Source organism: Bos grunniens, chromosome X, assembly GCF_055505025.1.
Source record: "Bos grunniens cultivar Pamir isolate PY7600 chromosome X, Bosgru_T2T1.0, whole genome shotgun sequence".
Taxonomy (NCBI): domain Eukaryota; kingdom Metazoa; phylum Chordata; class Mammalia; order Artiodactyla; family Bovidae; genus Bos; species Bos grunniens.
This window is the reverse complement of record NC_141194.1, coordinates 38,025,207-38,097,295: the sequence shown is the minus strand read 5'-3', so window position 1 is coordinate 38,097,295 and position 72,089 is coordinate 38,025,207. Positions and strand designations below refer to the sequence as shown.

The 72,089-nt window shown below is 43.1% G+C and overlaps 1 long non-coding RNA gene across 4 annotated transcripts; it reads left to right on the top strand.

Moving 5' to 3' along the window:
- Positions 1-33,373: 33,373 nt before the first annotated feature.
- On the top strand, positions 33,374-50,457 carry LOC147340165 (uncharacterized). Of its 4 annotated transcripts, none has more exons than XR_015159473.1 (4): positions 33,374-33,500; positions 33,704-33,857; positions 38,151-38,265; positions 40,483-43,761. It is a non-coding gene; the product is annotated as an uncharacterized LOC147340165 (long non-coding RNA). The 4 variants fall into 4 exon arrangements; XR_015159474.1 differs by lacking the exon at positions 33,374-33,500 and adding an exon at positions 33,509-33,575; XR_015159476.1 differs by lacking the exons at positions 33,374-33,500; positions 40,483-43,761 and adding an exon at positions 50,349-50,457 and having other exon boundaries at positions 33,719-33,857.
- The last annotated feature ends 21,632 nt before the right edge of the window (positions 50,458-72,089 follow it).

The following is a 72,089-nucleotide window of genomic DNA, read 5'->3' as shown; positions in this document are numbered from 1 at the left end:
CAACACCCAGGGTTTGGCCCAAAGGAAACTGTTGGGAGCATCTTTATCACAGTAACAGCATCTGTTTTTTTCCTCACTGGGCAGCCAGGTCAACCCACATTGTGTGCAGAGGTACCAAGAGCGCCCAGGTACTTTCTGCAATGTCGGAGCCTCCACAAGCTGGAAAGAGTCCAGTGTCTTGGCCGCAATCCTTGGACGAATTCCTTGTTCTGTGGGTGTGCACAGATCGCCTCATTCCCGTCCCGACCCCCCCAACCCAAGGCCGGGAGGATGGAGGTGGTGACAGCAGGTGACAAAGTCTGACCTCCATCTCCAGCAATCAGGCTGAGCGGTCCCAGGAGGTTGCAGAAAGATTCTGAGGCTGCACACAGTTCAATTAACAATCTGGATCCAAAACATATTCACTAGGGGCTCACCTTCCAGGTGATTCCAGAATGTTCTCATACAACCTAATGAAAACCTTTCTGGTTAAATAAACGTGAGCATTGTCATTTGTGAAGCACTGTCTGCAAAATATGCTCTCTGCAGACTCCACTCTTAGGGACCCTGGAGGGGAGAGACAGGAAAAGACCAGATACAGTAAAGACAGAGAGTTGTAAATGCAGAAAAGGAATTGAAAGAAATTAAATTGTATGGGAAGAAAGACTCTCATTTATGACCAAGGAAATGAAGAGGAGAAAGAACGCAGCCGTTAAAGAGAAGGAGGGCTGGATCTGATCTTCTCTAAAACTCTGTGTTCTTAGGAGAATATCATCAAAATCTAATGCTAGACGATCCCATGTCAGCATTATGTGAGATGCAAAGAAAGGAACGAAAGGAAAGCGCCAGAAGAATATCTTCCTTCAGAACACTGCTAGGAGGAAGGGATTTTTATTTATTGTTGGACAGGGATGGTGGTACAACGCTGAACGAGACCGCCATGGTCCTGAAATTACACCCTCTGGACTTCTGCCTTGTGAGACGTATGGCTGTCTGAGGGAGGAAAATCCATTTTCCTTCTACCCTTCTACGTTCTTGGCTGAGACCACCCACCACCCATGCCAGTAATAAAAAAGACAGATTACCAGGAGAAAAACCAAACAGAAGTCTAATCACGTGTTTACCTTCTGTATATGGGAGAGAGCCGAGAAAACTGAGTACCTCCCCCAAATGCCTCAACTCATCACCTTAAATGACATCTCTAGCTAAAAAAAGATGTTGGGGATGGGAGAACCAGTTGTGGGAGGTTAAAAGGGAAAGCACGGTAAACAAGGATAAGGTTGTTCTGTAGACTTAAGTCCTTGCCTTCTCTATTGATAAGAATTTCTAGAGTTTAGAGTCATCTTTCTCCTCTTGGTACACAGAAGGAGATACCCTAACAAATGGAGATTTTTCTTATAAATGTCCCTTACAAAAGGGTAACTCCTACTCTGTTTTCAAAGTTTTTCCAGTGTCTGCTGTTTCTTAAAAATAATCAGCCTAAAATAATCCTTATGCCACCAAAGCATATTTAGGGGTGAGATATTTTGCTCCCCTTCAGCTCGGGCACGTGTTATGCCTTGACCAGAGCAAGGTAGTTCACATCCCAGCCAGAGAATCTCCAAGGTGCGAAGGCAGGCCAGCAGGAGGGCCAACATGACCGTAATCTAGCCTAGGGAGGAAGAGGCATGGAAGGCTTAAAACTGGGGAAGAGCTTATGTCCACACAAGAACCATGCACACGGATGTTTACAGAAGCTTTATTCATAGTTGGCAAAACTTGGAAGCAACCAAGATATTTAATAGGTGAATGGATAAATAAACTATAGTGCATCCAGACAATGGAATATGATTCAATGCTTTTAAAAATGAGCTACAAAGCTGTGAAAAGACATGGAGGAATCGTAAATCATATTACTAACTGAAAGTTGCCAATCTGAAAAGGACATATACTATAGGATCCCAACTATATGACATTTTGGAAAAGGCAAAACTATGGAGACAGTAAATAGAGGTTTGGGGTGCAGGGAGGGAAGAAGAGGCAGAGCACAGACAATTTTTAGAACAGTGAAGATATTCTATATAATTCTGTAATGGTGTATACAGGTATTTTATACATTTGTCCAGGACTTCCCTGGTAGCTCAGCTGGTAAAGAATCTACCTGCAATGCAGTAGACCACAGTTTGATTCCTGGGTCGGGAAGATCCCCTGGAGAATGGATAGGCTACCTACTCCAGTATTCATGGGCTTTCCTGGTGGCTCAGATGGTAAAGAATTTGCCTGCAATGCAGGAGACATGGGTTTGATCCCTGGGTTGGGAAGATCGCCTGCAGGAGGGTACAGCAACCCACTCCAGTATTCTTGCCTGGAGAATCCCCACGGACAGTGGAGCCTGGCGGGCTATAGTCCATGGGTCGCAAAGAGTTGGACACGACTGAGCAAGTAAGCACAGCACATACATTTGTCCAAATCCACAGAATGTACAACACCAAGAGTGAGCCGTAAGGTAAAGTATGGACTTTCGGTAATTAATTGGTTAATGTATTATAGGTTTGTCAGTTGTAACAAATGTACCCCTCTGTGGTGGGTGTCAATGGCAGAGGTTATGCCTGGTGGGTATAGAGTATATATAGAAAATCTCTGCACCTTCCTCCCAACTTTGCTGTGAACATGAAACTGCTTATTAAATAAAAAAGTAGGAGAGGAAACTGAATCTGAGGTTTCTTAAGGTTCAGAATATCAACAATTAAAGTTTGGAAACTCAATCCTAATGTAGTTAGTGAATGGAGCATTCTTTCTCAATTCTCACCCTCTGCATGGTTCACTGTAAACGTGGCTTGTGTCGCCCATTACTCTGCAGGAATAAAAGTGAGGCCCATGGCTTTCTGGGGGCGAGAATGACCTAAATTAGAATGTAGCTTGTAATATCTTTGTCTAGTGCAGGAGTTTGCATTTTTTTCCCATAAAAGGCCAGATAGTAAATACTTTAGACTTTGCAGGCCATACAGTCTCTGCACCAACAATTTAAGCCTGCTGTTGAGGCCCAAGAGCAACCAGAGACAGTCCATACACTGATGGTCGTGGCTGTGTTCCAATCAAACTTTACAAAAACAGGCCCAGGCTAGATTTGGCCCATGGGTTGTAATTTGCTCACCACTGGTCTTACACTTTCCTAGAAAGTTGGGCTGGTCTATGCTTAAAATATGTGCAAACTAAGGGCTTAAATTATTCATTACAAAAATATTACACCTGTTCAAACAGAGAAGGAGGAAGGAAATTAAGGAAAAGAGTGGTCAAAAGAAAAGACAGCCAATTTTTTTGTCATCAGCAGTGGGAGGCTGGGGCGGGGGTAGGGGGAAGAATGGAGGGATGAGCTGGGGGGAGGAGGAGAAGGTAAAACAGGTCTTGGAAAGGCGGCGCACACTTGGAGAGTGTGAAACAAATGGAGAACATGTGCCCAGGAATCAAGGGACACAGACAGCATCAATCCCAGCCTCACCAAGTCCTCCAAAGCCAAAGTCAGGCAGAAGACAAAGACAGAGCAAGCTGCAGAGCAAGGCAGGGGTGGGCATCGTGGCTGCCCTGTGGGGGTCTCTCTGTGAGGACAGAGCCTTCTCATCTTCCTACAGCACATTATGCAGGAGACACGGCTAAGCTCGTGCTTAAATAAACAATTTAATCAGCAGCCCAAAGTTTGCTTTTATCACCCAATCTCCTGGCTAGATGGAATAATTATTTTCCACCTTCTAACCGCTGGACTGTTAAGTATCAGCTGAAGCAAACAGAATACCAGGCACAGCTGAATGGCACCACAGCCCCAGTCTCTTACTAATGTAATTCCCAGAGAGGCTGGTTTTCTAAAGATCTTGCAACCAAACATGGCTATCTCAGAAGGATATGTCTCAAATACTTTGTAAAAAAGTACTTGAAGGTGGGAGAAAAGGAAGGGGTTTTTCATCTAAAATGACTGTGGCCAGTGTTCTGATCACTAACAAAGTAAATGAATCTATCGGTCAGATTACAAGCAGTACCATCACCAGTTGGAATAGGGAGGAATTTTCTAGACGCCATCTGATGACCAATGCATTAAGACCCTCTCAGTCTTACTTCCCCACTTGTAAACAGCAGCTAGTAATGTTTGCCATGTGGAAGTGTTCTGTGGAATCAATTAGATAGTGTAGTACATTATCTAACCCAGCTTCCAGCATAGAACTCTCTAATAGGAGGTACCTTGGGGTATCTATGGGGCTTCCCTGGTGGCTCAGATGGTAAAGAATCTTATGCAGTGCAGGAGACGTAGGTTCGATCCTTGGGTCAGGAAGATCCCTTGGAGAAGGGAATGGCAGCCAACTCCAGCATTCTTGCCTGAGAAATCCCGGAGGAGCCTGGCAGGCTACAGTCCACCGGGTCACAAAGAGTCAGACACAACTGAGTGACTAACCCTTTTTATTATCTATGACTGATATAACTCAATTCTTTCCACAAGGACAGTCACTCCTTTGGGTCACTCAATCGGGTGTGAGAATTGCAGTCCTTAAAAAAAGATGTTTTTCTTGCTCTTTATCAGTCTTCCCTTGGTATGCGCCTCCTACATAGGAGCTTCCCTACAACAGGCTCATGCCTGGTGTAGGAATTATTTACATTCAAGGAAAGGCACTGCGCTGGAACCCACTCCTTGGCGGCTATCCCATTTCTGAGTCCGTGTGGAATTGCGGAAGTAGACAGGAGTCAGGATAACCTAAGACTATAAAATCTTTCGGGTAATCAGACATGTCATCTGCTGAGTCACAGGTTTCTTTTGGCAGGTGGACGGGGAAACACCCTTCCTGGCTCTGCAGCCCTTCCCAAATCCACTCCCTCCCCGGCCCGCGCAACCTCCTCCTCGAAGCCCATGTGCCTCACCCACAGTCCACCCATGTGGCCAGCAGGGAGGGGAAGGACTTATCTCACAACCAAGGCCTTTTGTGGTCCCAGCAGTGACCCTCCCCACAGCCGCTCTGTCATCAAAATTCACAGGAATTCCTTCAGCTGCAGCCCCCCTCCCACCGCCGGCTGTCCTCTGAGACATCCATCAGGGCTCCTTCTGTTCCATTCCCAACACATGGCCAGGAGGCTTATTGCAAAGACCCAGGCATGCTTCCGGCACCACCCTGCCTAAAAACCATGGCAGGTAGAACAAAGTTGACACTCCTCACTAAGACCTGGAAAGCCTGTCCCAACCTGGCTCCTGCCTACCCTGGGCAGCCTCACCTTCACGGCTTTGCTCTAGCTGTTCTCTCTGCGCACCCCCTTCCATCTGTTCATCCAACTTCCGCTCAACATTTAACCTCCAGTTCAAACGCTATCCTATTTCTGACATCCCCTCATTTCTGACATCCCCCTATTTTGGCAGTACCAACCACCCCCTGTTCTATATTCCTGTAGGAACTTGTACGTAACTCTGTTCTAGTACTTTCCAAACATTAGTATAACTATTTGCTAATGGTTTGTGTTCCTGCTTGGCTATAACTCCAGTAAAGACATATATACACTGCTATATTTTAAAGAGATAACCAACAGGGACCTACTGTATACTCTGCTCATTGTTAGGGAACCCTGCTCAATGTTATGTGGCAACCTTGGTGAGAGGGGGAGTTAGGGGGCAATGGATACATGTATATATATACATATGGCTGAGTCCCTTTGCTGTTACCTGAAACTATCACAACATTGTTAATCTGCTATACCCCAATACAAAATTAAAAGTTTAATAAATAAAAAAGAAATAGATAACTAACAAGGATCTACTGTATAAAACAGGGAATTCTACTCAATACTCTGTAATAACCTAAATATGAAAGAATCTAAAAAAGAATATATATATATATAAAACTGAATCACTTTACACCTGGAACTTGCATAACATTGTTAAACTATACTCCAATATAAAATAAAATTTTAAAAAATAAAGTACCTTTTAGAACAGAAACTAAAAAGACATGAACTAGGGAACTATATTCAATATCCTGTAATAAACCATAATGAAAAAGAATATATATAACACACATATAACTGAGTCACCTTGCTGTACACCAGAAACTAACATAAGATTATAAATCAACTATACTTCAATAAAATAAATTAAAAAATAAAGACACAAGCTATAATTTTTTCATTTTGGTATTCCCAACACCCAACATAGTGCCCAACATGTGGTAGTGGATGTGCTTTGCTAATGGCATGGAATAAATTGAAAGAATAAAGTCCATGGGTAGCAGGCGAGCAAGCATGGGAGTGAGTGTTGCAGGTAAGACATGAGAAATCCAGAGGCAGCATCAAGGGAGTCCACTAACATTTCTTTGTTAATGATTTTAAATTATTCCTAGAATCAAGATAATTTATCATCATTCTGAATCACACATTCATCATTCCAATTCTTTTCTTTTTATATAGTTTTACTATAGCTACATTCCTATTGAAATATAAATATTTTATTTTAGTTGGTAACTTCAACCAAAAAGAACAATATGCCATATGTAATCTTTTAGAGCTTATTTTTTTCAGATTTTTTATTGCTAAGATTCATCCATATTTTTATGTAACTGTTGTTCATTCATTTAGACTTCTGTGTAATTGTTCACTATGTGTGTATCCCATGCTCTATTTCTCCACTCACCTTCAATGAACATTTGGATTGAGACAGAGTTGCCAGATTTAGCAAGTAAAAACATAGGACACCCAGTTCAATTTGAATTTCAAATAAACATTGGATTTTTAAATATCAGTTTGTCCCAGAAAATATTCAAAAATGATTATACCAAAAAATCATTCATTGTATGAAATTCTAATTGAACTAGACATCCTGTATTTTATCTGGCAACGCTACCTTGAGAATGAAGCTGCTGTGAACATTCCTATATGTGTCTCCTATTGGATATGCCAGGGTTTCTCTTGGGTTTATACCTCTGTGTGTGACTATTTGACTTGAGAAGGAAAAACAAGCTGTTTTCTTAAATGGCTGCTCTTGATGTGGGCTCAATCCCTGGGTCAGGAAGATCTGCTGGAGAAGGAAATGGCAACCCACTCCAGTATCCTTGCCTGGGAAATCCCATGGACAGAGGACCCTGGTGGACCACAGTCCATGGGTCGTAGCGTCGGACACAACTGAGCCACTGGGCATGCATACATAAGGCTTCTTGAGTCCCATCCCCATTTTGAGAGTCAGAGTGGGGGGAAAGAGGACTGCATACCAGGAGAATGGTGAAGACCAGTAGCTCTGGAGTGAACACCCTCTTCAAGCCCAGTGGGAGGCCTTCAAGGTGCTTTTGCAGGGTGTTCCCTGAAGCTGGGAGTCCCAGGGAACCTCACCGATGCCCACGAGAGCTAGAGTACCTGCAGCCCCAGGGCCATCTAGGGGAGAGCAAAGGGCTGTGGAGTGCTTTGGCGGCCAAGTCAGTAGTGACTGCTGCCTTGGGTTGACCCTGGACTCTCAGTGTATGTTGGAAGAAGAGATGGAAAAGTGTGACCCATGAATTCAAAGTGGCCATGGCACAGAGAGCTGATATGGGGGTCCACTTGAATCCTGACCAGTAGTGCAAGGCAACCTCAGCAGCAAGAGTTTGGAGGTGTCCTGCCAGATTTCTAACTGGGGAGCAGCCCATGGCCACCACTTTTTATAGGATGACACCCTTTATATGATGATATATCAGACCATGGGAAACTTGGAAAAGCCCCAGAGAACACTACAAGAAAGAAGGAGTTGGCTTTATTCATCTTTTATACATTCCCTCTCCCAGCTTCAGTAGTGGAGGAAGCAAAATGGCAACCAACAAATGGAGCTAGTGAACAGCAAGGGGGGAGAAGTTCTGTTCCCTACCTACCTCTCCACTGCAGCCCTTGAGGCTAAAAGAGGCCTAAGGCAGGCAGGGAAAACATTTAATGCTAAGCCAAGCTTGGAGTTTTGACTTTTAACATCTTGCATGGGACATTCTAATTGCTCAATTACAACTTGAAAAGACAGTTATAATCTATCATCTCTGGACCACTATCATATACTGCTGCTGCTGCTAAGTCACTTCAGTCGTGTCCGACTCTGTGCGACCCCATAGACGGCAGCCCACTAGGCCTCCCCATCCCTGGGATTCTCCAGGCAAGAACACTGGAGTGGGTTGCCATTTCCATCTCCAATGCATGAAATTGAAAAGTGAAAGTGAAGTCGCTCAGTCGTGTCCGACCCTCAGCGACCCCATGGACTGCAGCCTTCCAGGCTCCTCCATCCACGGGATTTTCCAGGCAAGAGTACTATACACACCAAAAACAAAAAAACCTCAAAATGGATTAAAGACTTGAATGTAAGCCCTGAAACCATAAAACTCCTAGAAGAAAACATAGGTGGTAAGCTTGCTGACATAGGCTGGTGATAATATTTTTAATCTGACATGAAAAGTAAAAGCAATAAAAGAAAAAATAAACAAGTGGAACTATATCACACTAAAAAGATTCTGTACAACAAAGGAAGCCATCAACAAAATGAAAAGGCAAGCTACTGAATGGGAGAAGATATTTGCAAGTCATATATCTGACAAAAGGTGAATACCCAAAATATTTAAAGCACTCGTACAAGTCAACAGCAAAAAACAATCTGATCAGAAGACTGGGCAGATGTTCTAAATTTTTCCAAAGAAGACAGATAGGTGGCTAACAGATACATGAGAAGATGTTTATCATCACATTGTTTATCATCACAAGAGAAAAGCAAATACAAACCACAATGAGATATTACCTCACAGCTGTCATAATGGCTATTATCAAAAAGACAAGAATAACAAGTACTGGTAAGGATGTGGAGGAAAGGAAACCTTAATGTGCTGTTGGTGAGAATGTAAGGTGGTGCAGCTGCTATGGAGAACAGCATGGAGATCCCTCAAAAATTAAGAATATAAGTACTATATGATCCAGCAATTCCACTTCTGGGTATTTATCTGAAGAAAACAAAAACACAAACTTGAAAAGATATCTGCATTCTCATGTCCCTTGCAGCATTATTTACAATAACCAAGATATGGAAACAACCTAAGTGGCCACTGATGGATGAATGGGTAAAGAAACTGTGGTATATGGATACAATGGAATATTACTGAGCCATAAAAAATAAGGAAATCTTGCCATGTGCAACAACGTGGTGGATTATCAGAGGGTGAGGTCAGGCAGGGGGAATGGGTGAAGGGGTCAAAAGGTTAAAAAAAAAAGAGCATAACAGCAAAAGTGGAACAAATATATAATGCTCAGATCCAAAAGCCACTTTAAAACAACATGTGTCAAGCCCATAAAAATGAATCTTTGTGGCAGTCAAATGGAATGAAATATTGTTACTACCAATCTCTGGCTATGCAGGGAAGATACAACGGAGACAAGCTGAGTGACTTGAAAAGGCACACACACACACAAATTATGATATTAATGCTAAGCAATAATTGTTTATCAGTGAGGGTGAAGGTGAGAAGAAACTAAAAAAGATCATGAAAAACAGAAGGGTATAAGGTAGCAAAACAGAAGATGTACTTTATGGCTAGAATGTTGCTTAAATGAACAAAGGGAAAAAATACCAAACATCTATTCTATTGAACTCACCTTTTCGAACAAATTAGTGAATTCTTGAATATCAAGAGTCGGTAAACTAGCTCTTAGTAACTGTGTATTGATACATTTTTTCCTCTTTGGTCTCTGAAAAAAATACCAAGTTTTTTCTTAGTGACATAAGCAAGTGCTCATAACTTAAGTGAAAAAAAGCAGGAGGAAAAAATTTTATCTATTGGTTCTCACTATTGTTTAAAAATAGCATATACTGTTGGTAATTGAAACTAGATAGGTAAATAGTGATGATAACTAAATACATTTATACAACAAAGACTAGAAAGACACTCAAAATATTGTTATTAAAAAAAAAAACATGGCATGTAACACAGCAAGACTGAACCCTAAGGTGAACTATGGATTATAGGTGAAAATGATGTTTCTATATACAGGTTCATCAATTTTAACAACTGAACCACTCTGGTAGGGGAGGTTGATGCTGGGGGTACAGGAGTGTATGGATATCTCTGTACTTTCCACTCAATTTTGCTGCAAATCTAAACCTGCCCTAAAAAATAAAGTCTAGATGTAAAAACAAAGCCAATCTATAGAAATGAGACATGCTCAGTTTGCAACAACAGGATGTGAGTATACTAATGACAATGAGGCCATCATGGATGCAGTTTGCAAGCAGAACTCAAGATCTCAATTGGGTGGAAGGATTGGTTGAAAGAAACAAGATGAAATGCAATAAAGATAAATAGAAGCATTTGACCTAGATTCAGATAGTCAATGTCTCTAGTCCAGGGGATGATTCTTGACTCAATGTGAGCCAACAGCAAAACATGGCTGCCAAGATAAATGCTCAGAATCAGGTTTGGTGAGTCCATATCAGAGAATGCTAGGGAAGAGCGGACACTGACAAACTAGAACATAGAGAACCCAATCCCTAGGAAGGTAAGAGGTCTGGAAACTTCGATATACAAGAAATAAGTGAAAAAAAAAAAGGAACATTTGGGCCTGGAAATAAGAAACAGGGAGTCACAAGAGTAGCTTTAAGTTGGTCAAAGAGCCGTATTGCAGAAGTGAGGTTAGTTCTAGCAGGCAACATCACAGCGAAAATTATAGAGAGGTAACATGTAGCTGAAGCTCTGAAGAACTCTCTCTCAATCCGAGCAGCACAACCATGGAATAGGCTGCTATATGGGGCAGAGAACTCCCAGTCAGCTTAAGAATCTCAAAGAAAGTTCAAGAATGATCTACCAGGGTTTGTGCAGGGCCCTGGCCCTAGAAGTCCCTTTCAATCTCAACATGCTATGATTCCATATTGGGTTAACTGGGGAAAGCTTATCTGAATTCAGGAAGCAGGTGAATTATAAAGTTTTAACATATACAGATATGAGCCATATCTGAAGCTAAGCAAATAGTGTAGCTTGATGAAAGGCCTTGGGGGCCAGACAGAATGGAGATGAGCCAGGACCAAAATTAGTTAGGTGCCACTAGGTTTGCAAGGCTGATTTAGAGCCTAACATTCAAAGGACACTCATAATCAGTTTCAATAAGAACAAACAACATTCATCAAGCACTAATAACAGGCAGATCCCAAAGGTTCCTGTCTCCTGGAATTAAAAGCCAAATAACTCAAGTTATCTTGGGTCAGATGTAGGTGAACTAAGAGCTAAGGAGAAGGGGCTGTGAAACTAAATCAGAAGCCACACGCCTCTACATGGCTTTGTTCTGCCAATTTTAAAATGCCTATTTAGAGTCTTTGGTTTTAAACGTGAACTTACCTTAAGGGAGACTGGATCTACATGTCCCCCCTGGGCACTTTGTTAGAAATGCAGAGTCGCAGTCCCCTTCCCAGATCTACTGAACAAGAACCTGCATTTCAAAAAGAGTCCTGTATGGCAAAACAAATACAATATTGTAAAGTAAAAAAAATAAAATAAAATAAAAATAAAAAGAGCCCCAGGTGGCTCACAGGTGCATTCAAATTTGAGAATCACTGCTCTACATTAGAGTGGACCAAAACATTGCTTTGTTACTGTCTTATGCTATTGATAGCCAGATACCACAATCCAAATATGGGGCACGTATGACCACATTTATGGAGACAATCTCTGCCATGAAGACTGTCCCCCCTGCAAAATAGGTTCCAGTGGTTACAGAAAGACCGACAATTGCTATCCAAGAGATCCTAGGCTGAATCAGGAAGCTGCGTTTAGCCTAAAGTGGTGGCTCAGTCAGTAAAGAGTCTGCCGGCAATGCAGGAGACCTAGGTTCAATCCTTGGGTCAGGAAGATCCCCTGGAGAAGGAAATGACAACCCACTCCAGTACTCTTACCTAGGAAATCCCATGGACAGAGGAGCCTGGTGTGCTACAATCCACTGGGTCGCAAAGAGTCGGACATGACTTAGTGACTTAAACTACCATAGGGAACTTGCACTTCAGGACCTGATGGTGTCTGTAAGGATAGGAGAGTGTATTTGATTCTTGGGATCAAACATCACAGACGTAAACCAATGTTCTGGAACTCACTAATCTAATGTTAAGAGGAGGGAGGAATTAGGGTGGTTAAGATGAGAGCATTGCCATTCCTAACCTTTAGTGGTTCAGATGGTAAAGAATCTGCCTGCAATGCAGGAGACCTGGGTTTGATCTCTGAGTCGAGAAGATCCCCTGGAGAAGGGCATGGCAACCCACTCCAGTATTCTTGCTGGAGAATTCCCTGAACAGAGGAGCCTGGCAGGCTACAGTCCATGGGATCACAAAGAGTCAGACATGACCTAGTGACTAACACTTTTATTTCCTCATTATTATTTGAAATATATGACCTTGTGCTCAAACTTGGTGCCAGGTAGTGCTATTTCAGAAGAAGTGACAGAAAAATCCTGTTCTGGTGTGTTGTAAAGGGTACCTGGCATGTGGCCTGGACTGGAGTTAGAATGAACAAAAGAGATACGAAGTTTTTATAATGAAATACCTTGATATATTTTTTTGCACTACCCAAGTATTGCATTGTCCTTTTTAGTGTAAAAAACAACCCAAGAAACCAAGATAAATGCAAAAACATCAAGGCTTGAAATGAAGAATAGTCTGGCCTTGAATGAATCAGAAAATCCATGATTTTAATTCACATCTAACCACAAGGAGCAATGAAATGGGCTTTTGATTTGTTCCAGTTTTAAGACCAAATCCAAACATCTTCTCTAATAAGAATGCTCAAAACCATTATTCATCTAGTAACATTCCTCCTCTGAAAATTCCAAAAAGGGCTTTCTTTAGATCACCATTTAAACAGAGTTCAGCCTCCCAACTCTCCATGATTCAGCCCTGTATCCAAGTGCAACTGATTCAGCAGGCGAAGCCCAGGTTCACGAAGAACGAATCTTGAAATCTCTCTGATGGAGCACCCAAGAAGGATAGTAGTTACCTCTGCAGTTCTTATTCACACAACCTTTTTTTTTTTCCCCTGCCCCATAAATCAGATGGGAAAAAAAAGAAATCTTGTTTCACCTTTGCAACAGGACAAATTACTTGCAAGCAGAAGGAATGTTGGGTGACCACGCCCTCTGCTTTGTGGGGCCAACTTGTGTGACTGGGAGGCTTTGCCCACAGGAATGAATAAATCTGGAAACAAGCACGGGAGCTGCGGAGGAGGCGGTGGCCAGAGGGTTGCAGGAGATGTGGGAGCCATGGAGAGTGCTAGTTTCCACGCCACATCCTTCCCCTCTAGATGCCTTCCTGTAGCAGTATGTTCCAGACAATCAGGGCACACCAGGGCAGCTGTTAATCACCATCCACACACTTTTCACTAAGTCATATTTATTGACAACTTTACCCCTGCCCTGGCTCCACCCAGAGAGGGAGTCTGCTCTCAATGCCTTGGTATTCTGTGGGTCAGAAAAGAACCAACCTGCCCAAGGTTGAGCATACCCAGGCTTGCTTTACCCATCAGCTCAGCCAATAAATCAGCAGTATTTATTTAGCAGCCACTGTGGGGCTGGTGTTGGGGAATGCAGAAACGAATTGTGCAAGATTCCATACCTGCTGTCAAGAAGGTTACTGTTTTGTTGGAAGGGAAGGAATAAGATATACCAACATGAAAAACTAGCAGAAATAAAGCAGTAACTAATAAAGGCCAGGGGAATGATAGAAACAAAGAAGGTTATTGTAACTGCATTGAAGCGAAGGAAAGTATATTATAACAGGAATGGGGTTAGAGGGGAGAGGGCAGTCAATAGATGACCAGTGTGAGTTTGATACATGAAGCAGGCCACCCAAAGCCAGTGCTCCGGGATAACCTAGAGGGATAGGGTGGGGAGGGAGTGGGGAGGGGTTTCAGGATGAGGGGCACACATGTATGTATACGTATGGCTGATTCATGTTGATGTTTGGCAAAAACCATCACAATATTATAATTATCCTCCAGTTAAATTAATTAATTTAAAAAAGTTTGAACCTGGAAAAAAAGAGATCTGTAAGCCTGAGATCCTGGGGGAGGTGGGATGGGAACTATGCACCTCTGGCACGGGAACTCATGCATTCAGGGCTGGGCAGAGAAGATGGGGGTGGTTCAAGTAGGCTATAAAACTGGGAGCAAGAGGGACCATGACTGAGCCGTCATGGGGGTTGGTGGCTGCAGTAGAGGCCTCTACTCTGTGCAAAGCTCCTGCCTGGCTTGTGCCACAGTTCAGAATAAGCCCTTGTGGAGGAAGGGCAGAGCCCTCAGGAAGAATGGCAGGACAGATGTGGTGCCTGGCCTCGACTGCAGAAAGACAGGAGACTCCTGCGATTCCACCTTCTGCCCTACTGGTTAGCCTCTGGTTATTTCCAGGTCTTCAGGGTGCTCTCCTTCCACAGGGAGGACACACAGGACCAATGATTATAAAGTTAAATCTATCCCCCAAAATGCAGAGATACGTGTCACAGGGAGATGCTGACAGAGAGGGAGACATGCCAGTGTGACCCCCACACCAAGGTGACTAAAACCCCACCAACTAAGAAGACAAGCCACGGAGACTGCCTCCCACCACCGCCTCTTCCCACCTATGACCTAACTCCATGGCACCTACTGCTCCTAAGTCACTCATCTCAGAGGATGGGGTCAGCCTTCCTGTTCAGGGCCAGCATCTCCCCTTCTGCCTCAGCAGCCATCTTCCTTCTTTCCTCTCTTTGTCACTGTGCCCTTTCTAGTCACTCTCTTCTCAGTGTGTAAGACAAGAGAAGAAATATCCCTTCAATCCAAAAAACCCAAACTCAACACACACACACACACACACACACACTTCCCTTTTACCTTCTGCAACCGCTGTCCATTGCTCTCCTTTCGTTTTCAGTCATGAGCCTTCCGAGGGTGGCATACCCTGCTGCTGCTGCTGCTGCTGCTAAGTTGCTTCAGTCGTGTCCGACTCTGTGCGACCCCATAGACAGCAGCCCATCAGGCTCTACTGTCCCTGGGATTTTCCAGGCAAGAGTACTGGAGTGGGGTGCCGTTGCCTTCTCCGCTGTCTGCATCCATTTCATCAGTTCCACTCAGCCCCCAGCCCTGGCTCTCCCCTCCCACTTCTGCTCCATGAGACATGTTGTCTTTAAGATCACCAATGACCCCCTTGTTTTCAAGTCCAATGAAAACTTTTCCCTCATCATCTGCTGCATTGGACTTTGTTGCCTTTTCACTGCTTCATTCCCTGGTTTCTGTGTCAGCTGGTTCTCCGCCTGTCTGACTATCCCATGCCTGACCCCGTTGGAAAATCAAGGGTTTCTCCTTTCAAAGCTTTCCCTAACACCCTCTTCTGACTTATATGACTCTCCTTTAGGCTGTTTTAACATTCTGGCCCTTACTAAATTATACCAGAATGATCTGTCTGTGTGTGTGTGTGTTTCCCTCATTAAGCAGAAAGGCCCGAGAGGGAAGTGGCTGTGTCCATTCATCTTCATGCCCCCAGTACCTATTACAGAGTATGGTGTCCACAGGTATGCAATAAATTTGTTCAACTGGCTTGGATCAAATACTGAAGGCAAATTAGGCCAATATTTAGCTTCATAATTTATTCAGGATTTTATTTCCAAGCACGTGTGTTTTTTCCCTTTTACTCGAAGGCTCCTCTTCTAGAGGAACAGCCAAGTTTCAAAATGGCCTGTAGTGAGGAGAGCTGGGTGACAGCTGCACTCTGAGTGGGGCACCCAGAAACTCATGTCTCAAGGTCTTTGATAGTCCACTATTTTACTTTGGGGTTTGGCATGCTCCTGAGGTCCTCTACTAATTCAGCCTTATGCTTGTTTATGGGTGCTCAGTTCCTGCCAAACAGCACGTGACACTCAATACTGCAACCATCTTGACCTTTGGCAAGTTCTGTGAGTACCCTGTCACTGGGACTGTGTTTTTAATTGATTGTCCTTCTATGCATCTGTAGCATAGTGGTCACCACGTAGACCAAACTTGCACATATTTCTTCTAGATTTTTACAGTCACCTACAAAACAACATTGACATTCTGGAACCCTGTGAACCCGTGCTAATCTTTATGATAGGAGAGGAGGTATGCTATCGGCCGATGGAATCTCTAATCCAACATGCCTTGTATTGTTGCCTGTGTGCCTCATCCCAGTATTTAGAATGGAGCTCCTTCCTTTCCCTAGGTTGTCCTTTTTCTCAGTGATTCTGACACTGGATTTTGATTCTAATCTGATTGATTGCTTATCCAGGGTGTAGACCCTGGCACTGTTCTTGGGATGTCTTGCCTTTCTTCCCAATGTCCTGCCCCTCTGGCTCTGGCCCAGGTTTAGTCATCCAGACTGTTAGTTACATCAGCCATTTCAGACAGCTCCTTCTTCCCTCTCCCACAGGTCCACAAAGGCTTATTTACAAGCCTTCCCATCCCCCTAACTGCTGTAAGAGACTCAGCTTCAGGGATTACCCCGGGTTTGTGGCTTCCATAAAACAGTCATCTCTACCTAGCAGGTCCAGACCACAAGGGATAGGTCAGACCGAGCTTATAAACACATGCAGGACACTGGCTCTCTGAGACAATCGCATGCTATGGGCTGACATTAGGTTGCAGCACATAGAAGGGTGAGAAACACTCTGAATGGGACTAGACCCCTTCGCCACTTAACTCATGGTGGGCCCCTGAACAAACCTCTCCCTTCTTTTGGCCTCTAGATGATCTCTGAGGGTCCCTTGAGGTCTACTAGTTTGGGTTCCCGGTTCAAAAGGCTTCTCAAGGGCTGTGAGAACCTGACTCATGGCTGTCACTGCTTTCTCGTGCCTGGAAGAATGCCTGTCAAGTCAGTTCACTAAGACAGGCCTCCAGTGTCCTGGGGACATCACTCACAATAGCCTTCTCACAAGGGCTCACTCCGTTCCAGCTTAATTCAAACACCACAGAAGTGGGTAGAGAGGGCAGCTGACAGAGGGGTCAGCGGGTCTCTGGGGCTCTTCTGATCCTAAGTGAAATTGATGAACTATACACATGTAGTTTAGGGTTCCCTGAGGTTTAGGTCCACAGGACCATTGCCCCCTTTCACCTGGAGCCAGGGCCCTAGGAGTACTCCTTTGGGCACAGTTGGCCAGGGATTCCTACTGCCCTTTTCTTCTGTGTTTCATCAGATGGAGACCTGACCAGGGCTTTGGCTACACTCACAAGTCTGAACTCACCTGCACATTTACTGTCTGGAATAGAGATTGGCAATTTTTTTCTGTAAATGGCTTGAGAGTAAATATTTTCAACTTTGCAGGCCCCACAGTCTGTCAATCTATCAACTACTCAACTCTGCCATTATATCACAGAGCCAACAATACTACTGAACAAATAAGTGTGGCCGCATTCTAATAAAACTTTATCTACAAAAACAGGCCAGGGGGCAGATTTGGCCTGAGGACTGTAGTCTATCTATCCCTGGTTCAGCTGGAACTGATTATTTGGCTCGTCAGTAGGGGCGCCAGATTTATGGAACTAAGTTGGATCCCTTTGTGAGTATACTTTTTGTTGGGATAATCTTGCATGGCTAGATCATTAACAGTGACCTCTGTGGTTAGATTAGGACACAAGCTGCCTGAAGACATTTAAGGTCAACTAAATTAGTACCAAGGTCCCATACATTGGCTGACGTTTTATTTTGTGTCAACAGATGACTGCTACTCTTGCTCATCATTTGCCAAGGGCATTTTCCCCAAAGGCAAAATTTTAGGGGACTGGGGCATTAGAGGGTTTCCCTGGTAGCTCAGCTGATAAAAGAATCCACCTACAATGCAGGAGACACTTGTTAGATTCCTGAGTTGGGAAGATCCCCCAAAGAAACGATAGGCTACCCGCTTCAGTATTCTTGCCTGGAGAATTCCATGAACAGAGGAGCCTGGTGGGCTACAGTCCATGGGGTTGCCAGGAATTAGACACAACTGAGTGGCTAAGCACAGCACAGCACAGCACAAGGCATTACAAAGGCTTCCCAGGTGGCTCAGGGTAAAGAATCTGCCTGCAATGCAGGAGACACAGGAGATGCGGGTTTGATCCCCAGCTTGAGCAGATTCCTTGGAGGAGGGCATGGCAACCCACCCCAGTATTCTTTCCTGGAGAATCCCCTGGACAGAGGAGTCTGGTGGGCTATAGTCCATAGATTCACAAAGAGTTGGACACAGCTGAAGTGACTGAGCACGCATGTAGGGCCTTACAATGCTATCTAACCTGAGTGTGTTGTTCAGCTGAGTTTCAGCAATGACCTAAGTGATTGCAGTTCCAGATGGTCACCATATGTCCTAGTTACTACATGTGTGCTAATAGCCTGTGTTAGAAGTAGGAAAAGTTTCCGCTGCCTCCCTCCCTATTCCCATCTCTGATCCCCAGAGCAGCACAGGCCCCAGCTTTATGTGGTTTCTGTGACATGTTGCTGAGATCAATCAGTTCAGAGCAGAGAGGAGAGTGGGCAGGACACTAGTGTGGAAGGAGCGAAAAGTTTGGAGCTGGGTCCAAATTTCAGCTTCACTCATAATTTCAGGTTGTACATCTGTAATGTGGGAATTCAGCTGTGTCTGACTCTGCAACCCCATGGACTATACAGTCCGTGGAATTCTCCAGGCCAGAATACTGGAGTGGGTTGCCATTTCCTCCTCCAGGGGATCTTCCCAACCCAGGGATCGAACCCAGGTCTCCTGCATTGCAGGCGAATTCTTTACCAGCTGAATCACCAGGGAAGCCCAAGAATACTGGAATGGGTGGCCTATCCCTTTTCCAGCAGATCTTCCTGACCCAGGAATTGAACCAGGGTCTCCTGATTGCAGGCAGATTCTTTACCAACTGAGCTCTCAGGGAAGCCCAGTGTGGGAATAATAATGTTAATACCTACTTCATGGGACTGTTAGAGGATGATGGGACATAAAGAGTGTGAAAGTACTTTGGGAAGGACAAGTTAGTTATTACTGTTGTTACCCAATCAGGTGGTGACAAGCCTAGCCCCTCACTGCTCCCAACTGTTTGTGTTCAGGGCTGGTTTCTAACTGTCACATGTCACATGTCTAAGACAGGATGAGTGTCTGTCAAATGGCCTCTCTGCACATGTTCTCACTGGCCTTTAAATGATGACAAAAATAGAACCTCCTCTCTATCTTTAGTGCTTGATAGACATGCATTTAAGTGCTTTCCCAAGCAGTTCACAGCAGTCCTTTAAGGAAATAAGTACTATTTCCTTAGTACTTAGTACTATTTCCTTAGTACTTAGTACTATTTCCTTAGTATTTCCTATTTCCTTTAAGAATAAGTACTATTGCATCCATTTTTCAGATCAGAAAACTGAGGGAAAGAGCCACTAAAAGAGGATGCAGAAAATATCCATTTGCTATAGAGTCCAGACCTAGAATTCAGGTCTCTTGAACCTCAGCTAGGCATTCCACAAGGTTATGAGCCTGTCTTCTCACAAAAGAAAAATCCCTTCTGGGATTTCTCTCTCTCTATCTTTCATTAGAAAGGTGAGTTTGGAACACAAGATGCTACACATCTGACCCTCCCTGTGGCATTTGTCACCCTGCTTCTCATCAATGTCTTACCTAGAAATGGCAATTAACCAAAAAGAGGCTGATAAAGGTTTGTGGAAGTGGGGAGGAAGGGAAAAGAAGCAATTGCTCTCATCAGTGAAATAAATGCCAAAAAGAAAAACCTATCTAATTCGAAGCCTATCTAGTCTTTGGAAGAGAGAGAAAAAAATAAAATAAAAGCAAGTTCCTGGTGTAGTTGTGTGTTCTCCCAAGCATTGATTTTTGTCTGAGAGCTCTGAAAATGTCTACGAGGTCATCACAGAAGCCTTAACAGCATGCCTCCACCTCTCATAAAGCTTTATGATGAGCCAATGTCTTCCTGGTTCCCAAACTAAAGGTGCATTAGTCACATCTAGAAAAATTATAGTGTCCTGCCTACTGGCAAAATCTGGGGCAATGCTCAGGAGCCAACAGCTATTCAGGTGGACCCAGGTCAGCACAGCACACAGTGGTTGTCTTCTTAGCGATTAACATGTTCCAAGTGTAGGTCAGTTTGTATCCCATTTTAATACCTTAGAACTGAATTTCTTACTTAGAACATCCCTATAGAAGGACATAGACCCCAGGAACTAATCTATTGTTATATGTATGTATATGAGCGTGTGTGTATATATACATGAAATTTTTTATTAATATTATTTATTCAACTTTTGAGTAGGCAATAGATTCATATGCTCAAACAAAAACCATTTAAAAACATGTAAATGAAAAGACTCCCCCTCATCCTTTTCCCCAGGTTCCCCTCCTCATAGGTACTCATTGTTATTACTGTATTCCATGCAATCTAAGACATGATCAATTTTAAGATGCATCATTATGTCATGTACCATTAAGAAAGAAAAATTCAGCTAATTATATTCTAAAATGTCATATAATGGAAGGTATGTTTCTGTTTCATAGATGTCAAAAGGAGAAAAAATGTATATGTTAGAATCAGTGAAATATGGCTGACTCCTTGTGTGTGTGGTAATTGCTTAGTCGTGTCTGACTCTTTGTGACCCCATGACACAAGAGTACTGGAGGGGGGTGCCATTTCCTTCTCCAGAATCCTTGTGTATATGTTTCCTAATTTCTTTATGTAAATACAAGTAAAGAGGAGTACAGATGTCATTTCTACATCCTCAACATAGCAAAGGTCCCATTTAGTCAGAGCTATGGTTTTTCCAGTAGTCATGTATGGGTATGAGAGTTGGACCATAAAGAAGACTGAGTGCCAAAGAACTGATGCTTTCAAATCGTGGTGCTGGGGAAGACTCTTGAGAGCTGACTCATTAAAAAAGACCCTGATGCAGGGAAAGATTGAAGGCAGGAGGAGAAGGGGACGACAGAGGATGAGATGGTTGGATGGCATCACTAACTCAATGGACATGTGTTTGAGCAGGTGAAGAACAGGGAAGCCTGGCATGCTGCAGTCCATGGCATGGCAAAGAGTTGAACATGACTGAGTGACTGAACAACAACAAACATAGCAAAAAGTACATAATGGTCTCCTCATGGTTTTTTTTTTTACTTTGAAGTATACCTTGGTGATCTGATTCTATCAGTATAGAGAAATGGTCCTCATTCATTTTTATGGTTACACAGTATTCTGTTGGGAGCATGTGTGCTCAGGTGCTCAGTCGCTCAGTCTGAGCGACTCTTTGCCTGACTCTTTGCAACCCTGTGAACTGTAGCCTACCAGGCTTCTTTGTCCGTGGGATTTTCCAGGCAAGAATACTGGAGTGGGTTGCCATTTCCTTCTCCAGGGGATTTTCCTGACACAGGGATCAAACCCGCATCTCTTGCGTCTTGTGCATTGACAGGCAGATTCTTTACCACTGTGCCACCTGGGAAGTTCATTCTATTGGGTAAACATGATATAATCTATTTTACTAGTTTGCAATTGTTGGACATTTGGGTTGTGCTTAATCTTGTGCGATTTCAAATAATGCTGCAATAAATAGCCTTGCATGTACATCATTTCATAAGAGGGCAAGTATTTCTACCGGATAAAGTACTACAGTTGAACAGCTGGACAGAATAAAATGGACATTTATAATTTTGATGGATATTGCCAAACTGTGCACCACAGGGGGTCATACCAAACTTACCCACCCACAATTAGGGTATAGGTGTGCCTGTTCCCCACAGCTTGGCCAACAGACATTTAGTAGGCTGTGGTTGTTTTTCATCAATCTGATAAGTAAAAAGAAATGGTACCTTGATATGGTTTTATTTTATATTTCTCAAATTATGAGAGCGGTTGAGCACCTTTGCATAACTTTTGGGGACATTTATATTTCCTTTTCTGTGAACCGTCCATGTCCTTTGTTCACTTCCCTATTAGGTTGTTGTTCTTATTAATTTTTTTTCAGGGAGATTTGTATCTTCTGATTTGGGTGGCAACTTTTCTTCTAGTTTGTCTGTCTCTCCCTCCATATCTCCTTTCCCTCCTCCTTCCCTTCCTTCCCTCCTTTCTTTCACTTTGTTTATTGTACTTTTTGCCATATGGAGAGTTTTATCTGATTTTCATGTAACTAAATTTATCACCCTTTTCTCTTATGGATTCCAGATTCCCAGTTATACTTATAAAGGCCTTGCTTACTCCAAGATTATACAAGAATTTCCCCATGTTTTCCTCTAGCAATACTAAAAATTTTCATCTTTTTGCATTGAATCTTAGATCAAATTTGGAATTTGTCCTGTTACATGATATGAGGACTGGATTCCTTTCAATTTTATCCAGCTGGTTAACTATTTGTCCCAATACCATTTATTAACCATTTCCTCTTCTCCCACACTAGTTGGAGACGCCACCTTTATAACTAAATTCCTATGTTTGTCTCCATCTCTAGGGTTTCTAATCTGCTGCATTGGTCTTGGGTCTGCCTATTTATAAACTACCTATATTTTAAATTAAATTTCATAATTATTTCAGATATGCATTGGAAGTCACTCTCAAGGACTGGTTATTCTTAAAGCCCCCACCTGAAAACCCATCTTTGATACCTCTTGTCCTGTTTTATAAGCTGTAAAATAAAAAACAACCAGAAGAACTGCTCTATTCAATGAAGGCCTCCAGGGAGCACTTGGTGACATGACATGGCTGCTGTTTGATAGAATAGTAATATTGATCATTACAGATGTATTGCTTACAGCTCCACAGGTACTTGCTCACCAGAACCCTTTATAGGAACGGCCAATGCCACTTCCAGCAAAGTTCATTGCTCAAACACTCCAGGCACTAAACAGACTTCCTTCTGCAGACTAAGTCCTACCTTACTCCACCCACCGTGGCTTTCACACACCACCTTCTTCCTCTTATTTCTTAGAGCCTCCATTCTGAATCCTCAACCTCTCTCATACTCTCACCTGGCTTGGAGATTTGATGCCTGTTTTTGCCTTCCAGGCCACAATGACTTGTCAGTCCTACATCCTAAATACATTTCAGTTCTACATTCTTCCCACTGTCTCCATTGCCAACATCTCTCTTCTCGACATAGCCTCCCTCCAAACTGCCCTTCCTGCGTCCAGTCTCATCCTCTCTAATCCAGGCTCCATATGGCAGGCAGTGATAGTTTCAAAGCCCAAATGCAGTCATGTCACTGTATTGCTTTAAAACCTTTCAGTGGCTGCCCAGGTTCTAGGATTACAACCAACATCCTTAACATGGCTATATAAGATCCCACATGACCTGGTCCCTAATGACCTCTCCCCCCTCGTCTTACATCATACCCCCTTCACTCCCTCTGCTTCAGCCACATTGGGGTCTTTTCAGTTTCACAAACACATTTTGCATGTGCTGTTTCCACTACTTGGAATGACCTTCCTCCCATTTTTTAAAACCCATTTATCTTTCGGCTCTCAGTTCAAGTACCTCCTCAGTGCTTCCAACTTTTAATCTCCTGATGTCATATCCTTTCCTTTATAGTGCTTATCTCAGTTCATGCTGAGACATATTGTTATTTGGTAAATACATGTCTTGCACAAGCACCACGAGGGCAGTATCACCTTCCTTCCTTTATCCCAATATCTAGTAGGCTATCTAGCCCAGCACATAGTAGAGTATCACAAAGTACTGAGTCTATTGAATCCATGCCTGTTTCCAATACAGTACCTTAACTCACCATTGAATAGCTACTTATTCATCAATGGCTTTGATACTTCCAGATAACACATACCCCAGAGCAGAATAAAGAAAGTAAGGTTCAAGTTCTTCCACAGAAAACATTGCTTGTGACTTCCTTCTGCATGTCATCAACAAGCATACATCCAATCTGGAAGCAAAAGGATCTGATTAAATAGATCCTGTCCCTATAGGATTCACAGACCAGAACAGGGGTCTGGCCAGTAGTCTTAATAACAGTAGATTTAAAGAAGGTTTGGCACTTTGGCTTAGTTACCAAAACATGTACAGATATCTCCAGTTCCAGCACCTCTTCCCAGTTTCCCTATCAGCCCTGTATTTGCTTCTTTCTTCCTCATCAAAGCCACCATTTTGTCCAGAACAATCAGGCTTCTAAGACATCAGACTGTCTCCTCATAAATACTCAGCCCCTCAATCCTAAGACTATAGGTTGGAATAGCAAACCTAAGACAAGTAGGGGCTGGAAAGACTGTATTTTAATAGATTTTTACAGTCAGTACATGAGAACTTTAAACTCTGGTTGGTGGACTACAATAGTTTCCAATCAGCTTGCCTCCTGATATTAGGGTCCTTCTATGGTCCCCTCCCATGTTGAATCAGAGCTGGTGTATACAGATGTGACACTGTGTGACTTACATATGAGTCATAAAGGCATTACAGCTTCTACCTTGGTCTATTGGATCCCATGCTCTGGGAAAGTCAGCCACCACATCGTGAGGACACTCAAGCAGCCCTGTGGAGTGACCCACAGTGAGAAGAATTTCAATACTCAAGCATTTCAACTGCATCAACTTCCCAGCCATGTGAATGAGCTGTATGCAGTGGTCCCCAACCTTTTTGACCCCAGCAACTGGCCTTGTGGAAGACAAATTTTCCATGGACCAGGGGATGGGGGCATGGTTTTGGGATGATCCAAGTGCGTTGCATTCATTGTGCAGTTTATTTCTATCATTATTACATCAGCTCCACTTCAGATCATTGGGCATTAGACCCTGGAGGTTGGGAACCCCTGCTGTATTGGATGGCCGCATTCCCAGCTGACATATAAGTGCAACCTCATGAGAGATCTTGAGTCAAAAGCCATGCAAATGAGCCACTCTTGAATTTCTGACCCACAGAAACCAGGAGCAAAACAATTTTTGTTATTGTAAGTCACTAAGCTTTGGCTTCCCTGGTGGCTCAGATGATAAAGAATCTGCCTGCCCTGGGTCAGGAAGATTCGCTGGAGAAGGGCATGGCAACCCACTCCAGTATTCTTGCCTGGAGAATTCCATGGACAGAGGAGCCTGGTGGGCTACCATCCATGGGGTCACAGAGTCAGACATGACTGAATCACTAACACTTCCACTTTCTAAGCTTTGGAGTGATTTGTTCTACTACCTTAGATATAGGCCATAACATCAAAAACAGAAGCCCAATGTCTGGTCGTGTCTTTAATGTTCTGGACACATGGCCTTTCCCTCTCTTATTTATACATTTTCTCTTTTTCTTTCAGGAAGCCACTGTATTTAGGAAGGAATTTATGTCCTTCATCAGGGTTTTCTTTATAATATATACATGCTTATGCCTTGGTCTATATATGTGCAATAGAGCATAGTGGCTAATAGAATCAGCTTTGGAGAGAGAGTGCCTTAGTTTAATTCCTGCTCTGCCATTTACTACAGGTATGATCTTGGACATATGATCTAACCTCCATATGCTTTCATTTTCTAACATTTATAGAGGAAATAATAATAGCTCCTATGTCATAGCCTTGTTTTCAGTATTTAGCACCAGGCCTGCCACATAGGAAGAATGCCAAAAGCAGTGGTTTTGTTGTTAATGTTATTCTTTTCATTATTACTAGTAGTAGTAGTAGTAGTATTCTGATGGTGCTGTGTTGATTGTGTAGTTTCACATCCCATTCTCTCTCTAGACTGTGAGCTTCCTCAAGGCAATGTCTTGATGCCATTTTTCTTTGCCTCTTTGGCTTCTCTGCAGCACTCCTGGTAAAGACCAGACAACACATGTGGATCTGAGCAGGGCTGCCTATGACAGACTGTAGGCAAATTGAAGGCCAGATACTTGAGCCACGGGGGAGTAGAACAAAGATATTATGTGTAGTCCAAGAATAGATTCAAAGAAAATAGGGTAGAACCAGGAATTAGGGCAGTAGTTAAGGCAAGAGGTTGCCCGGACGTGTGGAGGGTGGGATAGTCCCAGTCAAGTCGTCCAGGTTCCTGCCCGGGAGCATCTACTTTCCTCTTAATGGAGAAATCCCAAGTTCTCCTTCTCAGTAAAAGGTTCTCACACTTGCTGGCAGGGGTGGGGCCTTGGACAAGTCTCCTAAACTCACTAAGCCTTGGTTTCTCCGTCTGTTGGCTGAGGATAATAATCACTCTTAAGGCTCAAGAATGCTGAGGGTTGAATGTGATCAAGGTGGTAAAGCGCTTAGTGAGGAAAGCCCAGTAAAGGTTGACCACTCTTCGCTTGATGAAAGTCTTAGTGAATATAGTTTTTCATTTGCTGGTGTCTTGATGCCAAAGAATGTGGATGATTCTCAAGCTTTTCTGCCTCATTTGCAGAAAGAACCAAGACGCACATACACGTGCATGCGTGCGCATACACACACACAACCTTCCTTCTGGAAGAGGTTAACTATTGTGACCAGTACAATTAGCCCCTTTCCATCTGATAACAATGCCATCTAAGGAATTCACAACCATTAATTAGAGGCACCCGGCAATCTTAGGCGAGAGGAAAATTAGCGCTCAGATTCCACCCGCGTCTGCACTGAGTTGCTCCGGGTAACCTCGGTCACAGAGCCCGGGACCGAGCAGGACGAGAACAGGACGGAGCCTGCCAGCCACCAGCGCCTCCACACCACCTCTCCCCTCTTCTCAGGCTCCAGGGGGCTGACTGGAGGCCCTGCAGTTGTAAGTTCATTATTAAATCATTTCTCACAGAAAGAAGAAAAGGACTCGAAGCTCCACACACCGTGGTTTTTAAAATGCTGGTCTCTCTTCAATAGAAATTGAATTCACTGATGTAGCCCTGGGAAAAGCCAGCTCCTTCCTCCCCTCCAAATGACTCTTTCAGGGTAATATAGCAGTTAAACCTTCAGGTACATAATAGCACGCCGGTCTATTAGCCGAGGCGATTTTATTCTCCAGCTTGCAGCTTCTTGCCTGACAGTTGTCACCTAGACAACCATGTCTCCATGAACTCCAGAGGAGACTGGGGGGTGTCCTCTGTGGAGACAGTCAGCCTGATACATCAAATCTTCTGGTGCGAAGGAACCATTCTTGGCTTTGCGATGTGGAACATACTAAATAATGCATTCAACTGTTGTCTATTCATCTTTTCCATCGCCACCACTGCAGGCCCCTCCTTGCCTGTGACCTTGAAATGCTCCCTCAGCTTCAGGCCTTCCCATTCTCCTGTTATCAGCAAATCTGGTTTGGTGTGAGTGTGTGTGTGTGTGTGTGTGTGTGTGGTTAACAACTTTCCAACCTTGCAGCATCCTAGCTAAGCTTTTTATTTTCAAACAAAAGAACTGCAAAGGCAGAGAGTTCTCTGTACCAACGGGTAAGGAGACTCTAATCAGACAAGCCCTGGCAGCTCCCCGTGACTTAATGAGAAGGAGCCATGGTGGTCATGGTCAGTCCCTGCCAGGGAAGGGCTGTGACCCAAGTCAGAGAAGAGAGAGCTTCCCCTCCTGGTGTCAAACAACAGGCAGCACAAAGCTGATGAAATCCAGGAGCAAGGAGAACCAGATGGCAAGTATAGGACAAAGGGCCCAAGTCACACTTTTGTCACACCAGGAATCACTGTGGCAAAGGGATTATGGGCATAAGTCACCAACTGTGGGCCCTTCCAGGATTAGGAAGAGAAAGTCTGGCAGGCCTGAGGAGGCGCCTTGAGGTATACAGTGAGCTCAGCACACCTTGAACATCACAAGCAAGAGCCTGGTGACTCATGAGGTCTGTACATGTGTGCTTTTGGTGGAATCCATCCTAACTGACAAATCCTGAATGCCTATGTGTTTTCCTGAGCACACCTCTGGACCCTGGGGATAAACTAACCAGCCAAAGATCCCTGCCTCCTGGAGCGTCCACAGGAGTAGAGGACATGCTGCTAAACATTATTTTTAGATCATCCAATTGTCAGTTAAGTGTTTCCTGGAAGTGCTTGCAAGACGAAGAGTGGGGGTGGGGGGGAGAATGCTGATTTTAATATATTAGTCTATTCTGGCAACCCACTCCAGTATCCTTGCCTGGAGAATCCCATGAACAGAGGAGCCTGGTGGGCTACAGTCCATGGGGTCACAAAGAGTTGGACACAACTGAGCGACTAACACACACACACACACACATACACACACAAACATCACACATGCCAAACAAAGTAAGCTGTCCTGTGAGTTCTTAAGCTGGGTCATCATGGCTACCAAGGTTTTACAGGTTAGATCCAGGTCTTGGCTTTTCCAGTCATAGTGGGCACATTGCTGGCCCAGGGTCTCTGTGTATGGGAATCACTCAGGGGTGCCCTGGAGCCAGCTCACACCATCTCATGAGGACTGACTGCATGCATCTCTTCCCAACCCTGTGTTTAGTGACATCACGTTGCTAGCTTGAAATCAGTCATTGTGAGAATATCTACACAATGGACATCCCCTACCCCACACCCAAGGTCAGGGGCGGCAGCCAAGAGGGGCTACCCCATGTCCAAGGTAAGGAGCAGCGGCTGCACTTTGCTGGAGCAGCCATGAAGAGATACCCCACATCCAAGGTAAGAGAAACTCAAGTAAGATGATAGGTGTTGCGAGAGGGCATCAGAGGGCAGACACACTGAAACCACAATCACAGACAACTAGCCAATCTGATCATGCAGACCACAGCACTGTCTAACTCAATGAAACTAAGCCATGCCGTGTGGGGCCACCCAAGATGGATGGGTCATGGTGGAGAGGTCTGACAGAATGTGGTCCACTGGAGAAGGGAATGGCAAACCACTTTAGTATTCTTGCCTTGAGAACCCCATGAACAGTATGAAAAGGCAAAAAGATAGGACACTGAAAGAGGAACTCCCCAGGTCGGTAGGTGCCCAATATGCTACTGGAGATCAGTGGAGAAATAACTCTGGAAAGAATGAAGGGATGGAGCCAAAGCAAAAACAACACGTAGTTGTGGATGGGACTGGTGACAAAGGATGGTTCGATGCTGTAAAGAGCAATATTGCATAGGAACCTGGAATGTTAGGTCCATGAATCAAGGCAAATTAGAAGTGGTGAAACAGGAGATAACAATAGTGAACATTGACATTCTAGGAATCAGCAAACTAAGACGGACTGGACTGGGTGAATTTAACTCAGATGACCATTATATCTACTACTGTGGGCAGGAATCCCTTAGGAGAAATGGGGCACCATCATGGTCAACAAAAGAGTCTGAAATGCAGTACTTGGATGCAATCTCAAAAACGACAGAATGATCTCTTTTCATTTCCAAGTCAAACCATTCAATATCATGGTAATCCAAGTCTATGCCCTGACCAGTAATGCTGAAAAAGCTGAAGTTGAACAGTTCTATGAAGACCTACAAGACCTTCTAGAAATAACACCCAAAAAAGATGTCCTTTTCATTATAGGGGACTGGAATACAAAGCAGGAAGTCAAGAAACACCTGGAGTAACAGGCAAATTTGGCCTTGGAGTACAGAATGAAGGAGGGCAAAGGCTAATAGAGTTCTGCCAAGAGAACGCACTGGTCATAACAAACACCCTCTTTCAACAACACAAGAGAAGACTTTACGTATGGACATCACCAGATGGTCGACACCAAAATCAGATTGATTATATTCTTTGCAGTCAAAGATAGAGAAGCTCTATACAGTCAGCAAGAACAAGACTGGGAGCTGACTGGCTCAGATCATGAACTCCTTATTGCCAAATTCAGACTGAAATTGAAGAAAGTGGAGAAAACCACTAGACCATCAGGTATGACCTAAATCAAATCCCTTATGACTATACAGTGGAACTGAGAAATAGATTTAAGGGACTAGATCTGATAGACAGAGTGCCTGATGAACTATGGATGGAGGTTCACGACATTGTACAGGAGACAGGAATCAAGACCATCCCCAAGAACGAGAAATGCAAAAAAGCAAAATGGCTGTCTGAGGAGGACTTACAAATAGCTGTGAAAAGAAGGGAAGCGAAAAGCAAAGGAGAAAAGGAAAGATATACCCATTTGAATGCAGAGTTCCAAAGAATAGCAAGGAGAGATAAGAAAGCCTTCCTCAGTGATCAATGCAAAGAAATAGAGGAAAACAACAGAATGGGAAAGACTAGAGATATCCTCAAGAAAATTAGAGATACCAAGGGAACATTTCATGCAAAGATGGGCTTGATAAAGGACAGAAATGGTAGGGACCTAACAGAAGCAGAAGATATTAAGAAGAGGTGGCAAGAATACACAGAAAAACTGTACAAAAAAGATCTTCATGACCCGGATAATCACAATGGTGTGATTATTCACCTAGAGCCAGACATCCTGGAATGTGAAGTCAAGTGGGCCTTAGGATGCATCACTACGAACAAAGCTAGTGGAGGTGATGGAATTCCAGTGGAGCTATTTCAAATCCTGAGAGATGATGCTGTGAAAGTGCTGCACTCAATATGCCAGCAAATTTGGAAAACTCAGCAGTGGCCACAGGACTGGAAAAGGTCAGTTTGCATTCCAATCCCAAAGAAAGGCAATGCCAAAGAATGCTCAAACTACCGCACAATTGCACTCATCTCACATGCTAGTAAAATAATGCTCAAAATTCTCCAAGTCAGGCTTCAGCAAAATGTGAACTGTGAACTTCCAGATGTTCAAGCTGGTTTTAGAAAAGGCAGAGGAACCAGAGATCAAATTGCCAGCATCTGCTGAATCATGGAAAAAGCAATAGAGTTCCAGAAAAACATCTATTTCTGCTTTATTGACTATGCCAAAGCCTTTGACTGTGTGGATCACAATAAACTGTGGAAAATTCTGAAAGAGATGGGAATACCAGACCACCTGACCTGCTCTTGAGAAACCTGTATGCAGGTCAGGAATCAACAGTTAGAACTGGACATGGAACAACAGACTGGTTCCAAATAGGAAAAGGAGTACATCAAGGCTGTATATTGTTACCCTGCATATTTAACTTATATGCAGAGTACATCATGAGAAACACTGGGCTGGAAGAAGCACAAGCTGGAATCAAGATTGCTGGGAGAAATATCAATAACCTCAGATATGCAGATGACACCACCCTTATGGCAGAAAGTGAAGAAGAATTAAAGAGCCTCTTGATGAAAGTGAAAGGGGAGAGTGAAAAAGTTGGCTTAACTCTCAACATTCAGAAAACTAAGATCACGGCATCCGGTCTGATCACTTCATGGGAAATAGATGGGGAAACATTGGAAATCGTGGCTGACTTTATTTGTCTGGGCTCCAAAATCACTGCAGATGGTGACTGCAGCCATGAAATTAAAAGATACTTACTCCTTGGAAGGAAAGTTATGACCTAGAGAGCATATTGAAAACCAGAGACATTACTTTGTCAACAAAGGTCCATCTAGTCAAGGCTATGGTTTTTCCAGTGGTCATGTATGGATGTGAGAGTTGGACTATAAAGAAAGCTGAGTGCCAAAGAATTGATACTTTTGAACTGTGGTGTTGGAGAAGACTCTTGAGAGTCCCTTGGACTGCAAGGAGATCCAACCAGTCCATTCTAAAGGAGATCAGTCCTGGGTGTTCATTGGAGGGACTGATGTTGAAGCTGAAACTCCAATAATTTGGCCACCTGATGTGGAGAGCTGACTCATTTGAAAAGATCCTGATCTGGGAAAGATTGAGGGCAGGAGGAGAAGGGGACGATATACGATGAGATGGTTAGACGGCATCACCGACACAATGGACATGGGTTTGGGTGGACTCTGGGAGTTGGTGATGGACAGGGAGGCCTGGCGTACTGCGGTTCATGGGATCACAAAGAGCTGGACATGACTGAGCGACTGAACTGACCTGAGCTGGACATCCACTATATATTGAGGCCTACGGTTTTTGTTCGTCAGTTTGTTTGGTAAAAAGCTGGTTTATCAGCCTACTTCCAGAACCACCCCTCCCTAGGTCCTGCACATTCTGCTTGGTCCCTGATGTTTGGGTAGGATGACACCATCCTCCCCAACACATGATCTGAGTCTTCTCAGTCAGACTGCTCCATCCTCTTGGCCACATTGGATATGCATGTGACCCACAACAGTCCAATCAAAACCTTCCTCAGGATTTTAACCAGAGCTGTCAGGAAAAATGCTCTTCTCCCCTGAGACCACGAGGAATAAGGATCAAGTAAGCCTCGAGCTGCCACCTTTTCCAATCTCTTCTCAGCCAGCCAGACAATAGGGCAAACACCAAAGAGAGCAGAAGCAAGAGACAGACAGAAGGAAGAGCCCAGATAGCATTGCTTGTGTGCCTGGAGCTAATACTACTTTCTGCTGTTATTGTTCTTAAGCCAAGTTGAGCAGGGATTTTGTCACTTGGAATCAAAAGAATCCTAATTCCAATATATTGTCTTCCCTCAGACCCTCCTCCTGCATAAACTGGCTCAGCAATTAAGCCAAGAGTAGCAGATGATGTCAGTGTCCTGTTCCTGTCCCCTTGGCACTCACTGACCCAGTGTAGCTTAATGCCTTCTTCTGTAAGTAAATGAGATCCTCCCAGCCCATAGGTGGGAGAGACTAGAGTCTCTCTCTTACCTCTGGGAGGTAACTCATAGAGGGGCAGATCTAAGCCAGTAACCAACAGGAAGTGGTGGAGAGATATCCCAGCTTCTCTGGCCCCCAGGTGGGACCTGGAGTTTATTCCACACCATCTCCTTGAGATCCCGTGGGACTGTCCCCTACAGCGGTAGCCTGTTTTGACACTGTGAGTTGGTTTCCTCCTCTTCCCTGTCTCACTTCTCCACCCCTTAGTGATACATTCTGGAATCGCTTCCCAAAGAAACTACAGGCACCCAAACCTTTGTCACAGAGTCAGCTTCTGGGGGAATCCAATCTAGAGGAATAGACCATTGCCCCCAAATTAAATAAATATAGCCAATGATGACTACAACCCAAACCATTTTGTCCTTCTCTTTCTAATAGTCAATGTTTGTGGTTTCTCAGCCAAGGTTGTGCTGTGTTTCATGCTTACCCAATGCCTGGATACAGAGTGAGTTTGCAAATGAGGAAAGAAAATCGCTGTTCACAACTGAAAGTGGGAGTCATATTCCCGCTTTTGGGCCCTTATCCCAAACTCTAATTTGGGTTTGGTCTACATTTGGTTTTGGCTACGAAATAATAAAGTCTGGACACGCCCTGAGGTTCTCTCTGGGGCACCAGTGAATGCAGAGCAAAGCTTTTACTGGTTTTTCTCTTGTGAGAAAGTTGTCCTGGGAAGCTGAAGATTACTATAACTTGAAAACAGCTCCTTCCCTTCCACCTGGTTGGTTTGCACTTACCACAGGCTGGGAGACACCTTAATTAAGAAACCCATACTTGTCAGGGCAGTGGGGCCTGGAGTGATCTTTTCTCAAAGGGAGAGGCTGACTCTCTGGGTGTGTGAAAGTTCAGAGTGCACTTGCTCACAAAGTCAGCCAGTCCTACAAGAACCACACCCAGCCTTCCATGGATGAAGGCGAGAAAATGCCCGTTCCAAGCACTAGGCTGTCAAGCTTTACAACTCTTAACGCCTAGATACCGGTGTTTTTCCAAAGTCTTGGTTTGGGAGTAATTTCCTAACACATTACATACAGCTCCTTTGAACTGGGCATGCCTCTGACGATGGTAAATAGGTAGGGTGGGACTAATCGAATAAATTTAAGTGAAAGACTTCACGATACCAGATGAAAGAGTCCAAATGTAAATGGCTGAGCCTAATGCTTCCAGAAATTAAAGACCTTTTTTTAAGATTTTTTTTTCTGACTTAAAGTCTTTATTGAATTTGTTACAATATTGCTTCTGTTTTATGTTTTTCTTTTTTGGCCCAGAGGCATGTGGGATCTTAGTTCCTGGACCAGGGATCAAACCCACACCCCCTGCACTGGAAGGCGAAGACCACCAGGGAAGTCCTGGAATTAAGGATCATTAAGGACCAAATTTCAGAGGAGGAGTATGGCACAGGGGAAAACCTGAACTTGGAGTGTGAGTACCTGCATGTGAATTCTAGCTGCCCTTACTGAGCTGGCTGGCGGCATGTATAATGGTTATAAATACAGACTCTGGAGTCACACTACCTCAGCTGAAATTCCAGCTCCACTGCTTACTAGCTGTGTGACTATGGGAAAGTTAAGTTACCTCTCTGGGCTCAATTCCTTCTTCAATGAAGCAGGGATCATAATAGTACTTGGCTTGTAGGACTGAGCCAAGCATAAAGTAAATTAATATCTCTTAAGGGTCTAGAAGGCTGCCTGACACCACCTAGTAAGCACCAACCTTTGGTCACAGGCTCTTTGTGCCTCAGTGTTCTCATCTGTAAATGGAGGATCCTACCTGGCTTATATTGTGGGGTTTTATTAGGACAAAATGACACAATGTTATTGAAAGGGAAAATGTGGTAAAACATCATATACATTTAGGTTGTGATTAAATCAGTTCAAGCTTTCATGTCCAACCATCCTCCCTTAAAGACGGGGGCTGGGCATTGAGAGGCTGAGTTAGTCTTGACTTCCAGGGAAGGAAACAAGAGCTCAGGGAAATACACCCTCCCCTCTACAAGGGTTGGACATATGGCTAGCAGCTGGGATTTATGCAAAGCATTCTTCAAATTAGTCCAAAAGCCCCACTGTTTGGTTATTGCCCCCAGTGCAACTGTAAAACCACAGCTCACAACTGCCAGCAGGTCGTTACATCCCCAGCCTGTGCTCACCCCAGCCCCCTCTCCGCTGCCTCACCATGGCCACTCCAAGTTCCCTCGCCCCAGAGCCACCTGCGTGTCCTCTGGTTAACTCAATCTGCTGTCAGAAAGGAGGAAGTAATTAAATGGGGGACATGTCAGTCCCACCACAGGCCCTGGAAAAGTCAATAAAATTTAGTCACCCGAATGGGAGCTGATTTTTAACCACTCTACTATAAACCATGACACGCACAAAAGATGTCAGCTTCAGGCCACATAGTAACCAAGCCCAGAAACTCGGGTGCTCAGCACGGTTTTCCTTCTGTGGAAAGAAAATGAAGTACTATTTACTCCAGTGAAATGTGATGTGAAAAAATGAGGGGAAAACATCTTGTTTCCCCCATAATTCTATACCCTGGAGCAATGAATGGGAGGGACACTGCAGTGGTGGAGGGCAGACAAATGGAAAACAAGACAGGATAAAATATTATTACCAGACAGGTAACCGCGCTGGGCTCTGGGAGACTGTGCATGAGAAAGCCGGCTAGCAGACAGCAGATGAAATCACAAGTTTGTTGCTTGCTTCCCATTTCAGAACCCTCTGCCCTCTGTTTCTCTGCTCCACTATCTGATGGATTTTCTCTGTAGCCACAGGGCTCCATCCGAGAGGGGCTGTGGAGGACAGGTGTGGAGGGGAGAACCAGAGCAAGTGAAAACCAAGATGCTGTTTGACCTACCCCATCTGCCTGCCTGGCCTTCTTCCCATTGGTTCTTTTTTGCTTTGTAAATAATGAAATTTCCACAAAATCAGCCTCACTGGCCACTTAGTAAGAAATCTGACCTACAACCGAATAGGACCAGCATCTGGAGTGGTATGGGGACAGGGAGGAAATGGTCCACACAAAAGTTTTCTTTTCAAAGAGCAGAGACATCACAACAGACCCAGAGTCACAGAGATACGCTGAATCACTTTTCCCACAGTCTTGGCTCTCCCTGCAAATAGGCCTAGGAACCCTTTTGTTACATTTCTTTTTTTCCCCAAAAAAGTCAAAGGTGGCTTTTTTAAAAAACAATTTCAATGAAATACTAAATGCAAAATGCAGAGTATCATACAAGGTACAATTGCCTCAAAGTTAATACTTAAACATTTATTAAACACTTACTACTATTTTTAATCTTCACATCTTTCCTGGGCAGTAGGTTCTAATATCATCAGACTTATTTTGTAGAAGAGAAGACTGAGCCCCAGAACAATTAAGAAACATGCCCAAGGCCATGTAGCTGGACAGTGGTAGAGATAAGATTGGAACAATCATTAAATATTTCCTGTCAGCTCTCTATGCTAACAATTGCTGACATTTTTCTAGTTCTGAGCAGATTCTCAAACCCTTTCATTTACACAGTCTCACTGGATACTCACACACATATCTTGAGGCAGGAGTTCTCGCCTTGAAGTTTGAGATGAGGAAATGGAAATTTAGAAAGATTAAGTGATTCTCACAGTATTAAAGAAGTAGAATGTGAACAGCAGAACTCAAATACACTTACTGGTCTTCTTCTCACCATACCCCTGCTACCTCAGAATAATAAGTCTTTACATATGGCTAGCTCTCATCAGCCCTGGGAAAATCTTCAGGCTTGCTCCACAGGAAGTACCCACCTCCCCTGCTCTAGGAAGCAGGTGTGATAGCTTCTTCACTAACTACCTCCATCCTACTGGTAATACATGGTATTTGGCAAATGACCTCACTGCGTCTATGGGGGCACCATTCACATGGTAGGTGTGGTAGATTTATCATTTTATTAAGATAATTTTCCAGTAGATGGCAGTAATGTGTCTTGAGGAAGGGGTGGGCGCCTTTTCCTAATTCATGCAGAGGCAATGTAAAGGCTAGTGGGACCCCTGATGGTGTCCATTTTAAATTCTTCTCACCCATAATGTTAAGGCGGTATTGATCCGTCCATCCTCTTCTAGTGCTTTTTAAGACCTAAAGTAGAAGATGCTCTCTGCAAGAATTCATTTATTAATATTTAACAGAATGGTTATCAGGTACGTACAATGGGACAGATATTATACAAGGTGGACCTATGACAATGGCTAACTAAGGAAACATGGTCCCACCTCTCTTATTGAAGTTCAATAAGGGAGTATGAAAGGCACAAGAGGTTGGTCCACTATAATAGGGCTATCCTTCCTCTCTGGCTTGCCTCTATTCTATAAATTGTAAAAGCTAACCAGAAACAACAACAACTTAACATTTTAAGACTCCTTTGCAGCTAGAAATTGCCATGCGACCCAGTCCTGGCCATGAGATATAAATGGTAGTCAGTTCATGCTCATTTTTCCTCTTTTCCTTTCTCTCTGGTTGGAATACAGATACTTATGCCTGAGAAGCTGCAGTCATCTTATAAACATGAGAACTGAATATACTTGCTTTAGACAGCAGAGGAAGAAGAGAAAAGGAGTCTGAGTCCTGGGTGGCATGATTGAGCCACTTGACCTTTGCTAGATGTCTTGTCTTATTTATGGGAGATGCATAAACCCACATGTCGGAGAAGGCAACGGCACCCCACTCCAGTACTCTTGCCTGGAAAATCCCATGGACGGAGGAGCCTGGTGGGCTGCAGTCCACGGGGTCACTAGGAGTTGGACATGACTGAGCGACTTCACTTTCACTTTTCACTTTCATGCATTGGAGAAGCAAATGGCAACCCACTCCAGTGTTCTTGCCTGGAGAATCCCAGAGACGGGGAAGCCTGGTGGGCTGCCGTCTATGGGGTCGCACAGAGTTGGACACGACTGAAGCAACTTAGCAGCAGCAGCAGCAGCAGCATAAACCCACATGTATTTAAACTACAATCAGACAAGTTTTCTATTACTTGCAGCTGAACACTACCTTAACTAATACAGGGAGATAGACATTAAGCAATATAAAATATAAATATATGATTATAAATGCCACACTAGAGAAATACAGGGCACCATGAAATGTGAACTCAGGCACCTGACCAGGTTTGGGGGGCAAGTAAGGCTTTGCTGAGGAAATGACATCGGATTTTAGTAACTAGGGGCTAGAGCCAGATGGTCCTTGGTAGAGTGAAAAACTGTACAAAGGCCTGCAGGTGGGAGGAAGCATAGACATTGGAGGTAGTGGAGGAAGGATGGTGTACACAAGTAGAGAGGTAAATCAGTCCATGAGGATTGCAACTATGACCCTAACCTCTTTGCTCAGTTCATTAACCAACCGAATTGACTAACCACAGTGAGCTAACTACTCGGGCATCACCAAAGGGGAAGGAATGCAAATGGAAGTTTCCCCAGGCCTGGCTGAAGTGGAAAGGAAAACAGGGTTACTCCTGATTATTCACATCAATAGAAGGCAAGAAGAATCCGCAAAGGGAGTCAATTTAATAGGACTATTGGTGGGACTTCCCTGGCGATCCAATGGCTAGGACTCCACACTCCCAATGCAGGGAGCTCGGGTTCAATCAGGGAGCTAGATCCCACATGCCGCAACCAAAAAAAGAAAAAGATCCCACATGCTGCAACTAAGACCTGGAGCAGCCAAATAAATAACCTTTTTTTTTTTTTTTTTTTAAAGGACTAACTATTGGTGAAAGATTGAGGACAGAAGGAGAAGAGAGTGTTAGAGAATGAGATGGCTGGATGGCATCACCAATGCAATGGACATGAACTTGGGCAAGCTTCAGGAGATGGTAAAGGACAGGGAAGCCTGGCATGCTGCAGTCCATGGGGTCACAAAGTGTCAGACACAACTGGGGAATTAGACAACAACTATTGGTGAACACCCAGGATGATGAGGGTCTGACACCAACCTGGATACTCAATAAGTGTCGGTTGAATGACTGAGCAAATGATGTCTATGAAAGTAATTTCAAAATATAAGATGAGGTACAAAGCATTCTCCTCAGTTTATGATGCACTGCAGTACATTGCCCTTCAAGGTATAGTCTACTACAGATGACAAGACAGACCCTTCCATATTCTTGCTGAGTACAAGGCTCAGGGCTCTGTCTTCCTAATAGTGACTCTTAGCTTTGCTCTCTCTCTCCATCAAATATCATGGCTTTCAGCACCAGCCTTCTTCTTCCCCAGCACTTCTGGTGCCCCCATGCTACTTTGAGCCCAACTCATAGCACAGCTGAACAGGGCCACACTCAGCTTGGCAGAAGTTTAAAGCAGGAAACCGTTCCTGCCATCAATGCTCCCTCAGCCATAGAATTTCAGTTCTTTCAGCTGGCCCTCCCAGCCTGGCAGGGACACCTTCTCTTTGGATTCTGGGGAAGGACACACTCAGAAACACAGGTTTCCTGAGTGCCAACTCTGCGCCAGGAACTTCTCCTCATGTAAGTCTCCTAATGACCCTGTGAATTGCAGTTTATTATTTCTTCTCATAGCTGAGGATTCTGAGAAACAGAAAATGTAAGCAACTTGTCCAAGGTCACACAGTAAGTCGGTGTCCAAGATGGAGCTCAGGCTCTCCGACTTTTCATTTAGACTGCAGCATCATGGGATGCCTTGAAGTCTGCAGTTACTTCATCTTTTCTACTCCCCTCTAGATTCTGTTCATCTTAAGCTCGCCCTCATTGCCTCACCACCCTACCCACCTTATACACTGCAGTGCACACACACCCCATGATAATGCACTTGGCCCTGATGCAGGAATGAGGTCCCCAGGCCAGACATGTCCTGCCGGGGTGCTAGACAATGTTCAATCCTGGGCCAATGCTCCCCCATCATGTGTCATGCTTCTAGGTGTCCAGATAACATGTGGAACAAAACTGTCTTCCACCTTCCAAATGGAGAATGGAATGGATGTGGGGTCTGGTTCTGTAATGTCAAAGGCCACCCTCAGGGAGGAAACCAGGTGCTTCCAGTGAAGGCAGGGATTATCAGTGTCCATCCGGGAAGTGGCAGTCTCTCCCTACTCTACCTTCACTTCTCACCATCTCTCCTCCAGCCCACCCTACCTCACAGGATCCCAGGCACAGCCTCTTTGGGGCCGCCCAGCACATCTCGCCAGTCATGAACTGTACCAGGCTCCTGCACATCTCTCTGCCTGAATCATCCACCCCATCCCATACCTGTTTAATTCCTATTTATCACCCATGTTTCATCTTAGCATCACCTCCCCCTGGAAAACTCCCCCTACACTCTGTCCTACATGTTGGACTTTGAGGTCCTTGCTCTCTGCTTCCAGAGCTTTCTGACCTTTTCTCTCCATGCTCTTACCACACTGGACTGTAACTTCCTGTTCACTGGCCAGTCTCCACCCCATGGCCTGAGGATTCTGCCATCTTGCTCACTGTTGAATTACCAGCCTTTGGGGACAACCACAGCACAAAGTAGGCACAACGGAAATACTTACTGTGGTCACCTTATTGTGAATTCTTTTTCTCTTTCTTTTCTACTTAACTGTAAGCTCCCTGAGGATGGGGTCTAAATATTTTCCATCTTTGGACATTCAGAACTAGGGTCAGAGTCTGACATAGAATAAGGAAAAGTGAGGAGCCTAACATGTTTAACCTGGAGAAGAGATGACTGAGGAAAGAAGTGCAGGCCCCAGTCACTGTCCTGAAATATCTGGAAAGCTCTCAAACAAACTAATGTAAAGCTACTTGTAGTATGATCCACAGAGTGGCAGCATCCACAAAACCTGTGACCTTGTTGGACATGCAAATTCTCGGGCCCCAGCCCCGACCCACTGGATCAGACCCTCTGGGGCGGGACCCAGCACTCTGTGCTTTAAGAAGCCCTCCAGGGGATTCTGATGGGCCCTACAGGTTGAGACACCTTGGACTGATGGTAGGCTTATTCTGAGTCAAGAGGGAGACAGTCTTCCATTCAGTACACAGAAAATTCCCCCATGAGTCTGCCATAATTCCAGAAGCTGTCTCATGTGTTCTTTGCAGCTCTAGATGTTCTGGATGAAGCAGGGCACCCTTCCACCAGAACTCTGTTGGGATTTCATGCCTCGATTATATCGTTGGTGATCCAGACAGGAGAGAGAATGACTGGAGGAGAGAGAATCCTTCAGAACTGCCCCCCCCCCCGCCCCCCGCCCACCGCACCACTGATCTCTGTTTTGCTGGATTGAGGATTGGGGGCAGTTGGGGGGGCATTCCTGACAGTCCAGTTCTATCACATGCCTGGAGGTTGGGGTTGAGGGATGGCAATGGGGAGAGAGTGACACTGGAAGGAGGAGGGCACCCACCTTTGTCATTTTAATTTGAGGAAGGCTTTATTATGGTGGTAGAAGGAAGGTAACCTTGCTGTTGTAATAGCAGCAATACCAAAAGTTAACATTTATTAAACACTCACTATGGGTCAGGCACAGTTCTAACTTGCTTTGCAAGGATTTTCTCATTTGATTCTTCCAAGATCCCTATAAAAATTGCTAATATCATCTCTTACTGGAGATGAGGAAAAAGTGAGAGAGAGCCTAAATGACTTTCTAAAGATCTCACCTTCGTGGAGATGACATTATAAGGAATATACTCAATAAAGATATTTTGAGGATGAGCCTGACATAGTATGGGCCTGGCACCATGGGCTTAGGACATGTTTACTGTAAAAATGGCTAAATGAAAGATCTCATTTCATCCATTGAGGTAGATGTGGTGATTTGCCCCATATTCAGATAAGAAAGTAGATTCAGCAGAGGTACCAGATTGTTGAAGGTCATTTAGCTATTAAGCAGATGAACTGTGATTTGATTGTCTTCCATCTCTAAAACCTGTGCTTATCCACATCTCATCATCCACAGTGTGGTAGAGATTATAAACAAATGGCCACAAATTCTTTGCTGCTTCTCCCATCAAGAACCTGAATCTTAATCCATCCATTAGAGTCCAAGCTTGGTCATTTGACTTGCTTTGGCTAATGGGATATTGGCAAATATGATGTAAACAGAAGTCTGAGGTTTGCTTTTTCTCATTGCTGGGAATATTTTCATTGCCATGTGAAGAAGTTTAGTATGGCCTACTGGAGAATGAGATACTCTGTGGACAGAAAGGCCCCAGCAATCCCAGCTGTCCCAGCCAACCCCACTGAGGCTCCAGACATTTGAGTGAGGTCATCCTGCACCATCCAGTCTCAGTGGAGACAGCTCAAAGCAGAAGTTACAAAATCTTAAGTAAATCAATGCTTGCTGCTTTAAGCCACTAAATTTGTGGTTGATTTGTTACATACCAAATCTAACTGATACAAATGGTTACTATTATTTTATGCTGAACAATCTCTTTTTCACACATACAACCTTGAAAAGTCATTCCTCATGCAAACATATATGCTCACCCTAGAACACACACAAATGTATACAAATGTGGATATATCCTTAGACTCAAAAAATTCAGGGAAGAGAAACAGCACCAGCTTTTATAAAACTTGTTTTAAAGCAAATGAAGTTGACTTCAAAAGGAGCTAGTTCCTCAGGGAAGAATTTCAAGAATTATTCTGGTTGTAATTTACAGTCAATTCATGGTTGCCCTTTGTATCATTGTCGATTGGCTTTTGAAGGGCAATCTGGAGTAGATGAGCAAGGAGGTGGCAAAGTAATAAGGATGAGTAAAGGGTACTCATCTGGCCATTAGCAGACCCTAGACTTGAACACAGGGCCACGGTCTCACAGCCTCTTCCCACAAACTCCTATCAACAAGTCAACTTGAGACATTTCACCCAGGCCAGCAGGCATAAAGGACACAGCCCACCACCTGAGTTAGCCAGCAATATACACACACGGGGATGCCAACTGACTAGCCAACTGTAGGTAGTGATTCAAAATCCAAGGCTACAGCAAAGAAAGTTCATCTCTTTCCAGAACCTGGCACCTCTTGGATTGGCACCATCAGGGCCTGCCTGACTTTTCAAGGGGGAATTAGCAGCTGCCAACTGGCAGGAGCCTGAGCCCCCAGCTGCTGTTCCTGCCACCTTCCCATGGTTTGTCATTTGAGCAATTTTTAAGCTTTTGTCGTAGTCACAGAAATTGGCATTTAACCAACCATGAGGGTGAGATTCACCCAGCAAAATAACAGAGGTGAAAAACTGCTAGAATGAATAGAACAAAACACAACCGGAAGTGTCAAAGTCTGGCAGAAGAGCTAAACTATACAGAATTAAAAGCATCGTATAACAGACCACACACAAGGACCTGAGAGCCCAAGAACAATGTCTGGCACAAATCCAGTGCTCAAGAAATATTTGTCAAATGAATGGTACAAATCAGCCCAGTCATAGAAGCAGGGCTTCATGTCTATTCTCTGGTTTTACTGCAAATGCATTTGGCCCTCTGCTAAAACCTGGCTTTCCTTCCAAGGCCAACTCTGACTCTCAGAGCGGCACTCCAGGGCACATCTTAAGTGTCAGCATTGATGCTTTCTGATTACCTTAGAAACTGAGACGTGGGCCAATGGCTTTCTCTTCTAGTGACTTTAGATCAAATAAATGAGCATCCTCCATCTTAACTGTATCGTTTGATAGAAACAACTTCACATGCTAAGACAGAGGTTAACTTATAATTCCCTGCCTCAAAATAAACACTTACTTATGTATTCGTTTATTTCTGCCTCATTTTCCTGCACAAAAGGTTTGAGACAACATTGGAAAAAATATCAAATGCAGCATTCTGTTTGCAAGCTGACAAGCGCAGAAAAGAAGGAAGCTTTTTAAAAAATGTTTTCCCGGCAGCCTCTTTTGACCTACACTTGGCATTCTGTGTAATATCCATGTGCAAGAGATTGCAGTGGTGGGAAGGTCATGGGTTACACGATGTCAGCTCAGCCCCATGCAGGGGGATGTGAACCTTGAGGCAAATTGTAGCTGAACCTCTGGCCAAATGAGGTCATGAGATGGGAATGTCAATTCCAGAGAATGTATGCTTTCTGGTTTTACAATACAATTTGGGGAGGTGAAAGATCACGTCATTACAAATCCAATAGAGTTCAGAGGAGGGGGCAAGGAAGGAGGGAAGTGGGAGTAATGTTTGCCAATTTATCAAGCTCTAAGTCCCGGCATCTCTCTTCCCATGTAATCAAGAGTAATCATGGGCAGCTTCTAAGGAAACACTGTGCTTCCCATTACTTTCCACCCAACAACTGTGTATTTGTAAGTTACCCACCAGTCCAATGGAAGAAGAGTAGGCAGGACAGATGACCTCCAGGCAAGTCCAAGAATAAAAACTGGTTTAAAGAGGCTGCCTAGGTGGTTGGAAAGAATATATGCTCATTCAGTCGTATCCAACTCTTTGCAACCCCATGGACTGCAGGCCACCTTCTCTGTCCATGGGATTTTCCAAGCAAGAATACTGGAGTGGGCTGCCACGCCCTCCTCCAGGGGATCTTCCCAACCCAGGAAGTGAACCCATGTCTCCTGCATTGGCAGGTGGATTCTTTACCAACTTAGGTCTCAGAGATGCATTCTCTTTACATTTCTGGGTAAGGAGCTCAGCACTCTCCCCAGACACCACTTAGTCTCAGAATAGCATCATCCATATCTTCCATAGCAGTCTGGACCTGGAGTGTCCTCCTCTGGTCCTTGCCCAGCCGAGGAGGCACTGTCCTAGCTGGCTGCCAATGTCTTGGCAGGTATCATCTTTGCTCCCTTGAGGTCAATCATCGCCTGGTCTCTAGAATTCCTCCCTTTCCTCTTGACCCCTTCTGTCTCATTCCTGAAGAGTTCACTTGCAAATTGCCAAGGCTGCTCTGGCCCCAGGCGAGGCTGGGCTTCTTGCTGATTATTTTAAGCCACCAGCCCAGGCTTCCTGGCAGCCTGAGACTTTAAGGCAGCTTTGCCATGTTCCCTGAAATCCATGAGGCTGCCTTTGATGTTTCCTTGTAGGACAGATGTGATTAACACAACCCAAGTCCATTGAATGATCATCAATGGATCAACTCCTATCCACTTTCTCCCTGGTAACTAATTCAAGTTTCTCTACCACTGCAACACATGGTCCCCATCCTCACACCTTTAACTGTGCATACAGCCTTCACAGTCCTTAGGTGGCTGATATACAATATCAATATGCTTTAAACATATGATGACAACAGCAGGTAGAGTTTCCATTAGGGGAATATTCCCCCTCAGGGACATCATTGTGAACATCAGCTATTGTACTATTAATATGATGTAATGAGATGATGATATCATGGATATAGACATTCATCTTGGTTTGTTCACACTATCTGGTTCCAGGACGTCATAGCTTTTGTGTGTTTGCTTATAATAGCTTTTCCTCACATCTCTTTGCTAAGCTTTCAGCTCTATTTGCTAGTGTAACTGTACCTATCCCCAGCAGCACTGGCCACTCCATCTTCCAATTTATTGTTTCTAATGAAACATGTTGAAGAAAGTATATTGGCTCCAAGTGATGACAATATATAAATGAGCATAGTGCCTAGAACATCATAGGTACCCAAAATACATTTTCAAATATTCTGAACTAAAAAAAAATTCCCACTACAACACATAGAAAATCTAGATAAAATACAGCACTGCCGTTGTTATTCAGTCACTAAGTCATGTCCAACTCTTTGCAACCCCATGGACTGCAGCACACCAGGCTTCCCTGTCCTTCACCATCTCCCGGAGCTTACTCAACCTCATGCCCATTGAGTTGGTGATCCTATCTAACCATCTCATCCTCTGTCATCCTCTTCTCCTTTTGCCTTCAATCTTTCCCAGCATCAGGTTATTTTCCAATGAGCCAGCCCTTCACATCAGGTGGCCAAAATATAGTACTATTCCTCTTCAAATTTTATAAAAGCACAAAGCTTGGCTTGAAAGAAAGAGAAACCCCCAAATTTCAGATGAGAAGAGGGAAATGAAAGCCAGAGCAGCCAATGCATGCTGGTGCCATGGAGTCCCATGGGAGCTTTAGCCCAGTGTCTGCAATAGAGGCTTCAATACCCTCCTCATACACAGAAACTGTGGCCTCAGGCCCACGCAAAGTGAGAGCTCAAACTGAGGCACATGCATGGAGCTTAGAGCCTCAGAAATATTTCTTGTTCATGAAAAGGGCACACAATGATACTGTTCATTGACTCATTAGAGCAATAAAGATACTTGCTGTCTGTTTGTGCCTTAAGCAGGTAAATCAAAAAAGACATCAATGGAGGAAGGGATAGTTAGGCAGTTTGGGACGGACATGTACACAGTGCTATATTTAAAATGGATAACCAAAAAGGACCTACTGTATAACACATGGAACTCTGCTCGATGTCATGTGGCAGCCTGGACAGGAGGGGAGTTTGGGGAAGAATGGATACATGTATATGTATGGCTGAGTCCCTTTGCTGTTCACCTGAAACTGTGACAACATTGTTAGTCAGCTATACTCCAATACAAACTAAAAACTTAAACAAAATACATCTATGACAAAATCAAGAACCTAAGCCTCTATTCCCTGTAGATGTGAAGTGTGAGGTAATGCTACCTGCGCAGGTAGAAAAGTAAAGCTGAGAAATTAACATAAAAACTGGTCCAGGGCCTAGGAGACCCTAGAGCCTTGGCAAAAGTGAGTGTAAAATCACTCTGAAGACTACAGAGGACCCCCCCCCCCACAGAGGGAAAAAAATCTAAAGATATATTCACAAGAAAAAAAGGACTAGCTACACAAGGAAATAAACTACCATAAGGAACAGTTGGCAGTTGCAACAAAAGAGAAAGAATATAGCTTGACCACAGCAAATAACTGAAAGATCTGAAGGAGAATATAAAATAAAGATCCTGAACATGATTAAAGAAATAAAAGAGTAGATATCTTCATGAAATTCAAAAATAATATAAATAAAAATCTTTTTGATTTGAAATAGTAACTTGTAAGAATAATAATAAAAACTTACAAGAACAGGCATGGAAATTTAGAGTGAATTTAATAATTTAACAGCAAAATCTAAGTGAGGTAACTTCTGTTAAAATGGTCAGCAGGAAGAGATTAGGAGAAAAAAGGGAAAGGAACAAGGAACACTTAAAAGCAGGACATGGAAGCTTCATCACTGTGCTGTAAGCTCCCACAGCATGTGTCTCAGGACCGTTTTCTATTTGAACTTACATGTCCAATATCTATTCATTCAGCACAGAAGAAGACCTCAAAAAATGCCTGTTGAATGAATGAGGTAACAAAAGAACAAGCTATAGGTTAAAGGATTAATGAATAATGGGGGAAAGTCTTCCAGGCAGCATTCTGGGCTGAATTTTTTTCTCTTCTCTCTTAAAGCCCGAGATAGCTACCCAGACTCATCCCATCTTAGCTGTGGCAGAGACTCATGGGCCAAGGACATTTATAGACATCCAGAGGCAGCAGGCATTTTTGTAGAAAATATTTTGCAGTGGGCCCCAGCTGAGTTCATTACTTTGTAGACTGGGGCTTCGCTGAGAGCTACACTCCAGCCCTGCATGGATTTAAGAAAGAGTGCATGGGGACAGAAAGAGCTAGGGCAATAGAAACACAGCTGGGGAAGTCCACGCAGAACAAAGGAGCAGGTCTCTGGTCTGAACACTGCACGGTTGCCAACAGAGGGCCGGAAAGCCCCCTGGCAGCAATGGCTCGACTTGTCGGTAGGGATGTGACCGGTCCGACTACTATCTGGATGAAACTGGTGGCATGTGAGCGTTGAATCAAGTCAAAACACAATGAAGAAACGTGTGACAAAAGATAAAGGGGACTGGTTCCAGAATCAGCCTAATGATGCATCCAGAGCTTTCTCATAGCTCTAACGGGAGGGAAGTCACAATTCACACAAAAAAACACCCTCAAGTCACGATGGCTTGAAATTGTGTTTGTGTCTATGATTAATTTAACTGTTTCCTAAATTATATATGTTCCACTCCTCACTTAGGATCCAGTTGTCCTCAAGTTTATCTCTTTGCTAAGTTGCTAAGTCACTTCAGTCGTGTCCAACTCTGTGCGACCCCATAGATGGCAGCCCACCAGGCTCCCCCGTCCCTGGGATTCTCCAGGCAAGAACATTGGAGTGGGTTGCCATTTCCTTCTCCAATGCATGAAAGTGAAAAGTGAAAGTGAAGTCGCTCAGTCGTGTCCGACTATTAGGGACCCCATGGACTGCAGCCTACCAGGCTCCTCTGTCCATGGGATTTTCCAGGCAAGAGTACTGGAGTGGGGTGCCATTGCCTTCTCCGCAAATTTCTCTCTTAGTTTGCTAGAAAATCCACTGGATTTTTCTAGTCCCCTCCACCTAATACTTTTCCCACTGCTCTTACTCAAGATGCTAAGCCTGTGGATGTAGTTCCCACAGGTGGAAGCAGCAATAGACTGTTGCTATAGGCAACATAAAACAGACTTCATAAGAGGTTAACACTCCAGAATATCGAAATCAGATGGTCATGTTTCTGTGCCTGTTACATCCATTTTGGGAAATGAAACTTGCCAGATGACTTTCTGACCTTTAGTTATTTATTCTATAAAATTAAGATGAATGGAAGGGATTCGGGGTATGGGTTTGGATTTCGGCTAACTAGAATTTGAAGTCGAGATTTCCCAGTTACTAGTTAAGTGACATTGGTGAGTTACTTAACTTCTCTAAACTCATCTGAAAAATGAGACTGGAAGTATCAGCAGATGTTAATAGTAGGTACAATACAATTCCACAGTACTGACCTCGTGGGGCAGCTGGGAAGACAAAATGAGATGATATATGTGATTCTACCATTCTGAGTTACTCAAAGCACCACAAGGACCACTAAGAACATTTATCGTGGATTTTTTTGGTGCTCACCCACAGATAAAACTCTTGAGAGTTTTGAACCATTGAAGCAGGGCTTTAGGATTTGGAAAAACAAAAGCCCATGGCATAATTGCAGAACTTACAGTTCACAGCCCCTTCCCACTCGTTACCACATCCCTACATGATAAAAACCAAATCTAACTCAGATCCCAATACACAGATGTCACATGCACAATAGTGGTATTTACACTTTCAAAGAATACACATGCTTAAAATGCACACCAAAGTGTTAACAGAAGTTGCCTCTAGGGTGTGTGATTCAGCATTTGTAAAGATGACCATGTGGGACATTGAAGATGGTGAAAAATTCTTTGCTACTCTTTCCATCAAGAGGTGGCATCAATGCCTCACTTGCTGCACTGGGCTCACTTTTGTGACTTACTTGACAGATAGCATTCAGGGGAAGTGGGGTTTGGGACTTCCAAGGCTACGGATGAGAAACCTTGCAGCTTCTGCTAGGGCTCTTAGGATGCTCGCTATAGGAGAGCCAGTTGCCATGGAAGGAGGCTGACCACCTTGAGGCTATGATGCTGAAAGGGCACAGGAAATGACCACATAGAGAGGCCTTGAGACTCCAGGAGGAAAAAGAGAGAATGCCCAACCAGCCCCCAGGCCTCCCAGACATTCCCAGCTGAAGTCCCAGGCATCGTGGGGTGGAGAATCTCTGATTATCTTTGCCCAAATTGCAGATTCAAAAGCACAATAAATGCTGTTTTTAAGGCACTAAGCTTTGGGGGGTTTGTTCTATAGCAATATGTAACTGGTTTAAAAAAGAGTGCACTTCTGTATTGTCTGAATTTTTTAAAACCATTTTTTTAGTTTGAAAATAAAAGGGAAAAACGAAAGTTAAAGGAAAAGAAAGTCTTTTTTAAAAAGGGAGAGGAAATCTTCTGTACACTTTTCATATCACTAGCTTCTCCAACCACCTTCCCTTATGGTACACTCAACTTAGACTGTCACAGGCTATTCAGCTCCCTCATCTGAAGAAAACCACCATTTGATGCCTCCTGTCATCTCACGGAAAATAGATCCTGTTCCAAATAGCTGCAAGCACAGGGCAAAGCACTCCAGATATGCAGAGATAAGAAGCACAAACTCCTTGGGGATTGATAAATCATTCTGTACGTATCCCCACGCTCTTCAGTTTGCCATACCATAAACTGACTTGGCTCAAGCCAGGCTAAAAACAAAGAGGAGCAACTGCTTTGGAGTCCATAACCTGGAATTACTGTGATGTGACTTTGAAGAGTGTTAAGAGCATGGTCTTTAGGATCTCAGCTCAGCAGAGATCTCAGTCTTCTGTTCTGTAACTGGGAGATTTTCATGTCCCCTTCTAGCTTCTTCCTTCATGAAACAAAGAGGTTAGACTTGGTCTTAAGACCATTTGTAGTTATGAAGCTTAGTGCTCGAGGCAAATGCAGAAACCCAGGTCTTGCTCTGTAACATGTCAGACAAGTCAGTGGTTGAAAGGAATTTTCCATGGTGCGATCACCATGGAATGATGGTATTGAAGCCTCAGCGTGACCTAATAGGACAGCTCTCCTTCCTCCATCCCCTTTAGTGAAGGACCAACGTTTCTGTGCATGAGGAATGTTCAGGAGTAAAGGAATGTCAACTTGGCATAGGCTTTCTGTTCTCTAAGGGGAATAAAATGTAGTCACCATTTTTCAAAAGGAAGATATGGTGTGTGTGACATGACAAAATAAGCAGATCTTTGGAAACAATTTTCACTGTTTCTTGGTGGAAGAGTGGTCTGGTGTTTCCCGGTATCGCCTGTACAGGTCATTTGAGACTGTCTCTCAGCCATTCCCTGCCCCCTCTACAGCAAAGCAGGAAGAAAACAGCTTTCTGAGAGAATCAGCCTCTCCTCCACCCCCTTGGTGCAAGAATTCCCTCATCAGTTAAATAGAGAATCAGCTCACCCAGTGAATTCTAATGAGGCAGGCTGTTCAGCTGTCAGCAGCCCTCCCTGCTGAAGAAGACAGCAAGCAAAGAAAAAGATGGCGCGATGCTCCAAACACTTTGTCTTTCCATACCAGGTACATGAGCATCAAAACAGTTTCCATCATAGCTGAACTCCCAGACAAACCCAGCAGCAAGGAATGCTAGATGAAGTTACCTTGGATCTAAGGAGTCCCACAAAACAAGGTAGGTATAGAATGGTGATTCCAGGAAATTAATTAAGATTAATTATTAGTCTAATGAAAAAAATCTAGACTTAAACACACACATGTGTACAAGCACGCTTTTAGTGCCAGCTCTGAGCTGAAATAGGTGAACACTCCAACGTTAGTCCCAAGGGCAGCCTTGTTTGGAGGTTAGTTGAGAAAGCAGGGGAATCATTTATAAAGATGGTGGTGAGAAATCCATGAACTAGGCTGGAGGTAAAGTGGCAGGGGTCTGAGACTGACCTTGGCCACTGGTTTTGTCACTTTGAAAAAGGCAGGTAAGCACCAGGTCTGTGCTTCTGAAACAAGGGAAGGCAGTGGAGTGCCAGCAGTGCCTGGACCATGGGGACAGCAAAGCATTTCCTTCAAAGGCATTGAAATCGATGATGAGAGCTTTCAATATTGTTTATTTTTAATTTAGAAACTGTTGTCCAATTTTACAAACAACCTTGGCAAATATAAGCAACAGAAAACAAAATTTTAAGTGTACAGTTCATTAGTTTTAGCAAATACATACACCACCACAATCAAAATACAGCGTATTTTCATCAACTTCTAAATTTTCCTTATGTTCTTTCAGTTAATACTTCCCTAGCCCCAGGAAACCACTGATGGCTTTCTGTCACTACAGGTAAGATCTGTCCTTTTAAGAAGTTCATAGAAATGGAATCACAGTATGTGTTTCTGTGTGTGTGTCTGGCTTCTTTCACTCAGCAAAATGGCTTTGCAATTCATTCACATTGTTTTTGTGCTGCAAGTCATTCCTCTTTATTGCTAGATAGTATTTCACTGTATGAACACAGTAGAATTTTTTAACCATTCTTTTGTTGGGGAATATTTAGGCAGTTACAAATAAAGTTGCTACAAACATTTGTGTAAAAGTCTTTGTGGGGGCATGTTTCCATTTCTTTTGAGTAAGTATCTCGGAGCAGGATTGTCAGATCTTATGATAAGTCGTGGGCTTCCTGGATGGTGCTAGTGGTAGAGAATCCACCTGCAATGCAGGAGATCTGGGTTCGATCCCTGGGTCCTGAGGAGTACATGGCAATTCACTCTAGATTTCTTGCCAAGAGAATCCCATGCGAGAGCATCCTGGCAGGCTATAGTCCGTGGGGTCACGAAAGAGGCAGACACGACTGAGTGACTAAAAAACAACAACAAAACCAGAGATAAATCTACGCACATATGGACACCTTATCTTTGACAAAGGAGGCAAGAATATACAATGGATTAAAGACAATCTCTTTAACAAGTGGTGCTGGGAAATCTGGTCAACCACTTGTAAAAGAATGAAACTAGACCACTTTCTAACACCATACACAAAAATAAACTCAAAATGGATTAAAGATCTAAATGTAAGACCAGAAACTATAAAACTCCTAGAGGAGAACATAGGCAAAACACTCTCTGACATACATCACAGCAGGATCCTCTATGACCCACCTCCCAGAATATTGGAAATAAAAGCAAAAATAAACAAATGGGACCTAATTAACCTTAAAAGCTTCTGCACATCAAAGGAAACTATTAGCAAGGTGAAAAGACAGCCTTCAGAATGGGATAAAATAATAGCAAATGAAGCAACTGACAAACAACTAATCTCAAAAATATACAAGCAACTCCTACAGCTCAACTCCAGAAAAATAAATGACCCAATCAAAAAATGGGCCAAAGAACTAAATAGACATTTCTCCAAAGAAGACATACAGAGGGCTAACAAACACATGAAAAGATGCTCAACATCACTCATTATCAGAGAAATGCAAATCAAAACCACTACGAGGTACCATTTCACACCAGTCAGAATGGCTGCGATCCAAAAGTCTACAAATAATAAATGCTGGAGAGGGTGTGGAGAAAAGGGAACCCTCTTACACTGTTGGTGGGAATGCAAACTAGTACAGCCACTATGGAGAACAGTGTGGAGATTCCTTAAAAAACTGGAAATAGAACTGCCTTATGATCCAGCAATCCCACTGCTGGGCATACACACTGAGGAAACCAGAAGGGAAAGAGACAAGTGTACCCCAATGTTCATCGCAGCACTGTTTATAATAGCCAGGACATGGAAGCAACCTAGATGTCCATCAGCAGATGAATGGATAAGAAAGCTGTGGTACATATACACAATGGAGTATTATGCAGCCATTAAAAAGAATACATTTGAATCAGTTCTAATGAGGTGGATGAAACTGGAGCCTATTATACAGAGTGAAGTAAGCCAGAAGGAAAAACATCAATACAGTATACTAACGCATATATATGGAATTTAGAAAGATGGTAACAATAACCCTGTGTACGAGACAGCAAAAGAGACACTGATGTATAGAACAGTCTTATGGACTCTGTGGAAGAGGGAGAGGGTGGGAAGATTTGGGAGAATGACATTGAAACATGTAAAATATCATGTAAGAAATGAGTTGCCAGTATAGGTTCGATGCACGGTACTGGATGCTTGGGGCTAGTGCACTGGGACGATCCAGAGGGATGGTATGGGGAGGGAGGAGGGAGAAGGGTTCAGGATGGAGAACACATGTATACCCGTGGCAGATTCATTTTGATATTTGGCAAAACTAATACAATTATGTAAAGTTTAAAAATTAAATAAAAATTTAAAAAAAAGTGAAAAAAAAAACAATAGGCAATATCTTAACCCCCCTAAAGAATGGCATATTATTTTTAATAAATAATCATAATTCTGTTACTAAAGTTGTGAAATTTGATATCTATTTGATGAAATTGTATAAAAATGATTTTGTAGCACAAAAAAAAAATGCAAAAAGAGTTGAGACATCAAATATGGAAGTTCTAAATCCAGTAGGTAATCTATAGCCAATTTCCCATGAAAAATTTCTTAAGGCATTTCCCCAAAGTACCATGCACATATTTTGGGATATGTGACTCTGTACTGTAACACATGGGCACGCATGTACATTGTAGATACAGTAATATTTGTATGCACATGTTTTATTTGTAGCATAGATAACTATACCATATATAATGTAATTCTATATAGCAAAAGGCAGTGATGGCAGAGGTGATGGAGGGATATTCTTCACTGGTATCTGCTACTGGTGATGGTTCAGAGAAAAATCTGAAGCTTTTGTGTGTTTCAAATTTGAATAATATTCAGACCTTTTTGAAGAAAAATTTTTCTTAGATGTTGGCTCAAATACAAATATTTGATTAAAATATTGCTCATTACAGGCAAACATAATATAGATTCCTTCATTTTAGCTTGTCTACATATTTAAAGCCCTTCAACATTTACGAATCAATGTAAGTGGAACTATAACAGCAGTGCAATTCTAATTAACAATGTTGATTTAAAATAATGGATAATATTGTTTTGCTGAAACTAAACTGCAACTGTCACTAAGAGTATGAGAGGGGACATTATGCCTACACAACCACAGGTCAAACAATGGCTCGATTTTCCCAGTGCTTTGCAAATTATTTTCAAATTACTAGGAAACCTTGGCTCAAGTGATGTGCATTCGGCACAAATGCTTCATTAACATATAAGATCTGCCTTTGTGGTTTTCTTATTAGGCCAACACAAGTTAAGTGGAAATACTTAGCACCAGGTCAATCATAAACACACACACACACACACACACACATATGCTGAGACTGTGAAATATAGGAAGCAAGGATTCTGTTGCTTTTGGTCCCCATTACATACCCAGGAATTGAGAGATGGAGTGAGAGATGAAAATCCCAAAGAGAAACTATAAGGTTGAATAATTAGGTCAAAGTTTTTTTTTTTTTAATGAGACTGTTATCTTTTGAAAATAATCAAATATTTGGAGCCAATTAGATGAAATACTAACTTGAAAAAACTGAAGCTCTCAAATTCCCATTTGGCCTTTGGCAAGTGCAGACACAGACACAATCTGCAGCTCCTCTGAGGGAAGAGCCTGGGATAACAGTGAAGCCACAAGGACAAGGGGGAAATTAATCAAGAAATATCGAGAAAGTCTGGGAATATGACATTGCTAGTGATGTGTGGTTTGTTCAACAAACAAATAGGAAGGCTCAAGGGAAATGAAATTTCTCAGGACAGATGACCAAATGCGCCTTGTCAGCAAATGTGGAGAGGAAACCAAGGAACAAGATCACTTCTGATGGAAGTATGGTCAGTGTAGGAATCTAGTGGACAGTAGAAGACAATACAGTCAAGATTCCTTAGAGCTTGAGCTGGATGCTACATCTTTTAAAGTATTTCCACATAGAACTCCCTTGCATGGTAAGTAAGGTAATTGTGAGCTCCTACTTTTACAAAATAAGACACCAAGGCTCACAGAGGTCTAATGCTTTTCCAATGTTCACAAAGGTAGTCAGAAAAGGAGGTGGGCTTGAGCTGAGGTCTCCTGCCCATGGTCCATGCTCTTGCTAACACTCCAGAGATTAAAGATCTCAAGGCAATATAGCCTAGTGGTTAAGCATGTGGATTTAGAAGCAGATAGCCTGGCTGGGGGTGGTTCAGGGTATACCCCATCCTTAGTCTCACTGTCACACAATAAGATAACATATATGATGGAGCTCAGTACCTGGCATATAGTCAGCTCTTTTAAAATGTAGCCATTATAGTTTTAACATATATGAATTATGCAAACCAATGTAGATGGAAATGGGTTGATTATATTTTATGAAATTGGTGTATGTTCTGTGAGAGATAAGGATGCGTGGTTTAGAAACAGATTTGATGTAATAAAATAATTTAGCAGCAACAAAAAGATAAACCATAGAATTTTGACTAATAAGGAGTGAGGAATGACAGTTCTTATAAAAGGGGGAATAAAAAGAGAATTGGGGGCCAAATTGAACGATGAGATTAGACTGGGAAAGTCAACATTCACAGTGACTCTCATATGTTGCCATTCAAACATCTCATGTTTAAAAGAAAGATTAGTTGATAGATGACTTAAAATTGCATCTTACTGTGAATGTAAGAAGATTCAAATGAAACTCGTAGGTGCTTTATACATACTATATTAAGGGGGAAATGTCTAAGGGGTGGGCAAAAAGCACATTTTGCAAGGCTTTCCTCAAGTCCTTTCAGTTCAATTTTATTCTACTCTGAAGACCCCATTTACTGAGTATCCATGTGCTCACACTGGACTGTTTTGTTGCTGTGTACTAAGTACTTTCCTAGGTCCTGGGGACTCGAAGATAAATAAGCCCAGCTCTGGTTTCTCAGTCTGGTAGCACATTCAGAAATATGGACACATAAGGCTAAGGCGCTGCAGAGGTGCCATGAGATGGCCTGTCTAAAGTGCTGGGTGCCCAGATGAGAATATCTAGTAGGCCAAATGACTGACCCCAATTTTTCACTACTCTGATATTATCCACCTACACATACAACCTTGCCGTGGCCTGACTGTGGGTGGAATACTCCCCTGCCCCTTGACTTTGAGCTTCACTCTGTGACTCACTTGGACCAATGAGATTAACAGATGTGACATGAGCAGAGGCTTAAAGTGAGCCTTCCCGCTTGTATTTCTCCTTGTCATGAAAAGAACATGCCATATATATTCTGCAGATCCAAGGAGGGTGAGAGATCAGAGGAGCAGACTCGGATCCAATCTACACCCTGGAAGCAAACCCAGTGGGAACCAGCCTGGATCAGTTAACCTCAAGTCAATGCACAGACATTCAAGCAAGAAATAAATGATTGTTTTAAGCCATGGAGTTTTAGGGTCATCTGTCACGCACCCCACAGTGACAGCTGTCTGAGATAGGCCAAGGTAGCTATGACAGGGATGAACAGGAACAGAACTTTATTGTGGCCCTTCTCTGCTCACTAACTACCTATTTCTCTCCCCTTATTCCCTCCACTGGACAAATAAGCATGGATTCCCAAAGAAGAGCTGTTGGGATTCTTGCCAATAATAACTTAGAGCCTTATAAACAAGACTTTTGTTTGGATTGTGTTGTGGCAACACAGGACCCATATATGAACCGTAGAACAAAGAATAGAGTCATCTAATCCACATCTCCCTTTCTTGTTGCTCTTCCTCAATATCAGTGGGTCCTTCGGAAAACCACATGCATAGCACTAATTCGAATGTAGCCAGAGTAGCCCCATTAACCATATAAACCTACAGATGGATGCTCCAGGAAAGGTTTGGGTAGCTGTGGCTGAATCTTGAAAAGCATCCTGCATACTTAAGTCCTAGATGAAAAACGTTCACTTATTTATCTCTCCTGACATGTAGCTAGATGCTAAGGAAAGGCTGGGGACAGCTCATAAAGGGCAGGCAGGGGAGTGAGAAAAGTGGTAAGGAAACATCTATCACATGCTATGAGAAATACACGGCTATTTCTTTCACATGTTCCTTCCAGAGCATAGAACAATATCAGATGATACACATTTCAGAAGCAGAGGTTTTTGTTAGAAGTTTTTGTTAGTTAATTTAAAAAAGAATTTAAGGAGAGGGTTTCCAACTAAGGCAGATGAGTCCCACAGTATTAATACAGTTAAGCAAATATTGGAGGATCATAGGAAATGAGGTTGAATAAATTACATGTTTTATCAGACATCTTTGGGCTTTGAAACTGCTGACAGCTCACTGTGGAATATTAAATCTCACATTTCTCAATTTGCCTTTTTATTGATGTTGGGGAGAAGACTGTATATGAAAAATTTTCTTCTCCCAACATTTATAAAATATGATGTATGCATTAACATATGTGTAAATATTTATTCTTAAGTGTGTCTTTGGCTGAGTTTCCCCCGGAAGCTGACCTGAGACAAGGGTTTGGGGCTGGTGGTTTATTTGGGAGGTGACCCCAGGAAGCACTGGTTGGGAGGTGGGGAAGTGACACACGGAGGGGGACAGAGGCAAGGCAGGGCTCAATAAAAATCATGGTGGGGGAGTCAGGGCTCAGCCCTGTTAGGGACCTCTGGGCGACGGTATTAATAATTATCCTACCCAAGCGGGGGAAGATAGAGTAATTGCGGCTAACTCCCATCTGACATTGACTCAGGGATGCTCCCAAGGGGGTTAACCCCTGAGCACTTGGAGTCAACCCCACCATAGGTCATCACTGACTTGGATGGGATGTAGACCAGCCACCAACAGTGTACTATAAAATGCATATTTTAACTTCATGTGTCAATGAGAAGAGTTATACGTGAAGTTAAATCTTACAAAGACAGCCAATCGTTTAGCACCCCCAGTCTTTTTTTCGAACCACACTTAGGAACAAACTTCAATTACAAAAACACCTTAAGACAGTGGTGAGGGGAGGATTGGAGCACACGTCTGCTAACTTTGAACATCCTTCTTCTCCAGGCTGCTTCTAGGAGGGCTGGGGTTGATGCAGGCCCAAGTCGACCTTCCCCCAGGGGAAAAAAGTCACAAATTCTGCAAGAGGAATAGCCCTAAGAGATAGCGATCAGGGAAGGCTTCTTGAAACTAGCCAGGGGTTTTAGCCTTTCTTGGTTGATGGAGCCTTTTAAGAGTCTGATGAAACCATGGATTCTCTCCCCGCCCCAAACAAACTCATATATTTACAAAACAACGCACACTATTTTCAGAGCCTCATAGTCACCTGAAGCATCTGTTTGGGTCTTGGATCGAGGTCAAGGTGACAAAGCGAAAGTCATGTCTGAGTCTTTGTGACCCCATGGACTATACAGTCCGTGGAATTCTCCAGGACAGAATACTGGAGTGAGTAGCCTTTTCCCTTCTCCAGGGGGTCTTCCCAACCTAGGATCAAACCCAGGTCTCCTGCATTGCAGACGGATTCTTTACCAGCTGAGCTACCAGGGAAGCCCTGGTGACAAGATGATAGGAACGACTCAAATTGTGTGTGTTGTAATTTGGGGCACTTTTAGAAAGAATTTTCAAATTTTAGAAAATTCCCCAGGAAAGGGTCTCTTCTTACTAAGATTATCTGTCTCCCATGGGCAGTTCTCATTAGGTCTACAATTGCAGCCAGCCCAACAGCCTCAAATGGCAGTAAGGGATACGGGTCTGGTAGATTTCTTTCAACATCCATTTACACCACAAACTCTGCCTAGCCAAACTAGGTCAATCAATGCCACAGAGCAGTTATTGTAAAGTAGAAATTAACTGGGACCAAGTAACACCTGATCAATAAAGTATCTTATAGAAAGGAGTGAAGTATTAGAAGTAATGACAGTGTCAGGGATCAAGACTCCAAAACAGGAGTTTTAGGTTTGCTTGTTTTTTTTTCATATCCCTGACTCCTTATTAAGAAAGTTACTGTTCTGAGAAGCCATTGCGGTAGAGAAAAACATAACTCAGAGGGTAGGGCAGGCCTGGTGCCATATCCTGTGGCACCCGTAATTCACTGTTGCCCTGGGATAGTTAGGTGATGTCTCCAAACCTCACTCTTCACATCTGTACAGTGGGTGAATATTCTTTTCCTTATAAGATTCCTGTGGGAGTTAAACTGAGAAATGAAGGTGCCTGGTGTATCTCTAGCATTGATTTCAGTATATCTTGGTTCTAATTTCTTTATTATCATAGCAGTCATGTCCCAAATTAGCATAATGATACTCAGAATGAACAAAAAATACTTCTTCAATTATTCCTGGGTTTATACACTGTTGAAGAACTGTTCACACTGGTCAGTTTCAGTTACCACAAGTATCTCTGGAAGAAAATCTCTACACAGAAAACAGCTCTAAGCCTTAGCTGATAGTCTTTTTATTTCAACCTAGAGTTATCAAATTATAGAGCCATGGGCTGGGGAAGGAGACAGTGGAGGAGGAATTTCACCCAACCTCTAGTTTTACAGGGAAAATATAAAACTCCCCGAGGGCAGGGGGGTCCAGAGCTGTTAAAGGGTTTGCTCCAGTCACGTGGCTAGTTAGTGACCATGTGAGAACCAGGGTCTAGATCTCTGTACTCTCCCAGTGCAGTCTCTCTACTATATCATGAATTGCATAGCAATACAGTTAAGTACAACTTAAAAAAAGTGCCAAAAAGGAAAAATTTTAAATCTTTTGGAATTCAGTGTGATGAGATGTTACCTTTATCTGAAACATTCTTGGAAGAGAATGAACAGAAAATGCCTGATATGTAGTGAGCCATTCATTATGCAAAGATGAGCACAATAAAGGACAGAAATGGTATGGGCCTAACAGAAGCAGAAGATATTAAGAAGAGGTGGCAAGAATACACAGAAGAGCTATACAAAAAAGATCTTCATGACCCAGATAACCACGATGGTGTGATCACTCACCTAGAGCCAGACATCCTGGAATGTGAAGTCAACTGGGCCTTAAAAAGCATCACTACGAACAAAGCTAGTAGAGGTGATGGAATTCCAGTGGAGGTATTCCAAATCCTAAAAGATGACGCTGTGAAAGTACTGCACTCAATATGCCAGCAAATCTGGAAAACTCAGCAGTGGCCACAGGACTGGAAAAGGTCAGTTTTCATTCCAATCCTAAAGAAAGGCAATGCCAAAGAAAGTTCAAACTACTGCACGATTGCACTCATCTCACACACTAGCAAAGTAATGCTCAAAATTCTCCAAGCCAGGAGTCAACAGTATGTGAACCATGAACTTCCAGAAGTTCAAGCTAGATTTAGAAAAGGCAGAGGAACCAGAGATCAAATTGCCAACATCTGTTGGATCATCAATAAAGCAAGAGAGTTCCAGACAAACATCTACTTTTGCTTTATTGACTATGCCAAAGCCTTTGATTGTGTGGATCACAACAAACTGTGGAAAATTCTTCAAGAGATGGGAATATCAGACCACCTGACCTGCCTCCTGAGAAATCTGTATGCAGATCAAGAAGCAACAGTTAGAATTGGACATGGAACAACAGACTGGTTCCAAATCGGGAAAGGAGCACATCAAGGCTATATATTGTCCCTCTGCTTATTTAACTTATATGCAGAGTACATCATGTGAAATGCCAGGCTGGATGAAGCACAAGTTGGAATCAAGATCACTGGGAGAAATATCAACAACCTCAGAAACACAGATGACACCACCCTTATGGCAGAAAGCAAAGAAAAACTAAAGAGCTTCTTGATGAAAGTGAAAGAGGAGAGTGAAAATGTTGGCTTAAAGCTCAACATTCAGAAAACGAAGATAATGGCATTTGGTCCCATCACTTCATGGGAAATAGATGGAGAAACAATGGAAACAGTGCCAGACTTTAATTTTTGGGGCTCCAAAATCACTGCTGATGGTGACTGCAGCCACGAAAATTGAAAGATGCTTGCTCCTTGGAAGAAAAGCTATGACCAACCTAGACTGCATATTAAAAAGCAGAGACATCACCAACAAATGTCCATCTAGTCAGAGCTATGGTTTTTCTAGTAGTCATGTATGGCTGTGAGAGTGCTGAGTGCCAGAGAATTGATGCTTTTGAACTGTGGTGTTGGAGAAGACTCTTGAGAGTCCCTTGGACAGCAAGGAGATCCAACCAGTCAATCCTAAAGGAAATCAGTCCTGAATATTCATTGGAAGGACTGATGCTGAAGCTGAAACTCCAATCCTTTGGTCACCTAATGCAAAGAATCGACTCATTGGAAAAGACCCTGATGCTGGGAAAGATTGAAGGCATGAGGAGAAGGGGATGACAGAGGATGAGACAGTTGGATGGCATCAGCAATGCGATGGACATGAGTTTGAGTAGCCTCTGGGAGTTGGTGATGGACAGGGAAGCCTGGCATGCTGCAGTCCATGCGGTTGCAAAGAGTCAGACACGACTGAGCAACTGAACTGACTGGTTAATTATATAGTTTGGTTCTACCTGCTTTGGATTCCAGAGCATTCTGGCCTGGAACTAGGTATGTAGGAGGTGAAGAAGGCAGACCTTGTGCTAAGGTCTAAGCAGGTGAACAGAAGACATGTATGAGGTTAGGCAGCAAACACCCTTGACCCATCTGTGTCTCCATTTCTTTATCTGTAAAGCCATATTCGTGCAAAAGAATGTGTCCTGGGTCCCTCTGGGTTCTCAAATTTCAGTTTCCCCAAGAAGGTCCCATGTCCTTCATGGTATTGCAGAAACTGCCAGAAGGGGCTGGTTGACTGTGAAGGAGGAAAAGAAAATCTAAGCCGGAGAGAAGAGGGGAAACTGAATGGGAGTGAGGGTCCAGGGGGAACAAGCAGCCAGGGGTAGCAAGCAAGGAAGTGGGTGCTTGAGAAGGGGTGTGTGGGATCAGGAAGGCTGGATGGCAAGGAGCCTCAATAACCACCCTAGCTCAGGGATTTTGTAACCACCCTGGCTCACTTGAGATTTTGTTCTTGGATGTGTTTATTTTTAAACACTAACTCAAAATGCCCACCATTCACCCATTCATTCACCATTCTATGGATACTTTTTTCTTTTTTTTGGTAACAGCATCATTGAGATATAATACATATGCCATACAATCCATCCATTTCAAGTATAAAATTAGACAGTTTTTCAAGTATTCAGAGTTGTACAGTCATCACTATAGTTAATTTTAGAACATTTTCATCACTCCTAAAAGAAATTCATGGCCTTTACCTAACCCCCCTAGTCCTACCATTCCCCCTAAGCAATCACTAAACTCCCTTGTCTCTAGATTTGCCTATTCCTGTCAATTCATATAATATGTGAATGGAATCATATAGTATGTGGTCTCTGGTGTCTGGCTTCTTTTATTTAGCATAATGTCTTCGAAGTTCACCCATGTGGTAGCATGTGTCAGTCCTTCCATTCCTTTTTATGGGTGAGTAATATTCTATTGTACAGACAGATCACGTTTGTTTACTCATTCATCATTTGGTGGGTATTTGAGTTGTTTCCACTTCTGGGCTCTTATGAATAATGGTGCTATGGTCATTTTATACAAGGGTTTTTTTTTTTTTTTTTTTGGTGGATTCATTAATAATTTTTGAGGCCTGTTTCACGCCAAAACTTCTGGGGCTTAGAGATACAAAAATGAAGACAACCACTGCCCTCAAGGAAGCCACAATCCTATAGGGAAAGAAAAACTTGTTTTTCAAAAGCTGCGATAATCTGCTGTGGTAAATGTTAAACAGTGGGCTGTACAAAGAGAGGCAAAGAAGTTATGACACTTGAGAGAAGTGTTGAAAGCCAGTTAGCTCTTAGGCACAAAAGGGGAGAGGGCGTGACAGGCTTTGGAAACCACATGTGCAAAAGCACAGAGGTAACAGAGAGAAGGACATACTCAGATCACTGCAAATAATAATAACGCTACCTAATCTTTCTTGGTATTTGCTGTGTGTCAGGTACTACTCTAAGCACATTATCTGTATTATCACATGTACTTTCCACGGTGGCCTTATGATACTATTATTCCCCTCATTTTATAGATGGTGAAACTGAAGCGCAGAGAAGTAAGTAACTTGTCTGAGGCTACCCAATAGAGACATCCTGGATTCAAATCAAGAGTCTGTACCTCAAACCTATGCTCTAAGCCACCATGGGGACTGCTTCATTTAATTCCAGATCATCCTGGCTGGTTGGACTATGGAGTGTGGAAGGGGCCATGCCTAGCGATGACACTGGAAGAGTAGGCTATGCTGCACCACATGAAGAAATTCTGGATCCAAAAGCAACAGGGAGCCAACCGAAAGTTCACACACAGTGCAATGACACAGATGAGATTTTCATTTTAGGAAGTCTAGTGGCGACAGTCTCTTCCCGAAAATACCACTCAAAACCAACACCGCCCCATTACACATGTGAAATTGCAAAGGCAGCATGGGCTGTGCTCTCCCAGTTACAATCTTTACAGGAGGATACCATGGTTGAGATTTGATGAAGATAGTTCTCCTTTTTCACTCCCCATCTCTGCTATCATAGAATTTAACCTGATACCCAGTGAAACAGGGCTGGGAGCTGATATAGATCTCACAGTGCAGAAGCAAGAATTCTAAGTATACATGGCCCTCAAATATCTTTTCACAAACACACAGAGAGGCAGGCTGCTGATAAACAAAGGGCTCATGTGCCAGAGGACTATCTGATTGGGTTTTTTCTATGTATTAGTTGATAAAGTGGCTGGTCCTCAATTCATCTCTAGTTTGCAGAAGTCTCAGCCCTGCTTTCCTGTCCGCACCCTTGAATTCTAATGGTTGCCTCCAATCCCCTAACAGACCCTGCCTCAACTACAGAACAAGCCACAGGAGTTCCATGGGCATCCCTGGATGAGTGCTAATAGAATACAAGACGTGACTGTAACACCGACACGAGGCACACAGAAAATGTGCCATCTGTCATTATCCCTCTGCTTTAAAAACAAAGTTGTTTTATGAAATGTAGAGGATGATCCTTGAGCCAGTAAGAGTTCAGATTTAACTCACAAATCCTCACAATCCCTTTATGAAGCTGCTGTGATCATTTCCATTGCACAGGTGGAGAAGCAGAGAGAATAAGGGACTAGCAGATTGACCTGCTATATTCCAAAGTATGCTGGTAAAACATATGGCTCTGGACAAATCATTTCACTTCATCCTCTCCCCAGATCATTCTTCGTTTTTCTGTTAACATCATCAAGTGTTCTCTGGAGTCTCAGATGGTGCTGGCCTCAGCAACTGCAACCTTTGGTATGCACATTTTTAGAGTCTTGGCTTTTTAGCTGGGATCATAGAGGGGTGTTACAAATCTGTTGAATGAATGGATACATAAGTGTTGGAAAGTCTCTTGAGGTTAATTACTAAAGCATCATTCATCTCTCTCTCTCTCATATACACACACACACACACACACACGTATTTATGTATACCTATGGGCTTCCCTGGTGGCTCAGATGGTAAAGAATCTGCCTGCAATGCAGGAGACATGGATTAAATCCCTGAGTCAGAACGATTCCCTGTAGAAAGGAATGGCGACCCACTGCAGTATTCTTGCCTGGAGAATTCCATGGACCAAGGATCCTGGCGGGTGGGTTACTGCCCATGAGGTCGCAAAGAATCGGACATGACTGAGTGACTAACACACACACACATGTATACCTATATGTATTAACAAATATATAAAATATAATTGTATAAATATATGTATGTGTGTATTAATTTCCAATGTTTTTTGTATGCTTTAATTTATCTATTTTGGAAGATAACTAAAAGTACTATAATAGCTAACTTTGTTGGTGTGCTTACTAAGTACCAAGATCTGTTCTAAGCTCTTTAAATGTTTTAGCTCATTTAATTTCCACAACAGCTTTTTTGTGGGATAAACTATCATTTTTTCCATTTAACAGATAAAGAAATTGAGACAGAGAATGTGACTACTTTGCCCAAGTTTTCACAGCTACTAAGGGGAAGAGTGAAGATCTATCTGAACGCAAGTAGGCTGGCTCTAATCCTGAATTCTTAAAAGATAAAGACAACTTCTAAAATTGCTGAATGAGAAAATTATATGCATTATATTCACCTCCATCATAATTTGTCTCCCTTGGAAATAAACTGGTCATTTACCCTGTAGCCCTGAGTAACCTGATTGTTTCAAGTGTAACCCAAATAAAACTGGGTTGCCTTGAGGCCAGCCTCTGTCTCAGCATATCCAAAAGAAACAAAAATCTAATTACCAAAAGCCTTTAAAAGCACTGAAGATCTCCTGAGATGATGCTGGGGAGGGGGAATTTTATCATGAAGCATATAGGAAGACTAATTAGAATCTGATTCACACCCTGTTCTTTCCAAAACCTATCTTTTTATCTTTTCTCTCTCCCTTGGCCTTCCAGCCCCTGTCCCACTGCTGGTTTGTCTGACTCTCTTTCTCCTCCTTCTTCTCCCTATCTCATCTGTGCTCACAAATAGTGCTACCATTCTTCTTTCCAACCCCTCTCCTTACCCTGAGTAGCTGGCAAAGACCTCAAAAGCCAAGCAAGCAATAGAGGACACCCCCTCTGCCCTCATGCTTCTTTTGGTGTCTCCTGGCCATGGCATGAAGAAGCATGTCGACCCTGAGTCCGAACCATAGGTCACTAAGTGCATGGACCAGTTTGTTTCCTGTATGAAACGGTCCTTATGAGCAAAATAACGGACCCAGTTCTTATCCTCCAGAAACCTGTACTGCAGCTGGTGATCTGATACTGATTTGAGGCTTGCTCCACATCGCCACTCAGGATCACTCAAGGACCCTGCCACTTCTCTGAAAGCAGACACTCCAGCTTCAGAGTTCAGGAAACGTTTCTTCCTTGATACCATTCCACTCTGTTCCGTTTTCACTACTGCTTCTGTCTTTGGCATCCGAGTTTCAGAAGACACAGTTCACCTGAAGACATCATACTAAGTGACACGAGGAGGACACAAAAGGACAAATATTGCATGATTGTACTTATATGAGGGACCTGGAATAGTCAAATTCATTGAGGCAGGAAGTAGAATAATGGTTTTCAGTGGCTGAGGAAGGGGGCAAATGGGGAGTTAGTATTTAATGTTATGTTGAGGATTTCCTGGTGGCTCAGATGGTAAAGAATCTACCTGAAATGCAGGAGACCTAGGTTCAATCCCTGGGTTGGGAAGATCCCCTGGAGGACGGCATGGCAACCCACTCCAGTATTCTTGCCTGGAGAATCCCATGGACAGAGGAGCCTGGCAGGCTACAGTTCATGGGGTCACAAAGAGTCAGACATGACTGAGTGGCTGACACTTTCACAACAATGATGAACAAATTCTGGAGATGATGATGGTGACAGTTGCACAGTGATGCAAATGTACTTAGGGCCACTGAACTGTACACTTAAAAATGGTTAAAATGCTAAATTTTATACTATGTATATTTTACTACAATAAAAAGTCTCAGTTCTCAATGATAAAAAAAACACCTCCCCCCTCCCCCCGCAAAAAAAAAAAAGCACATTGAAAACATTTACAATTCTTTTAGTCCACAACATGGGCACTATAATTATTCCCATTTTCCTGGATATGTAAACTAGGCTTAGAGAGAGAGGTTAATTTCCTTAAAATCACATAACTGGGAAAGGCAGAGGCAGGACTTGATTTTTGACCTGTCTGAACCGGTAGCCCATGCTCTTAATCTCTTTGCTATACGGCAGGTGGTTCATGCACACGCAAACAATGATCAAGAACCTGCTGATTTAGGGAAACTTTTTCTGGTTTCATAAGCAATTACTGGAGAAGGAAGCTATGACTGATTTCTGAAGAGTTTTGCTTGCATTGTTGAAGACTTTGGATTGTGTTTTGGGTTTTAGGAAATCACTAAAGATTTTAATCAGGGGAGATTTTAACCAGGGAAGTTTGAAACATGAGCTGTTTTATTTTTTAGAGCAATGACTCTGCCAACATTGTGGAGAGTGGACTGGTATCCCAAAGCCTACTAAACCTTTGTTTTCCTTGCTTGGTCAATAAGTTTATTGTCTTCAGCTGAAAAAAATCTTTGTAGAAAACCGTGGTTTGTGTTTATTAGCTCCCAGCAGTCCACTCCTGAGCATATAGTGTGTTCTTCCCATGGTTCAGGCCTGTTTTCATACAAGGCTGGGGGATGGGGTGGAACTGTCTGAGGGGCTGAAATGCATCCTGGGAAATAACTCTTTTTAAGGGAAAAAAGAATAGATGTGCCATGTTTATTCAAGGGCAATAGGATAAAGCTGTAAGGGAAGGGTAACGATTCTAAAAGAGATCAGTTTATCAATAAGATCGCCTTCTGTCTCAGGCTCATAGAGTCATACTCAAGTCCTAAGGTTAGAGGGCTACAATAAACAAATATAATATTTTCAAAAAGGATGCAGTTCACTAGCATAAGTACCCATGAGGCAGCAAGAACTTGTCCTTTGGCAGCATCAGTATCCATACTCTCCACGGGATGAGAAACAGCGCCCTGGGTCCTGGCATCAGCAGTAATGACCACACTTCAGTGGGCAAGGCCAGGGGCATTGGTAGACACCAGCAGCACTGAACTTTTTGCTGTTTTTGACAATGATGATAAAGCATATCACTAAAGCTAGCTGAAGTAGAAAAATAGGAAAATGGCAGCTCTTGGGGCATAGCCAAGAAGACTGGTTCCCAGACTGCCTCTGAAACGCTCCCTGGAGAATACCACAACCATTTAGAACTCATTTGAGCGAATCTGGAATTCCATCAGACGGGTAGGGGTGGAGCGAAAGAAAGGCAGTGTTGTGATAGATATTCCGGCAGTGATTTTTACTCTCATCCTGGGACTCTGTGGCCGAAGGAAGTCCAAAGGTCCACTGCAGTGGTATGGGCTTAGAGATTATAAGGGTTAATGCAAAGGAGGAAGAGTGGGACCTAACAGGAGGTGACATATACAAGAAATGGTGAAAAAGAAAATTGCCGGAGTATGGTAACTGGTTGTAGTGAGTAAGGGGAAAGATGAGCCTTAGGTGCCATCCTGGTCAATGATGGAGCCACTCACCAAAATGGAGAAGTGAGGAAGAGGAGCTTACATGGGAAAATGATGAATTCTGCTCTGGGACATGTAGGGTTTGAAGGGTGTGGAGCTGACTGAAGTGTAGGTACAGTTTATGACAGAAGAGGTCCATTTAGAAGATATCTACATCTAGGTTGTAAATGAAACCTTGAGATAAAACAAGTCATAGAAAGTATGCTGAGTGAAGACAGAAGAGAAACAAGAATAAGTCCTGGAGTAGTGTTAATAGTTTGGTATCTGTTAACCAACTGCATACAGACCCTGAAAGACTTATATGTTGAAATATCAGGTGAGTATGGGTTGTTTGGAGAGGTCCAAAAATTGAGGGGAGGAAGTAAAATAGTATGATCATGATTCAGTTTTTTAAAGGAGAATCAGGTAATGTTCAGCTGACATGTTAACACAATGAGGATTGCTCATGTTGGGATGTTCTCATAGATTATATTGAATGAAGGAAATACTTGGATATTTCAAAGCCTGGTGGACTGGATATTTTCAGCACCATCAGTCTCTTCCAAGTGACTCAGCACTTGAGAAATGCAGAGTCACTGGGGAAGAGACTGATTCCAGTTAATCTTTTCTTAGGACGAGGCTCAGCTGCCAGAATAGAAAAAGTTCCCTTTGGTTTAGCCAAACAAGAATGATATCAGGGTTGTACTAAAAGCACAGTTGGGGATGAATCCTTATCACCTAGTATAATTTCAACTTGCCCTGTAGCATCATCAGTCAAGTTAATTATAAAGTTGTTCTCCAGTCAGCCTTATTTCTCCTTTTAAAGAAACCTTATAATGGGTTTTCCTCCTGGCCTGAAATTTCTACCATAAGAGTCATTGAGTCATAAAACTTTAGGGCAGTCATAGACCGTAAGGTCCAACTAGTCTAGTCTCTTTATTTAGATGAGGTTAGTTAAGTGTAGAGAGCTTGAATCAAATTCCCAGTCAAATGCCTTCCGGGATGAGGTAGATAACATCAGCGATGACAGTGGGTATTGAATCTGCTTTTTAAACACTGAATTTCCACCAGTATGAAATGTGCCCCCTTCTGTTTGTCTTGAAATCACATGACCTTCATGGTCTAGCTCCCCTCCCCTTCAACACTTTGACAGCAATACAGAAACAAAATAATATTTCTAACTACAGGGAAGAGCAGCACCCAATATAAACAGGATAAGAGGATGTGACCTCAGGGTGGGGGTCAGTAGGGAACTAATTCAACAACTAGCTGGAGAAGTTCCATGCAGAAGGGTCAGCTTCTCCATAGCTTCAGTCAACAGTTGTCTTGAAGGACTGTGAAGCTATTGCTGCCAGACCTTCTAAATGTGTTTACTTTTTTTTTTTCTTTCTCCTACAGGCTGCTCCATGCTCTTTCCACAGACCTTAACTCATCTCCTGAAAATAGGCTGTTGACCAGGACGAAGGCATAAATAACTTTCCTAGAGTCTCTCTGTTATTCTTGAAGCACCTGTTGGTTTTCCTGTCTTTCAGATGGATGTAGAATGTTCCAGATTTCTTCAGCCTAGGTCATTGGGTACACAGCACTCATGTTTCAGTTCTGTCTGCCTCTCCCTGCTTCTCTTCTTACAGACTTTTTTTTTTTCCTGCTACAATTTCAGACACTAAAGCAAACAGATTTTCTTCATAGTACATAATGGATTAGGTAACCAGAGCAGTGTGCTAGGGCAATTTTTCCAGAAGTCCATGGTTTAAAAATGCAAACAGGAGCCAGAAACACTTCAACATACATTTATCTCTAAGACTGCCTACTTGAAATTAGAAGGTTACCAATGTTAATAGATTGTGGGTAAACCCGATTAAACCCCAAATATGTGAGTGTATTAGTTGTCTATTGCTACACAAGAAATTACCCCAAATATTAGAAACTTATAACAATATATACACATTCATTATTTCCCAGTTTCTCTGGGTTAGAAGTCTGGGTAAAGCTTAGTTGAGTCTTCTATCTCAAAGTCTCTCACAAGATTGCAACCAAGATATTGACTGAGGCTCTAGTCTCATCTCAAGGTTCAACTGGAGAAGGATCCATTACCAAACTCATTGATGGAGTTCTTCAGTGGCTCCAGTTCCTTGAGGCTGTTGGACTGAGGGCCTCAGTTCTTCACTAGCTGTTGGGTGGAACCCATCCTCAATCCCTTGCCACATGGGCCTCTCCAATATGGCAGTTTGCTTCATCAAAGCCAGGGAAAGAATCTGCTAGCACAAGGGAAGGCACAAACTTTTGTAATCTAATCATGAAAGTGACCTTTATCTTTGACCTATTAATTAGAAACTTCCCGGTAGCTCAAATGGTAAAGAATCTGCCTGTGATGCAGGAAACCAGGGTTAGATCCTTGGGTTGGGAAGTTCCTCTGGAGAAAGGAATGCCAACCCACTCCGGTACTCTTGCCTGGAAAATCCCATGGATGGAGGAGCGTGGTAGGCTACAGTCCATGGGGTTGCTAAGAGTCAGACACGACTGAGTGACTTCACTTTCACTTTCATTAATTAGAACCAGGTCATTAGATCTGTCCACATCCATCCAGGTTGTTGTTGTTTAGTCACTCATTTGTGTCTGACTCTTTGTGACCCCAAGGACTGTAGCCCACCAGGCTTCTCTGTTCATGGGATTTCCCAGGCAAGAATACTGGAGGGCCATTTCCTTCTCCAGGGGATCTTCTTGACCCCGGGATCAAACCCACATCTCCTGCATTGCAGGCAGATTCTTAACGACTGAGCCATGAAGGAAGCCCCCACAACCAGAGGAAGAGGATTATATGAATTTCAAGAGGTGGGAATCATTGGGGGCCATTTAGAAGTCTGCCTTCCCCAGTGTGATTCCAAATATACTTGTCACTATACCAACTAGAGCTTAACAATATCAGTTATAATGAATTTGAACTTCATTGTAAGCCTTGAAATGACAGGATGCTTGGGAGACAGAGATGTGTTACTTCAGGTAATACTGACTTCTATAACAAATAAACTCTAAAATGTCACTGGCTTAACATAAACTAGGTTAATAACCATGTAAAGTGGGCATTCTTCATCAGGTGGGTTTCCTGAAAGTGATAATTAGGTTTAGGCTCCTTCCATCTTGTTGCTTAACTGTCTTCAAAAGGTCACCCTGGAGATTGTGTCCATTATAGGAATCTAGAAGAGGGAAAGGTCATGAAGGAAGCAATCTGAGAAGTCTCTGTGGATCTAACTTGGAAATGGTGCTTCCACTGAATTTGCATCAGATAGAACTCATAGGCCATTCCTAACCACAGGGAGGCTGGAAAGTGAGGTCTATGTGCCCAGGAAGAATGTAACTCAGTCTGATGAGTAACTAGCCAGGCTCTGCCACACAAACTTTATGAAATTCATTTATGTAACAAACATTAACCAGGAGCCTCTTTGTGCCACACTCTATGCTAAATGTTGGTAACATACACATGAATGAATATTTATAGAGTATCCCTATTATATTCTTGCATTTTCATTCTTTAATTTCTGTGGGTTTTATTTCCTTCACCATTCCCTTATATTTCCCCCTCCTTGGTGGTTAACTATCACCAAAGATGGCCACCCAAAATTTCTCCCATCCTTCATGTACATGCTGATCCTTTTTATATAGAAATGGAATTTGTTTCTCTCCCCTTCAATCTAATGCTGACTTGGTGACTCACTGTGACCAATAATGTGCTGTGTACTTGGTATAGTTTAATTTCTCAGTACTGGGCTGAGACCTTAGGAGGCTGGCACCTTCTACTTTCCTGCTTTTAGAACCCTGAGACCACTTTTGTATAAGAAAGCCCAAGCTAATAACATGAAGAGGCCATGTGGAGAAGAACCAAGGCGTCCCACAGACAGCTCCAGCCCTGCCATTAGCAGAATGCAACCACATGAGTGACTTCAGCCAGCTTCATGTAGAGGAGAAGAACTGCCCAGCTAAGTTGAGCCAACCCACAGAATCACACAATATAATAAATCATTGCTATTTAAGCCACTAAATGTCATAGTGGTTTACTACATAGCAACAGATAACTGAAACACATTTTATTCATTTTCCTTTCTTCCATGTTCTTCACATTTCTAGCATGTCTTCCAGATAAGGTTCAGAAGAAATTACTTCATATAATAGGAAACAGGTGAAAACATCACAGAGTACAAAAATATATGATACAACAGGAAACCTGAGCAGTCACAATACTTCAAATCATTGATGCCATGTGGGCAGAGTATGTATTTGCCTTCTAGAAAAGTGTAACCTGTGAAAAAATGCCA